This window comes from Arachis hypogaea, chromosome 15, assembly GCF_003086295.3.
Source record: "Arachis hypogaea cultivar Tifrunner chromosome 15, arahy.Tifrunner.gnm2.J5K5, whole genome shotgun sequence".
NCBI classification, from domain to species: Eukaryota; Viridiplantae; Streptophyta; class Magnoliopsida; order Fabales; family Fabaceae; genus Arachis; species Arachis hypogaea.
The window spans coordinates 42467245-42539333 of NC_092050.1; the positions used below are offsets into that span (position 1 = coordinate 42467245).

The window sequence follows — 72089 nt, forward strand, 5'->3', positions numbered from 1 at the left end:
ATTACTCACAGGATTCCTCTCAGAAGTGTACATGAACTGGTTATTAGCAACCATGTCAACGAGTTCTTGAGCTTCTGCAGGCGTTTTCTTTAGGTGAATGGATCCACCTGCAGAAGTATCCAATGACATCTTTGATAGTTCAGATAAACCATCATAGAATATATCCAGGATGGTCCATTCTGAAAGCATGTCAGAAGGACACTTTTTGGTCAGCTGCTTGTATCTTTCCCAAGCTTCATAGAGGGATTCACGTTCTTTTTGTTTGAAGGTTTGAACATCCACTCTAAGCTTGCTCAGCTTTTGAGGAGGAAAGAACTTGTCTAAGAAAGCCGTGACCAGCTTATCCAAAGAGTTCAGGCTGTCTCTGGGTTGAGAGTCCAACCAGATTCTAGCTCTGTCTCTTACAGCAAATGGGAAAAGTATGAGCCTGTAGACTTCAGGATCTACTCCATTAGTCTTAACAGTATCACAGATCTGCAAGAATTCAGTTAAGAACTGAAAAGGATCTTCAGATGGAAGTCCATGAAACTTGCAGTTCTGCTGCATCAAAGAAACTAATTGAGGTTTCAGCTCAAAATTGTTTGCTCCAATGGCAGGAATGGAGATGCTTCTTCCATGTAAATTGGAATTAGGTGCAGTAAAGTCACCAAGCATCCTCCTTGCATTATTATTATTTTCGGCTGCCATCTCCTCTTCCTGTTCGAAAATTTCTGACAGGTGCTTGCTGGATAGTTGTAATTTAGCTTCTCTTAGTTTCCTCTTCAGAGTCCTTTCAGGTTCTGGATCTGCTTCAACAAGGATGTTCTTGTCCTTGCTCCTGCTCATATGACAAAGAAGAGGGCACAGAAAAATAATAATAATAGGGATCCTTTTTACCCAAGTATAGAGGTTCCCTTTAGGTGAGTGGAAGAAAAGGAGAAGAAAAGAGAGAGAGGGAATTTTTGAAAATTGTTTTTGAAAAATGGTTAGTGATTTTTGAAAATAGTTTTTGAAAATTAAAATAAAAAATTAAAATAATTAGTTAATTAAAAAGAATTTTTGAAAAAGAGGAAAGATATTTTCGAAAATTAAAGAGAGAGAGTTAGTTAGGTGGTTTTGAAAAAGATAGAAAACAAACAAAAAGTTAGTTAGTTAGTTGAAACAAATTTTGAAAATTAATTTTAAAAAGATAAGAAGATAAGAAGTTAGAAAAGATATTTTGAAATCAAATTTTGAAAAAGATAAGATAAAGAGATATTTTGAAATCAAATTTTTTGAAAAAGATAGAAAGATATGATTGAAATTAGTTTTGAAAAAGATTTGATTTTTAAAATCATAATTAATGACTTGATTCACAAGAAATCACAAGATATGATTCTAGAACTTAAAGTTTGAATCTTTCTTAACAAGTAAGTAACAAACTTAAAATTTTTGAATCAAAATATTAATTGATGATGTTATTTTCGAAAATTATGAGATAAAAAAAAGATTTTTGAAAAATATTTTTGAAATTTTTGAAAATAACTCAGAAAAATGAAAAAGATTTGATTTTTGAAAAAGATTTTGAAAAAGATGAGATTTTTAAATTGAAAATTTGATTTGACTCATAAAAACAACTAGATTTTAAAAATATTTGAAAAAGTCAATCCAAATTTTCGAAATTTTAAGCGAAAAAGGGGAAGGTATTCTTTTTTATTTTTGAATTTTTTATGATGAGAGAGAAAAACATGAAAATTATGCAATGCATGAGAATTTTAGATCAAAACATGTGATGCATGCGAGAATGCTATGAATGTCAAAATGAACACCAAGAACACTATGAAGATCATGATGAACATCAAGAACATATTTTTGAAAAAATTTTTAATGCAAAGAAAACATGCAAGACACCAAACTTAGAAATCTTTGATGCTTAGACTCTATGGATGCAAGGATGCATATGAAAAACACCATACAACACAAAACAAGAAAACATCAAGATCAAACAAGAAGACTTACCAAGAACAACTTGAAGATCATGAAGAACACTATGAATGCATGAATTTTCGAAAAATGCAAGATGAACATGCAATTGACACCAAACTTATAACATGACTCAAGACTCAAACAAGAAACACAAAATATTTTTTATTTTTATGATTTTACGATTTTTTTTGTATTTTTATTTTAAAATTTTCGAAAATCATTTTGAAAGAGAAAAAATAAGGATTCAAAATTTTTCATATGAATTCCAGGAATCTTGTACTCTTTAGTCTAAAGCTCCAATCTGAGGGTTAGACATGGCTTAATAGCCAGTCAAGCTTTAGAATGGATTTACATCCATTGAGGTGATTAGTTGAAGATCAATCCCAAAGGAGTTTAGGTAAGGCTTTTCAGCCAGATAGGATTCAACATGTTACCATGAAACTCTAGAATTCATTCTTGAAAGTTTTGAAGCCATAGAATAATTTATTTTTGAAAACATTATTTTTATTATATTTTTTTTTTCGAAAACAAAGGAGAAATTTTTTTTTTTTGAAAAATTTTTGAAAATAAAACAAAAGGAAAGTTACCTAATCTGAGCAACAAGATGAACCGTCAGTTGTCCAAACTCGAACAATCCCCGGCAACGGCGCCAAAAACTTAGTGCGCAGAAATTGTGATTACACTTTGATTATGTAAAATTCATCGCTCTTTCTTTCCCTGGTAATGGCACCGAAAACATGATGCCAATACCATGGTTCACAACTTCGCACAACTAACCAGCAAGTGCACTGGGTCGTCCAAGTAATACCTTACGTGAGTAAGGGTCGAATCCCACGGAGATTGTTGGTATGAAGCAAGCTATGGTCACCTTGTAAATCTCAGTCAGGCGGATATAAAATAGTAATGGGGTTTTCGAAAATAATTAATAAAATAGTGATAGAAATACTTATGTAAATCATTGGTGAGAATTTCAGATAAGCGAATAGAGATGCTTTCGTTCCTCTGAACCTCTGCTTTCCTGCTATCTTCATACAATCAGTCTTACTCCTTTCCATGGCTGGCTTTATGTAATGCATCACCATTGTCAATGGCTACTTTCGGTCTTCTCTCGGGAAAATGATCCAAATGCCCTGTCACGGCACGGCTAATCGTCTGGAGGCATCACCCTTGTCAATGGTTACATCCTATCCTCTCAGTGAATATGGTCAACGTACCCTGTCACAGCACGGCTATTCATCTGTCGGTTCTCGATCATGCTGAAATAGGATTTACTATCCTTTTGCGTCTGTCACTACGCCCAGCAATCGCGAGTTTGAAGCTCGTCACAGTCATTCAATCATTGAATCCTACTCGGAATACCACAGACAAGGTTTAGACTTTCCGGATTCTCTTGAATGCCGCCATCATTCTAGCTTGCACCACAAAGATCCTAATATCTCGGACTCGGTCCCCTGTATTAGTAATCTAAGAGATACTCATTCAGTCTAGTGTAGAACGGAAGTAGTTGTCAGGCACGCATTCATAGGGAATGATGATGATTGTCACGTTCATCACATTCAGGTTGAAGTGCGAATGTATATCTTGAAAGCGAAATAAGATGAATTGAATAGAAAACAGTAGTACTTTGCATTAATCTTTGAGGAACAGCAGAGCTCCACACCTTAATCTATGGAGTGTAGAAACTCTACCGTTGAAAATACATAAGTGATAATGGAGTTCATTGGTCTCGGCCCCAGAGGGGAACCGGAGTAACCAAGACTGTGAATACAATGATAAAAAGTTCTATTTATAATAAACTAGTCACTAGGGTTTACAGGAGTAAGTAATTGATGCATAAATCCACTTCCGGGGCCCACTTGGTGTGTGCTTGGGCTGAGCCTTAACTTTCCACGTGCAGAGGCCATTTGTGGAGTTGAACGTCAAGTTTTGATCCATTTCTGGCGTTCAACTCTGGTTTTTGATCCATTTCTGGCGCTGAACTCCAGAATTGGGCAGAGAGCTGGCGTTGAACGCCAGTTTGCATCATCTAAACTTGGAAAAAGTATGGACTATTATATATTTCTGGAAAGCCCTGGATGTCTACTTTACAACGCAATTGGAAGTGCGCCATTTTGAGTTCTGTAGCTCCAGAAAATCCACTTTGAGTGCAGAGAGGTCAGAATCCAACAGCATCAGCAGTCCTTCTTCAACCTCTGAATCTGATTTCTGCTCAAGTCCCTCAATTTCAGCCAGAAAATACCTGAAATCACAGAAAAACACACAAACTCATAGTAAAGTCCAGAAATGTGAATTTAACATAAAAACTAATGAAAACATCCCTAAAAGTAACTAGATCCTACTAAAAACATACTAAAAACAATGCCAAAAAGCGTATAAATTATCCGCTCATCAATGCCCTTGTTCCATACTCCGGAGGCTACTATATCCCACCTCTGCCATCGCATCCACAGCATTATGCTATCCAGCCCATGCCTCATGCAGACCTTCGACCAGTCCGACCTCAGCGCCAAACTCAGCCTCCACCATGTGGTACTGGGCATAGGCTCTACTATCAGGATCCCTACCACCGGTGATGACTTATGTTTGTTGTTGACTTTATTTCCGAGACTATTAAAGTTGTATTGTATAGGTGTTGCTTGTGTATTAGGTCGAGTATTTTGCAACCTCTTGTACGTGATGCGCGCGATGGCAGAAATCGACAAGTACCATGTACCCTTTAAAACTGCGTTGATGCACTCTGACAGATTTGTTGTCATATGACCAAACCGGTGACTGCTGTCACAATGTTACAGCCATATCTCCTTGTTGAAATGACCAGCCCAGTCCGCCGTTCCCGGCGACAAACTTCTCAAGGCATCCATGTACTACTCGTACCCAACCTTGCCTGGACTATAAGCGGTGTTTATAAGGTATCGCTTGTACTTGGCTTACTTGAAACGAGTCATGAAGTTCGCAGCCATGTGTCTAATACAATAAGTGTGGAATGCCCTAGGAGGTTGCCAACCACTGTCATCTGCACAGAGTGCAGCCTTGATGGCCTGCCATCTATCAGAAATAACGAACAAGCCTTCTTTTGGGGTGACATGTTGTCTCAAATTAGTAAGGAAGAACGACCATGACCCCATACTCTCGGACTCCACCATGGCAAAAGTAATAGGCGGAATATTGCTGTTGCCGTCTTTTGCCACTGCAATAAGCAACACCCCACCGTATCTGCCATACAAATGCATGCCGTCGATGGAGACAAATGGCTTTCAATGGTTGAAAGCCTCCACACTTGATGGGAAAGCCCAAAAAACTTTGTCAAACATGCTGCAGTCACGGACCAGAAGGTTCCCGTCATAGTACGGTACGGCTCTTAGCTCACAAATGGTTCCCGGGAAACAACTCTATAGCGCCTAAAGCAGTTTCGGCACCTTATTGTATGATTCCTCCCAATCACTATATATCTGAGCAATTTCCTTTTGCTTCTCCATCTACACCTTTCTGTAGGATGGATTGAAGTGATAGTTCTGTTGAACTGCACCTTGGAGGACAGGGATGCTGACGGATGGGTTGGAATGTAACAACGGCAAGATAACCTTGCAGATGAGACTGCTGTCCAACTGTCAATGGTCCTGGGACATGGTGGGTGCTAAACAAGTATGTGCTCCACCAACCCTCCAGACCTCACTAACGAAATAAAGCATACATGACTGGAAACTACTTAATATATAGCAATCATAAATGAGTAAGTACACCTCAATTAAACTTGAACTCACCAGTATCTGAGGTTCTGTCAGAGGGCAACATGGAGACTCTATGAACAGCCATTTGCATCTTGACGGCAATGCACATGGTACTTTAATCAGTCTGATTCGATCACTCGGTAATCAGAACTTCTGCAAATACTGTAGTTCTTCACACCCTACATCAATGCATCTCGACATTTGAATCTACGGCCAACCCAAAACTCTGCCCCACCATCTTGGTTGTAATCCTCTTCTCTAGTGTTGGAAAATAGAGTTTTCTTATGCATGGCCTCCAGATCCAACGTATGATAGTGACTTGGTACATTTGATAGCGCCGGAATAGAGTGGAGGGGGGAGGCAAAACATAGCACACCGCGCTCTCTCGGCCGGTGTCTCCGGTACAAACTCCTCCTCATCATCCCCTTCCGAAGAATCACTATCGGCGCGATCGGCAACGTATTCTTCGTCGGAGTCTTCCTCACCCACTCCATGTCTTCAACTGGAATGGCGACATGAATCGGTGGTGGTGCGAGAGGTCAATCGTCCTACACATAGGTCGAGTGTATAGAACCACCACCAACATCTCCAACCTCGGCGGATAGCTCCATCACTTGTTCCGCCATGATTCTCCCATGGATGTCAAACATGAGTTGCACATGCTCGTCCACTAGGAGCCAAAATAGTCAAAACCGAAAAACTCCATTACCCAACGGTGCTAGCAACATATACCCCACCCTTCCGACCTATCTCGTCCTTGTGTCACCAAGGTTGCTCAATATCAAACTCTTCAACTCAGACAACAAACTTACACGCCGAGTGCGCAACAGTAATGGATTCTCACACTCAAATATCACTCCATTGTCGCCGTTTCTCATACGACAATTGGGGTAAACACATACAACTACATATCCGCTATTACTAGACATTTTTGCCTTCTTTTTGTGAGAAAAACGGGAGAGAAGAAGATGTGCAATATTTGTGGAAAATGCCAACGGTTGCACAACCTTTTATAGCTGTTGAAAATTTGTCCTATTGTATCTCGTTTATACTGCAAACGCATTAATTTAACACGTATCTCGTTTACTCTACAAACGAGATATATAAGTATCACGCGCACATGCCTTATCTCGTTTACACTATAAACAAGATAAGGTTGGGAGACGGATTTCTGTTATAATTTTTAAGATTATTTATTTCAATAATAAATACATTTATTTAAATAAAAAATCCTAAGCTCTTAAAATATATCAGCTAATCAAATACAAGATTTTCATGTATATTCTCTTAACAGTAGTTGTATTTTCTGGTTAATTTTTTACCCTTTAATATTCACCCTCAAGCATCATCGATTTGTTAATTTTATAGAAGTTCAATATAATAACGATTTCAAATTTCATTTTTCTTAATACTGCATTACATGATTAAATAGTAATATAACAATTATTATTTAAAAAAATCCTAAACATTTGTCACGTAGGATGCATTTTTCAACTTTGATTCTCTTCATTTTCTTCGTATTCTTTGATATTTTCTATCTTCATTATCATCTTCATTATCTTTGTTTTCTTCGTTTTCTTTTTTAATGGGTAAAAACACCCTCCTCATGGTCTCTATATTTAATAATAAAGCATGATGATGAATGATAAAATAAGTAGAGACAAAATGTTTTTTTTTAATTGATTAAAATTAATTATAAAAAAAATTTAGCTACCTATACTTTTAGAAGGTCGTTGCAAAAGGCAACTCTAATTATATTTTAAGTTTAGGCATAACTAATATTTTTGTCTATAATAATATTACAGAATTGTAAATTTAAAAAAAAATAAATTATATCTTAATATTTAATTTTTATTACAAATTTTAAAAATTAATATCTAACGTTCTTGTAAAAAATATTAAAGATTTTATAATGAACAAAAAAAGTAATAAGTGTCATCATGACAATATAAAAACATGTGAATAAATAATGATTAAAAAAAAGTAATACTTTGGTAATAAATTTTGAATTGGTGGCATATAGATTAAGGATTTATCTATTTTGTGTTCTAAAAACATACGCTACAATTATAAATTAAAATTTCTTTTATTAAAAATACAAAAAATTTAAATTTTCATTGCATTTGTTTTATATTTATTAAATAAAAAAATTTAAAACCTTTTACAAATAGTAAACTTATCATGTACTCTTAAAATATATGTTAACTAAATCCTATAGGTTAAAAAGCCAAGAAATAGAAATGAGTGGACAAAGAAGAGAAAAATTTATTTTAATTTCAATAATATAAAATGGTAAATGACAGATTTTGATTGATAAATTAATAATATATAATATCTTTTAACTTCAATTTCAATTGCAATAAAAAATATCATATGATACATTTTCGTTGTTAAATTTGTAATTAGAAATCAATAATAATATATAAAAGAGATTGAATAAGTAGAGAAAGAAAAAAGATAAATAAGGGGAGAGGGAGAATGAGAAACTTGATTTTAGAGGGAAAATTTTCAATTCAATTATAAGAAAGTGTCATGTAACAAATTTTAATTATAAAATTAATAAATATATAATGGATTCACTTGTGTCTCCTGAAAAAAAAAAAAAAAACAAATGATATATTTGAGAACGAAATGGTAAATACATTCATAATCAGTTTATCAAAAATAAAAATATAATTTATTTAATAAAGTTAGACGGCCAAATGATTTCTAAATTAAGTCCAACCAAGTTCACTAGTTATGATTTCTAAACTAAGTCCAACCAAGTTCACTAGTTATAGCGCGTTTCTTCAATGTTGTCAACGTCGTCTTCTTCTCTTGTTTGTTTTTTTTTCCTCCTCTTTTTTCCCTTCTCATCCTACTTATTATCATCATCGTGGTCTTTTTTTTTCATCTTCTCCTATATATCTTCTTCTCCTATATATGTAAACAGACTATATCATAGAAATTTTAAATCACAACACAGAATTTTTTAAAGAACTAATGCCCAGAATATTGACACCAACCAACAAAATGCACATAGCATAAAAATTTTGGTGCATTGTACAAAATTTTTTGAAGGACTATATGTCCAAATATCAACCGACAAAATACATATAACACCAAAATTTTAGTGTACAACACAGTTTTAATGCACAACAGAAATTTTTATGTATAGCACAAAAATTTTTGAAAGACCATATGTACAGAATATTAACTCACCCAACTAACAAAATACATTCACAATAAAAATTTATGTGCTATGTGTAAAAAATTTTGTGCCATGGACAAAATTTGTGTTTTGGGCAAAAATTTCTATGCTATAACAATAAACTTGTACTATTTGCAAAAATTTCTGTGCTATCTAAAAAAATTTCTATTCTATGTCAATAAATTTGTGTTTCATATCAAACATTGAGCGGCACTCAGAAGATACTTACAGGATCTTCTATCAAACAAACCATAATAACACACTAATCCAATATTTTTGCTTTGACGTTAAGAAAAAGGGTACATAAACATAATGCTCATAAATTTTTATTAAAAAAAAAAAAGGAGTATGAATGATACTCATTCCTACATTATATTTATCTTGCTTGTGCTCTCATCAAGGGAAGCATTTCATCCTCTGTAAAATGAAAAATAAAACCCATGTTAATAGCAGAACAGGGATAATTATATTGGTGTGTGTTCAAGAAAACCAAGATCAATTACCTGTTTTTCAACTTCAACAGCGGATGCAGCTAACCTGCGCTTCAATATCGATCTATCTTGCTCACAATTTTCTGTCTCCGTGTCTAAAAATACAGCAAGCATGGTTCAGAAGATTGTAATAGAGAATGAGCTCGAAAACCAGCGGGCTTCAACAAAATTAGAGGATCAAGTAGCACATCGCAAGTTATAATGCTAGAATAAGAAACTAAACAAAACATTTAAGTTTGAAAGAATCTTACCATAGTAATACGATGACAGAATCGTGATGCGTTCTGTTGGCTGGAAAAAAGGGGAAAAAAAATCATATTATTACTTAAAGAAAATAAGAATCGGAAGGATGTTTGAAAACATTAACCAAGGATAATTAGGAATTCTCTGAGGATGGGTTAAATGTTGAGGCAGGGGATGAAGGAAATAAATGTAAAAACAGTGTGTCTAGAAACACTTCAGAACAATTTCAGAGTGAGGAGTGTATGCTAGAGACTGTTAAATTGCAAAACATTCTGATGCCGACTACAACAATCACAAAAACCGATAACTGATAACATTAAGATAGATCAGAAAAGCCAAAAAATCATCATTCAAATTACATTTCACCCTCAGACAAACTTGAACGACAGTTATTTGAACAGAGTTTTCTTAACTTCATTACAAAAACGACCCTCGACCTCGGCAATAAAAGATTGCAGGTGAAGAATTCCAATCTGCATGCTAGACATTACTATACAAAAACAGCAACCATGTCATAAAGATTCAACAATGTTTACCATGGTTGTTGACTGCCCAATACAGCCCTTCTCTTTTATCCAGACTTGATACCAATTATGTAAACATTTGAGAAGCAAAACAAAAAGTGGGAAGAGTTAGGCTACATTTTACTATATAGAACAATTTTCCTAAAAACACACACTCTGTTTCTTGTCTCATAAGTCTCTCAAGGTCTGCCTCTAGCTTCTCTTCAAATAAATGAATAGAAGAATATTGCAAAGAAAATCCATAAGCATCTCACATGTAAATTTATTAACTAATTTATGCATATGATCCACAATTTAACACTAAAAGAATGGTAAAATGCAAAATATGGATAGGTGTTTTAAGTTTACCATTACAAATATACCCTCTTTACGGGTAGGCAGCTGCTCGAGCTTTTTCAATGTATCATCACCTTTAGTAACTCTTCCAAATATTGCATACTGAAAAGAGCTCATATCAGCATACAGTACATAATGAAGTACATTTGACTGAATCATTTGAAATGACGTTAGGGCACTATATCTATCCCACCGTGCCGTCGAGATGAGGAGCATTTCCAAGTAGTATCGAGAATGAGGATGAACCACTGTCTGGATCATCATACCTGTAAGAACAATCTTAAATAGAATTTTAGAACAGTCACTGAAAACTAAAAGAGTAAATGGTTTAAGAATTTTAGAACATAAGCAATACAATTAAGATGAGTACGTTATCTAACTAACAAACTGATTATTCCCTATAAAAATCTTTTAAACTTTAGACTCTAGATTTTCTACAAGAAGTCTCGAATGTATAAAAGCTCCCCAGTCCCTGCGACTGATAACATCCTCAAGAAACTTGCATCAGTCGTAACATCACAAATGAACACTTCCGTTCCACACAGTTGTATTTGAAACATCATACAAAACTAAAGAACCAATAGCTTCCATCTAGAGAAACTTAACCTTCCCATAGAAAGAATACCACGAACATGTTTGACTTCGCTAAATTCGCCAACAACAGTCTTTTCAGCTTCTTTTCTTTGTTCCTCATTCATTGGAGCAGATCTTCCGCCCATAACATCTGCTACTTGGGCCACAAACCCCTTATCCACCTGAACATTGAATTTAGAACAAAAGTAAAAAAACCAATCACTTACATGCTGCAGCCACCAACTACATAAATACCTGATGTTACTTACTTATGCCCCGGAGAAACATACCCGAAAGAAATGGTTAGTGTTATAACCTCCAAGTCTGACAAGCTTAAAGATGTGATCAACAGTTTTGGGTGCAACAGTGGGAAAGAAACCAAATTCAATATCCCCATAATTTGTCTGCATTCAGAACACAAGTGATACACCATGAACAACAACACAGATGCTGATGTCAATTTATCAAACAAGTTATGTGCATACAAACTTCACAGTCAAGATGGATAAATTTCTCACTTCATCAACCACTTGATTCCAATTTTTCACACATAAACATAATAAATAATATACTTCAGCTAAATCACAAACATGGGCATCCATAGATTACAACATCAACAGCCCTTACATTGAAACTCAGCTCAAGACTTTAACTTTCACTACAGATTCAAGCAATTATGAATAGCAGGTCAAAGAGAAAGTAAATTTTGAAGTAAAAAACCTGAAAGACAACGCGGGTGGATCCAAGTTGGGGTTCCAGGGAAGAAATTAAAGACATCAATGACAACAAAATGCAAGCATTGATCATAAAGCTGAATCCTGGGCTATACATTTTGAGCAATGTTAGATTTGGAAACAGCTTCAGCTCCTGAAATTGGAGTCAACCATCCCAATTTCGGAAAACTAAAGTCCTGAGTAGAAAAGTTGTGTGTTGGTGTGTTTAACGGGCATGGCATTTTTTTTATGTTTTTTGGTTCACAGATATGGATTGATAGTTGATACTATAAAATATTATACTTTTCTTTTGGAAAGGTGATACAAGAAATATTTTTGTTTCTCAATAAATTAGTTTGGGCCAGCAAGAATAAATTAAAACATTTTCTTCTTTTTTTGGACGGGGCCTGGAATTTTATAACATTTAAGTTGAATTTAAAGCTAGGGACTGCGTAACGAGCAAAAATGCATTATGCCGAATCAGAATTTATTTAATATGAGCCCTATTGTAAAATAAAAGATATATATATAATAAAGTTGTATAAATAGAAGACTCTAGTATTAAAATAATCAGTTCAATAATAATTTATATATATATAATAAAATTATATGTTGTATTGTGTATATATATACAAAGATAGAAAGAAGTATTAAAAATAAAGAGAGAGAATCGCATTTGTTTATTGTTACAATCTCAATATAATAAAGATGGTTAATATTGCTATTAATATTATATGTAAAGAGTAATAGAAAATAGAATTTAAAATACTTATAAAATAAAAGAAGAGAAAGAATTGTAGTAAAAATATAAGGAGAAGAGTATTTGATTGCAGCATAAAAGAGGATTGATTTATTTGTAAGAAAGGGAGAATGGTATTTTGTTCTGTTGTTATGTAACTTTGAGAGGCTTGAACCTCTATTTATAGATGTACATAGGATAGATTTTCAAATGCTTATTAAAAGCATTCTTCCTTGAGAATACTACACCGCCCTTCATAAATGGGTATCCACGTAACAAATCTTATCTCAACACTCCCCCTTGGATGCTCATTTAGGGATATGCCTCATTAAAACCTTACTAAAGGAAAATCCTGTGGGAAAAACTTTAGTGAAGGAAAAAGAGTACAATATCCTTTGTGATGGGGACTGTCTCATTAAAAACCTTGTCAAGAAAAACCCAATGGGAAAAAAAACTTGACCAAGGAAAAAAGAGTACAGTCTCCCCCTCTTGCCGACATCATTTAATGTCTCAAAATCGGCGCATCCCAATCTTATGTACCAATCTTTCAAAGGAGGATTTTGGGAGTGACTTTGTAAATAAATCTGCCAGATTGTCACTTGAACGGATCTGTTGGACATCAATTGTCCCTTGATTTTGAAGGTCATGAGTGAAGAAGAATTTGGGAGAAATATGCTTTGTTCTATCACCTTTGATGTATCCACCCTTAAGTTGAGCAATGCATGCTGCATTATCTTCAAACAGGACAGTTGGAGCTATCTTATGATCAATCAGTCCACATGATGATAAAATATATTGAATCAGACTCCTCAGCCAAAAACACTCGCGACTAGCTTCATGAATCGCCAGTATTTCAGCATGATTAGAGGATGTTGCAGCAATCGTCTATTTCGTGGACCTCCAAGATATAGATGTACCACCATATGTGAACAGGTATCCTGTTTGAGATCTCCCTTTATATGGATCAGACAAGTATCCGGCATCTGCATAGCCAACTAGTTGTGACTTGGATCCATAGGGATAAAACAATCCCATATCAACCGTTCCATGAAGATATCGAAAAATTTGTTTGATTCCACTCCAATGTCTTCTGGTTGGAGAGGAACTATTCCTTGCTAGTAAATTCACCGCGAATGATATGTCAGGTCGCGTATTATTAGCAAGATACATTAGCGCTCCAATGGCACTAAGATATGGTACTTCAGGACCAAGGATATCTTCATTTTCTTCTTTAGGACGGAATTGATCCTTTTTCATATCCAAAGATCTTACGATCATTGGTGTACTTAATGGATGTGACTTATCCATATAAAATCTTTTCAAGATCCTTTCTGTGTATGTTGTTTGATGAATAAAGATCCCACCTTTTATATGCTCGATCTGCAGGCCGAGACAAAACTTAGTCTTTCCAAGATCTTTCATCTCAAACTCTTCTTTTAGAGTTTTTATAATTGTTGGAATCTCTTCAGGAGTCCCAATGATATTTAAATCATCAACGTACACAGCAATTATAATGAACCCAGATGTAGTTTTCTTTATGAAAACACATGGGCAGATATCATCATTCTTGAAACCGTTTTTGGCCAGATACTCAGTAAGACGATTATACCACATTTGTCCAGATTGCTTTAGACCATATAAAGATATTTACAATTTGACTGAGTATAACCCTTGCGAATATTCACTGGATGGTTTAGATATCTTTAGTCCTTCAGGGACTTTCATATAGATATCCCGATCTAATGAGCCGTACAAATAGGCTGTTACCACATCCATTGAATGCATATGCAGTTTATGATATGCAGATAAACTGACCAAATAACGCAATGTTATTGCATCCACTACAGGGGAATACGTTTCTTCATAATCTATACCGGGCCTTCGTGAAAAACCTTGTGCCACAAGTCGGGCTTTATAGCGCACAACTTCATTTTTCTCATTTCGTTTTCTCACAAATACCCATTTGTATCCAACGGGTTTTACATCTTCTGGTGTACGGACTACAGGTCCAAAGACTTCACGTTTTGTAAGTGAGTCTAATTCAACCTTCATGGCTGCTTCCCATTTTGGCCAATCATTTCTTTGTCGACATTCTTCAACTGATCTTGGCTCAAGATCCTTACTTTCATGCATGATATTTAATGCCACATTATATGCAAATATTTCATTGACAATTGTCTTATTTCGGTCCCATTTCTCTACTGTAAAGACATAATTTATCGAGATCTCGTCATTTTCACAATTTTCAGGTACCTAAACGTCTTCTGGCGTTATATCAGAATTTTGGACAACTGCCGGTGTCTTTACTATGTCTTTTTCAACAGGAATCGTATTTACCTCTTTTCTCTTTCGAGGATTTTTGTCTTTGGAACCGACAGGCCTGCCACGCTTCTGGCGTGTATTTGCTTCAGTGGCTATTTGTCCTACTGGGACATCAATTCGAATTGGGGCATTTTCCGCCCTACCACGCTTCTGGCGTGAATTTGCTTCAGTGGCTACTTGTCCCACTGGGACATAAATTCGAATTGGGGCATTTTCCGCTGGTATATAAGATTTGGTTATCCTCTTTGTATCAGAAAATGCATCAGGCAATTCATTTGCTATTCTTTGCAAATGTATAATCTTTTGAACTTCCAGTTCACATTGCCCTGATCGAGGATCTAAATGCATCAACGATGATGCATTCCAGTTAAGTTCCTTTTCAGGAAACTTATTCTCTCCCCCTAATGTTGGAAATTTTGATTCATCAAAATGACAATCCGCAAACCGGGCTTTAAACACATCACCAGTTTGTATCTCAAGATACCTCACTATAGAGGGAGAATCATATCCAACATATATCCCCAATTTTCTTTGGGGTCCCATTTTGGTGCGATTAGGTGGTGCAATGGGAACATATATCGCACACCCAAATATTCTTAAATGGGAAACATTTGGCTGCTGGCCAAAAGCTAATTGCATAGGGGAGAACTGATGGTAACTCGTTGGCCTCAAACGAATAAGTGCTGCGGCATGTAAAACTGCATGCCCCCCAAATCGAGGTTGGGAGATTTGTTCTCATAAGTAAGGGTCTAGCAATTAATTGGAGGCGTTTAATAAGTGATTCTGCTAACCCATTTTGTGTGTGAACATAAGCTACTGGATGTTCAACACTTATTCCATTAGCCATACAATAAGCATCAAAAGCTTGGGAAGTAAATTCACCAGCATTATCAAGATGAATTGCTTTAATTGGATTTTCTGGAAATTGTGCTTTTAATCGAATAATTTGAGCCAGTAATCTCGCAAACGCCAGGTTGCGAGAAGATAATAAGCACACATGTGACCATCTCGAAGATGCGTCTATCAGGACCATAAAATATCTAAAAGATCCACATGGTGGATGAATAGGTCCACATATATCACCTTGAATCCTTTCTAGGAATTCAGGAGACTCAAATCCAATCTTTACTGGTGATGGCCTTAAAATTAACTTCCCTTGAGAACATACAGCACAACAAAATTCACTAGTTTTAAGAATCTTCTGGTTCTTTAGTGAATGTCCATGAGAGTTTTCAATAATTTTTCTCATCATGGTTGTTCCCGGATGACCCAAACGATCGTGCCAAGTTATGAATTCATTTGGGCTAGTAAACTTCTGGTTTACAGTGGCATGTGATTCAACTGCACTAATCTTAGTATAATACAACCCAGATGAAAGAGAGGGTAATTTCTCTAATATAACTTTCTTATTTGAATCATGAGTTGTGATATATAAATACTCATGATCTCCCTCATTCATAGTCTCAATATGATATCCATTTCGGCGAATATCTTTAAAGCTCAACAAGTTTCTTCGAGACTTGGTAGATAACAGTGCATTATTTATTATAAATTTTGTTCCTCCAGGAAACAAAATTATAGCTCTTCCGGAGCCTTCTATCACATTGCCTGAGCCAATAATAGTGTTAATATATTCCTCTTTTGGCACAAGATGGGTAAAATATATATCACTTTTGAGAATAGTGTGTGAACTTGCACTATCCGCAAGGCATACATCTTCATTACATATCCTTGCCATTCTTCAAAAACAAATAATAATAAAATGAGTAGTATGCACAGTTAAATTGAATACTTGATCAGAATTATTTTTCTAAGAAACACTGTACATAAAATAATGTCATATACTGAAATTTTATTTTAAAATTTGACACATTTAATAATTTCAAAATTTATTAATATTTCATTATTTATGTACATCACATTTGAAACTTAAATACATAGAAAATAAAACTTAACAATAAGTTTTTTACATTATTTATTTACATATATACTTCACAATCCCACATATTAAACTATTCCATCATTGATCAAATGACCAATATTTCCTTCAGGGTCCTCAAAGAAATCAGATACATCATAATGAGTGGTGGAGTTCTCAGCATCATTTGAAACAAAATTTGTTTCCTTTCCTTTGTCGTTCTTTTTCAAAGATGCCTGGTAAAGATCGACTAGGTGCCTTGGGGTACGATAGGTACGTGACCAATGGCCCTTTCCACCACAACGGAAATACTTTTCCTTGGTTGATTTATTCTGCCCGATATTCCTTTCTTTGTCCCACTTCTGGTGAGATCCTCTCTTTTGAACATAATTCTTTTGCCTTCCATAATTTTTCTTGTTATTAAAAGCTTGCCATTTACCTCTTCTGGGGTAATGATTTGCCGCATTTACTTCAAGAAATGGGGCGGCGCCAGCTGGGCGCGCTTCATGATTTTTTAATAACAACTCATTGTTGCGTTCTGCAACAAGAAGGCAAGAAATTAACTCAGAATATTTTTTAAACCCTTTCTCTCGATACTGCTGCTGCAGGAGCACATTCGAGGCATGGAAGGTTGAGAAAGTTTTCTCCAACATATCATGATCAGTTATTTTTTCCCCACACAATTTAATTCGTGAGGTGATTCGAAACATTGCAGAATTATATTTATTTATAGATTTAAAATCTTGTAAACGCAAATGCGTCCATTCATACCGGGCTTGAGGAAGTATCACCGTTTTCTGATGATTGTACCTTTCTTCAAGGTCTTTCCAAAGATCTGCAGGATCTTTTAATGTGAGATATTCATTTTTCAATCCCTCGTCAAGGTGACGACGAAGAAAAATCATGGCTTTGGCTTTATCCTTCTGGGATGCATTATTTTCAGCCTTAATGGTATCTCCAAGATCTATTGAATCAAGATGGATTTCAGCATCTAATATCCATGATAAATAATTGTTTCCAGATATATCAAGAGCATTGAATTCAAGATGAGAGAGCTTCGACATAATGAAAAATTATTACCTGAGTCTTCCTAAAAATTTGATCAGAGTCTCGTGCTGATAACGTATTGTAAAATAAAAGATATATATATAATAAAGTTGTATAAATAGAAGACTCTAGTATTAAAATAATTAGCTCAATAATAATTTATATATATATATACAAAGATAGAAAGAAGTATTAAAAATAAAGAGAGAGAGAATCGCATTTGTTTATTGTTACAATCTCAATATAATAAAGATGGTTAATATTGCTATTAATATTATATGTAAAGAGTAATAGAAAATAGAATTTAAAATACTTATAAAATAAAAGAAGAGAAAGAATTGTAGTAAAAATATAAGGAGAAGAGTATTTGATTGCAGCATAAAAGAGGATTGATTTATTTGTAAGAAAGGGAGAATGGTATTTTGTTCTGTTGTTATGTAACTTTCAGAGCTTAAACCTCTATTTATAGATGTACATAGGATAGATTTTCAAATGCTTATTAAAAACATTCTTCTTTGAGAATACTACACCGCCCTTCATAAATGGACATCCACGTAACAAATCTTATCTCAACAAGCCCAATTTTTTTCCCACTAAAGATAGTAGTTGAAGAAAGTGATACAGTCATGAACCAAAAAAAAAAAAAGTGATGCAGTTGCCTTTTTTAGCCTTTATTTATTTATTTTAACTTTATTATTATTTGTACAACTTTGTGTTGCTTCATCTTAATTTTTACTCTCTATCAATATCTTTACGGTGACTTTTCAATAAATTAATTAAAATAATATTAAACCCAAACGATTCTTTGTTATAAGTATGGTTTTTTTTTTTTGTATTATGTGTATTTTTAATATATGTGTGTAAAGTTGGTCTCTGGTTTTGGGTCAAGAAGTTGGTTCTAGATATTTGTATGAAGCCCAAGAAAATTGGTTACAGATTTAATACAAGCTTACAAAGGGTTTATGGGTCTGTGAGCCTTATATGAAACAGGGGGTGTCCAGCAGGTATCCGTCAAAATATCATTTTTTGGCTGTGGACCTAAGTTTTGTTTAAAGGTTTACTGTTAGTAAATAGATAAGATGCCAACGAGTTATAGCTCAAATGACATAGTTTTCTTATACTCACTTAGAAATTACGGGTTTGAATTTCTCTATCTTTGATAGTAAAAAAAAAAAAAAAACCAGATAGGGGTGGCAACCGGACGGGTAGAGGCGTGTTTTTACTCTACCCGATCCCCCGTCGCCCTACAATAACTCGCATAGAATCCGTCCTGCTTCTATCCTCGGAAGTACTTGTTCCACCCCTACCTGTCCCTATAATTATTAAAATCCAATAAATAAAATAAATTTTTAAAATTTATATAACCATCGTTACATACATATCATAAATTATAAAATTTTAAATATGATATAATATTATTAATCATTTAACTAATTATTTTGCATATATTACACATATTATATATATATATATATATACTAGAACGAGTAAGAGAAGGTATTATCTAAACCCGATCCCGTTCCGTACCATCCAAAAATTCGTCCTGCTATAAATTCCCCTTAGTACGGGACGGATAATTACCTGCCCCTAGGGCTGGCAATGGGTAGGGTAGGGTAGGGTAGGGTAGGGTAGAGTTTGGGTTCTACTCTAACCCTACCCGCGGGTTGAAAACTTTTTTAAAATTCTACCCTATCCCTACCCACGGGTTGAAAATCTCTCAACCCTAACCCTACACGCACCCTAAAGTTCTAAACCCTATCCTACTTGACCCTACCGAAGAAAAATAAAAAAAAATTAAGTAAATATAAAATTCAACCATTCTAAATTTCATACATATTAATAAAATAGAAAATAAAATACTAAATTTAAATTTAAATTAAAAATAATAAAATCTTAAAGAAATCCAATATAAAACTACAAATAATATAATCATCAACTAACTTAGTGGTTATTTCAAGTTTTTATAAGAGAAAGATTGTGAGTTCAACACTCACTTTCTTCACTACATACATAACTTTTACATATAATATTATATAATATATTAGGGATGTAGATAGGGTAGGGTAGGGTATATCCTAAACCCGTACCCTAAGATAAACTCACATTCTATTCTACCTTACCCGCAGCAAGTCGGATAGACAATAACGGATTAGTCCGAATTAGATACCTACAAATAAGATATATATTGCCAGCCCTACTTGCCCCAAGTGAGTAGAGACAGATGAATACCCACAAATTCAAATAGTGTTACCATCTCTATAAATAAATTATAAGATTCAAACTTCAAATATTTATTTAAACAGATTAGCAAGTTAATTACTAGATCAACCAAAGCATAATTTTAATAAAAAAAGCTACGACCAAAAAACCAATTAGAATTCCAGTCGACAAATATATAGAAACCGACCAATAAAATAAAACAAGAAGCGGACACAAACAAAAATAAGAAGAAATTAGTGTATCCTCCGAAAGAAAAAAAAAATCAAAAATAAAATAAAATAAAATCAGAGGAACGTGCATTATTGAATAAAATAATATTTTCAAGAAATAACTAGATATTTTCTTACTTGACGTTGCAGCTTTTTTCTCAGTATCTCACTCTCATTTTTCTTCAATCTCTATTTCACTTTCTTCTTTGCGTTTCCCATAAAATCTACTATACAAAAACTTAGCTAAAAAAATGAAAACACCTTGTCTTTTGCCAAAAAGTTATTATTATTATTATTATTATTATTATTATTATTATTATTATTATTATTATTATTATTATTATTATTATTATTATTATCCATAACGAAGACTTTGAACGGCAGAAAATTAAATCATAGGGTGCTTGACCTTTTAAAACCGTAGATATAGGCATAGCCCAAATTTTGGGCACATGCTAATGTATGTTTAGGGTTCAACATTTCTACATAGAAATGATAGTAACAGGGAGCTTTTCTCCTCTTGTTTTTATTGTTCAACACCAAACTTCCTGTTGCCATAGGCATTAACCACTATAAATTAAAGTGAATAAAAAATTGTACAGTGTATTACATGTGCATTAGGGAGAAAAGAACAATAACACCTAATTAAGCACAAAATTGTCAATTCTTATTATTACTAACACTGTTAATCATCAATGGAGACATGAGAAGGCTACTGCACCAGTTCCCTCTCTATATTCTCTATAAGTTATAGGTGTGATCGTTTTAGAATATGCCAATTCTTTCAAGTGGGAAAATAATTTGCCTAAACAAAATTCTCTAGCAACAAAATTCTTTCAAGAGGGGAATATGTGCCATGTTTAAAGAGTGTGCTTGTGATCCTAATTAGGCCAGCAGAGCAACGCAACTGAATGGAGACTCTATTCTTTAATAATTGTTTGGCATTTTGCATCTTTTTCTATCAATTGTAGTTGAAATACTGTTGTCTTATAATTTTTTTTCTTTTCGTGTCTTTTTAATAATTTTATTATTTATTTTTGTTGTTGTTTTTGGTCAATGACAATTTTATTCTTGGTGGATATGACAATTTTATTCTTCAAAGAAGAACCGGAACCTGATTCCAATTTGAGCTATTATTCTGGCCCAAAAGCCCAGCCCCAATGGCAATAAGCCAATAATGAGTGTCTTCATTCAATGTATGTATCTTTTGTTGGAAGAAAATTAAGAAGATTCACTTTCTTATGTATATGTGTAGTTAGCATTATCGATGTGCAATTTATTCGAAGTATAGCATATACTTCGCCTTTTAATTAACTATTTTGTGTTCTAAGTAAGTATTAGGAATGATTTTTTTTTGCTAAGAGACCTAATGGAATAATATCCTTTTTTGAGTCTCTATGGATCGAGTTGAATTAATCAAGTTCTTGGTAATGAGATTCTATCAACATTCAACAAAACATCATTTTCATAATTGAGTTAGAAATTTTGAATTTTTTTTATTTTACATATTATTAATATTTGCAAATAATGTTCTCAATTTCAAGTCTTATCTTAGAGTGAAAGATTAAGTGTGAAGAAGTCACTTTATCAAAAATTAAAAAAAAAATGGGCCATAAAACATGTTTGTATACATGGCGATATGAATGATATTTCAACACGATAGTAAATATGATTTGTTGCATCAAACAACTTGGGTTGCTTTTTCTTCCATTTCCCCTATGACTTAATTTCTAAACGTATGGAATTGTTCTGCCAAAGAATTCTTTCCTTGCAAATATAGATTATAGTGATGGATACAAGTGTTCGTTTTCCTAGTGTTTAATGTTTGGGATCGGATTATTATCTCATATAATTTTCGCTATATAGACTTAGACCTATAAAAGCCGAAACTAAAATGACCACAAATATAACTTCTGGGTTCTCATAACCCGTAAGCCACGCAAGCCCAGACGGGTACCACTCGGAAGTTCTAAAGCAACTAGAGTTAACTAGTTAAACCATAGGCTATGAATATAAGAATTATCAAGTGCATACTAAAAATCAGATATTATATATTTATGTATAATATTAGTTTAAAAAATGAATTTTTTTTGACAAAAGGGCGTTTTTGACTGCCAATAATTTTGATAATAGAATGATTATAGAAGTAGAAACAGATAAGCTGAAGTCGAAAAAAGATGGTGCAAAGAACGTCAAAGTTGAAAGACAGTTATTATCTTTCTTTAAATATCAAGACTTGTTACTCGACCTTTAAGATGGGTGGAAAACATGAGTGCGAAATTTGAGGAACAAGCTGAAGAAAACGTGGGATTTGAAGATCAAGAAAAATGTAAGTATCAAAATTTGGGAGTTAAAATTCTTTATGGTAAAGGCAAGGTCGTGACTGAGAAAAATGAGGAAGTAAGATTGTGGACAAAGATTCTCCATAATAAGACTATCTTCATAGTCTCTAAATAAAAGAAACCCAGAAGAGTTATGGGACTTCAATAAAAAACACTAGATCATCACATCAAAATTCTGCCAAAATTTTCAGTCTCTGCAACACAACGAAAGCCAATGGAGTATAAGTTCATGTGAGTATTTGAAGTCCACTTTTATTTTCTTTTTTTCATTTCTTTTCATTTATTTGTTTTCTTTTCATTTATTTGCTTTACACATTTTATTTATACTTCTTTTGTTCAAGTGTTTTGCTTTCTTTCAATTTCGATTTGTACACTTTCATTTATTTTCTTTCAATATTTTGTTGTTATTTTTCTTTTTTTTTTCAATTCTAAGTTACGCTTTCATTTATTTAAAGCTTTCATTTGCTTTATTTATTTTCTTTTATTGCAATTTTTTGTTATTTAATTTGCCACAATTCAATCATTTCGTACATTTTTTGCATTTTCGACACAAATATTAAGTAATTTTGGGGTCGAGCTCATTTTTTTTTCAGAGGAGTCGTATTTGCTCCCCGAACTCAGATTTTGATACAAACTTGATTCGACAATATCAAAAATCAAGTGAAATAAATGTATTGTTTAACTTATTTTTAATGTATATTTTATATTTTGACATGTATTTTATATCAATAATTAATTTAATGGCCGAGTTTTAATGTATATATATCATAGTTGAATAAATATAGCCTCAATCGTATGTAGTCATTTCAAAATCTTTTTCCAATACTCTTTATCATCACCATGACTGAAACCACCAGGTACCCTCCCATTAGTGCTGTTTCCAACAACAACCTCAATCTTGCTACCGACCTCAAGACTCTCTGCCCCATTCTGAAGACCATAAGAGCCATCACTTTTGCCTACTCTTTCAACATCTTTTTTTTTGACATCACTATCTTTCTTGCTTCCTCTCCTTCTCAAAATGCTTCCTTTCCTTGCTTCACTAGCATCTTATCATCCTTTACTATTTCCACCACTCCTACCTCCCATGCACAGATCAGTTATCTTCCTTTTCTCTTACTTCTTTAACACCACTTTTTCTTCTTCTAATAATAATAACAAAAGATAATATTCAATTTCGTTCCTGAACTTGTATGTGAGTCTCAATTTAGTCCCTAAAATTTTAATTGCCTTTATTTAGTCTTCAAACTTTGCGAACATGACTCATGCTAGTCCTTGAAACAATTTTTAACGTACAGACGTTAGCGGAACATTGTCGTGGACAGCAGGTTGCCACACTAGACTATGTAAAATAATGTCATTTTACTGTTGGCACTCAGATAACCTAAAAATAATATCGTAAGTAGTGTTTATTGAAACTTTAATTTACCTAACAAAACAAGTGATACGACGTCATTTTTTGGCTATTTGAATGCCAAAACCAAAATTGCATCTTTATAGGTTTCAGTGCTTCATTTATATTTTTGTACTAAAAAGCGTCCTAGAGACTACTGTGAGGCACATTTGCAAAGTTTGCGGACTATATAGAGGCAATTGAAACCTCAGGGACTAAATTGAGGCTCACGTGTAAGTTCAGGGACCAAATTGAGTATTAACTCTAACAGCAATTCTTTTTACCCTCCTTATCCATTCACCAACACTTCTTCTTCTAGATCTACCAATGTCACTTCTCAAACTGATGACATAACCACTTCAACCAATAACAACATCTTTATACAACAACACTATTATAACTTTCACCACCAACAATAATTCTTCTCAATCTCACGTTGACACCTTCAAGGTAAATGCCACTACTCCTTAAGAAAGAATCAAATGCTATAAATCATATAAGAAAAATTGGTACAGCCAAAGATTAAACCTCAACAAATATAACTTCAAATGTTGTTTTAACATTTGCCCTTGCTGCAAGCCATGTTCTGGTGGGTACACTTCATCAGAATCTGAGTTTTAGAGCTCCTATGAAGGCAAATTATTTGGTGAAGGGTGTTGTGTTGGGAAGTTACATAGCTTTTCTCGCAAAAAAAAGTAGAGTAATGATGCTTATGATGAGAGATATAATGAGTTGATGGAGTTATTGAGAGTGATGGTGAAGAGTATTGGAGATTGAGGATGGGTAGGATTAAAGCTTGGGATTGATTAGGTTAGGTTAGATAGGTAATTTAATAATTTTTATAGTATTTTAGGATTTGGATAATTTTATTTATAGAAGTCCATTTAATATTATTACAAGATAGTTTTAATTCTTCCACATATTTATTGAAGGTATATTCTTTCATAGATAGTTTTGGTACTTTACTCCTTAAACTCAATTGGAATGCTTGATTAAAATATTAAGATATCGATCATTTTAACTTTTTAATAATTATTGTAAGAAAGTAAATCACTTTTTATAGGCAATTTGGCCCAACTTTAATTTGTTTCTTTTTCTTTAAAAATATTTTTCTCTCTCACTTCTTCCTTGTCAACCTAATCCTTAGTCTATCACCTTCCTCTTTTCCTCTATCTTACCGTCACCATCCTCTCTCTAAACTTGACGTATTTTAGATATTCAATTATATGGAGCTTTGGATGTTTGATTATATGGGGTTTTAAATGTTCGATTATATGAGTTTTGGATATTTTTCTTTGTATTTGTGTGTGTGGGGTTTTTTTTTGTCTTTTTTATAACTTTAATATTTTCAAATTTTCTATCTTTAATCCAACATAAATAAGTCTTACAATTTTTTAGTATTGGATGTTCCCATACCTTTATCCCACTTTTTTATATTCTTCTAGTTCGTTTTAAGTTTTGGGTGTTCATGTCACTACAGCAAAAGCGGAGGATAGCAGCAAAAAATTGCCGGCCTTTAATCCAACCACTGCAGCTAACAGAGATACAAGCGATTGTTACTCTGTCGCTGCAATTTCTACTTGAATAGCAGCCACTGTATGAAGAACCGCCGGTAATCAAGATCTTTATCCTAATTAACTCGGTTATTCAATCTTATTTTATCTAATAACCAACCATTTCCCCCACAGCTACAGCTCCAGAAACCTGCGAAAATAGATTGGAAGTGCCCGAAACCCTGAAGTTGCTGCTCCACCGTGCGCCACTGCTACCCAATCATCCTCTCTCTGGCGTCGACCTTTCGTGCCTCCTCCACAGTGCGTGAAATCCCTGTTCCATCCTCCACGGTGTGCGAGAAATCCCTAAGATCTGCTCTACCCTTCGCATCTGTGTGGTTATGGAGTAGTGCGACTGCCATCCATCCTTATCTCCCCGGCGTTGACCTTTCACCTCTCCTCCACAGTCCGTGAAACCCCTGCTTCCCCCTCCACGGTGCACGAAATCCCTAATCTCTTCTCCACTTACTTTCATCACATTCTTTACTCCACCTTTAAGGCTATTGAGAGTAAAGACAAAAATGACCAGCACAATTGGTTATTGTATTGAGCAGGTTCTTAATTTTTCTTCCTTCTCAATGGATCCGAAATTGCTTACATTGATCCCTGTCATATATTTGTCCTAAAATCTTATAATTGTTAGTGCTTATAAGTTATAATAATTAGTTGTGTTGTATCATTCGAATTTGATTGACAATGTTGAAAGAATTTTCAACTGAGTGGAAATAACTTTTGATAATCTTCTGTGCGAGTTTAAGTTTTTAGTCCTTTTGGTTACTTAGTTGAACTTGCTATTCTGCATATTTTATTTTTTATTTATATTTTTTGTAAGAGTTCATTGAGTTGATGGTTTTATCTGTAAAATGGGTATGTGTATTGACACTGATCTTTCCAGCTTATTTCAGGTCTTCATAGTTAAAGTAGCTAGTTCTATGTTTTCTTGTTATTTGCTTCCAATGTTTTCTTCTTGTGATCTTCCACAATTAATGCTCTCCTAATGCCTCGAACCAATTATATTGAGAATTTCTATCTTGCTTTGATTATTTTGCTTTTATATTTTAACATTTTGTAATTTCATTTAGTAATGTCTTTTCACTCTTTAGTGCTTTTTGTAGCTTGTCTTGTTCTCTCTTGATGATACCATAGGGTAAATATACATGCATTTTGATCAAGCGCCCTTATAGCTAGCAATTTTTGTGCTCAAGAAGATTTATTTATTTATTTATTGGTTGAGTGTTTTTTTGGGGGGAGGGGGATCAATCCACTCATTGACATTAAAGCTTTTACATGAGAGCATCTATGGCTTCGTTCTTATGGGTTGATGGCAGGTCCTGCTTTGACTGATTTACACAATATTCACCCTTCTATTGTCAATGGTAAGAAAATCCACTGCTCGATATTTAAAAAATCAATATTGCCATTTCATTTTATATTACAAGTTTCTTGCAGTCAATTCATCAAGGGAAAATAAGTATTATGGTGAATGCATGACTAGCTCAAACAAATGTTTGAGTCCAGCAAACAAAGAAGCTGCATTGGACACTGAAACAGACAAGTAGAGGTGGGCACCGCCTGCAAGGGTAATCTTTTATGTATTTTTCAAGCCAATTGTAGCTAATCTCTAATCCTGCAATGAATTGAAAAGAGATATGACTTGGCAGTACAGTCATATCCCGTATGTCACTATACTCTTGTCACTTCAGAATTATAGCACCTGAGCTTAGCCATTTTAGTTGGACACATTAGATTTTTATTAAAATCGTTATAATAATGTTCATGAGTAACTCGAATGGTACCTGGAGAGCTAATATCAGATGTTAAAGGATGATCATATAGGTATATGGTGGGAATTAAGTACTTAAATTAGTTTGTGTTCCAATTAGCTATGAGCATGTGATGTCAATTCATATGGACATATTTATTCAAATTTTGTTTTGGATATACATCTAAAGTTAGACTAATTAACCTTAGGTTAGAGGGGATATCGCAAGGGCTTTAATGTACATGGCAGTCGCTTATGGGTTTCAACAACCAGGGGGAAATCCAGGTCTCTGTCTCTCAAATACTCCAAATGTTGGTAGGTTGGGCTATTGTTTTCAATTTTTCATTCAGTTGCAATACTTATATTGCTGACCAAAGTTTTCCAGGGGGAATGTATATGCTTTGCACGTTTCTCAAAATTTCAGTATGGTTTATCTTTCTTCTTGTGTGTTTTGTTTTGTCAACCCAGGGTATTCATTTCATTAGATAGTGATTTTATCATCTCTTATTTATCCATGAGTGTATTAACAAACCTGGCATCTGATATGATAAGCAATACAATTCGATTTTCATTTCTCGAATTGTTTTTACTTCTTTTATAATAAGTTAAAATAAAAATAGTAACTTTTGAAAGAAAATATCTTCTCAATCTGTTTAACTATATCTTGTGCTGTCATTTTGTCAAATTGATGCTTAAGTATTTCAGGAAAGAAAAATGATGCTCTCTAGCTTTCATTACTTTTTGGGCAAGGTAAATTTATGCTATACTTTAAAGTTGAAAGGAAAGTAACAATTGTGTGTTTTGTGCAGAGAACAGGGAGATGGGGTTGCTTTCCACTCTATTACCACATGAAGTTTGCATTTCTTGTTTGGCTACAGCATAAAATGCACGAATATTGTAATATGTGTGTAGTTTTGTCTTAGTAGTGAGCTTTAAATTTTTTGTTTTCTTTTATTTTTCCTTTGTTTCCATCATTGTACATAGGAAATTTATATATTGTATCCAATAAGAACAATGTTCTTGGTTATTAGTTGATCCTGGGAGTGAGATAGAAATATAATTAACAAAAGTAATATACATGCATCATTAGTATCTCACCTAGTTCATGTTTAGATTCATAATATCTTATAAAAGTATGGGAGAGTATATATAAAGCCTGTGTGATGCATCTGATTGAGGGTAACTAAACATGCTTCACATGGTTTATGCTTGCGGTTTTACTTCATTAGTTCTTAGCAAGAGATTTACTATATTGATATTTTTATAAATATATTATTTTATTTTTCAGTTAATTTTATTATTTTTGCCGTAAGTTTAGATTTAATAGATGAAAATATTAAGATTCATATTATTAAAAAATCTAAAAAATAAAGGCAAAAAAATATATCTTTGAAATTAAACAAAAAAAAATCAGCGTTTTTTAAAAGGAAAATCCAATATTTTTTTTAAAATTTGTATTGAAATTAGCGGCGGTTTTATAACCGTCGTAACTAGTCCTAAATTAAAAAAACGTAAGAACATCGAACTGCTGGTAAAAATGGTCTAAATTCTCATACTTATATATCATGGCGGTTTAAAACTGCAGCTAAATTCATTGCCATAAAATATTGATTTAGCAGCGGTTATACCAGCGGTTGCTAGAAACCACCGCCAATCATGAAAAAAACCACCGGTAAGTAGCGCATCTCTTGTAGTGTGTTGATAGTTTGGAATTTTTTTAATGTGTGTTAATAAGTTTAGATTTTTTTTAAACTTAATATTTAACCTAACATAAATGAATTTGACTTGGTGATGTTGTCTGGATTAATTTTTGGATGTTCGATTATATAGACTTTTAGATCTTTAATTATATGGGATTTGGATGTTTGGTTATATAAATTTTTTGATGTTCGATTATATGGACTTTTAGATGTTTGATTATATAAAATTTTGGATGTATTTTTTCTTTTATGATTCTAGAATTTAAATGTTTTAAATGTTTTGACATAGGTATTAACTTTTGAAATATTCTTTTAAATAGAATTTTGGGTTTTTTTTTGTTCAGAAATGTTCTTCTAGTATTATGTTTTAGATGATAGTATAAAAATTTTTGGATGTATATTAGGTTTAGAATTTTTTAAAATTTGAATGTTTAATTTAATTTTAATAATTTAACTTTTGGCCAAGTGGCTGTTGTAACACTCTACCATACAAAGCTTGACACTTAAGTCATAAAACAGAAGTAGTGTGGTATTACGATCTCTAAAATAATATATATATAAGTATAATAGTTGAAAGAAGGTAGTATACTAGGAGCCTTGAAGAATGGGTAAAACAAAATCGTAAAATTAAAAGTGCAACACTTAAGATTAAGGATTACTTGCGTACGAAGAAAGCTGGAGTTCATAAATATATATATATATATATATATATATATATATATATATATATATATATATATATATATATATATATATATATATATATATATATAGAAAGTAAGAATAGAGGGTCAAGAGTACAAAATAACAAACCCCTAACTCAACTTGCGATGCTAAGGCTAGCCGGAGGATATTTACATACATATATATATATAACCCACAATCCAAAATACATACATAAAGTCCTAGTTCTCCATACACCTCTAAGAGGTACAAAAGTAAAACAAGTATATACATGAGGAGAGTCTATACATATATAACAATAGATCAAAAGTAAAGTCCCAAAATATCCACTTCGTTACAGAACTCCAAACGCCTAGCGAAGTGGTTCTCGACCTGCATCTAAAAAGCAACAATATCGTATGGGATGAGAGCCGGGGGTTCTCATCATAGTAAAGGTTTCACGTACATAAGATATAAGGTCCTAGGAATGCCAAAGGGAATCCTAGAACGCCGACACTCAAAATTATAAAACTTAAAGGGCTAAAACAGAAACTATAAACAAGTGGTCTTCGAAGGATTCCTAAACCTAACTAAAACTTAACTAGAACACTAAATCTCTCTACCTTTCCTCCGTTCCTCCATCTCTGATGAATTTGCACAGACAGACAAGCAGACAATGACAAACACAGGTAGGATACAAGTAATACAGATAGCAAATATAACAATTAGCATATTTTAATCAATTAGGCATTCCCAATTAATGCACAAGCAAGAAATTCAAACAATATGCACATGATGTATGCCTGTTCTATGGCTGATGAGTCTCATCTATCGGTTATCAAGTCAACCCGACATGTCCGGCTGCTAAACCCTGGACTGTCTCCCGACGCGCATCCCCAAGAGTCTATGCATAGCTTTTTCTCATTTATATATAATTGCTTAATGGGGGAACCTTCCTGGGAATTTATAAGTTCTCAGTCACATCTTACGTCGTAATGTCAACAGAGTATCGAATCTCAACCTGGAACACGTAGTGGCAAGCCACGGTACTTTACCCAGGAAAACTCGTATCTCAGATAATTGAGTGCATAAGCCAATAAACATTCGTAATAATTCATAATTAATTGCACAATCATTCTTTACAGCCATGACATACATATATTTCCATTTTCTGCATTTTTCATGCTTAAATCATCATTCTTCAATCTTACTTCACCCCCAAGTTACCATTTTTTCCTAACTTCATCACATTACTAGGCATACTATAAAAATCTAGGACTAAAAGGATGAAAATAGAGGTTTAGAGGTTTGAAATTATGCTTTAAAACATAAATCCACATTTGTTGCAATAGGTACCACGTGTTTGCGTGAGCCTTGCGTATGCGTGGGAGTGCAGTTTAGCCCATCTCGCGTACGCATAGCCTTGTCCGCCTATGCATTACGATGTACAAAGGAAACATCCGCGTATGAAGCCCCATGTTTGCGTATGCAAGGGTCTCTTTGCCCATGTTTGTGTACACATACACATGTTCGCGTACGCATACATGCCAGACAGAGACGAACCTTCGCATATGGAGGGGTTCGCGTACGCATATAGTGCAGATTAGTCAAAAATGGCTAAGTCTGCAAAATTTCAGATTTACATTATGAACTTTCAACACGCATAACTTCCTCGTTTTAAAATATTTTCATCCATTCTTCAAACAACATAAACTTCACGGACCCAATTTTAATATGAAATAAGTTGGAAATAATTTGGGGGTCCGGAAGCCAAGTTATGGCTCGCCGAAGTTCGGCTAAAAATCAATTTTACACAAAAACCTCAAACCTCAAGGCAACACAAATAGGCAAGATCTAAAATTTCACCACTAAAATCAGCAATTCAATGACTCAATCAAGTCTTCATATCCTCAATGGTGCTCCAAAACACAATTACACACTACCTATGCACATTACCACATTCATATACAAATTTTTCAATACCTAGCACACAATAATCCAAGAATCCACAAGGTTTAGAGAGCCCTTACCTCACCCATGCCTCAAATGAGCAAAAACCCGCTAATCCATCATGTTTAATTTGAGTCTAAACATCAAGACATCAAGTTTTAACAACTAAACCCTAAAATTTCTAAAATCATGGGAATTGAGAGGTTGATATGAGAGATGAGTTTTCTTACCGAAATTGGGTACCAAGCTTTGTAGAGTTCAATGTGCTGGACGCGTGGCTGCAAACGGTGCGGCGATCGGAACTCGGAGTGAGGAGTTGTGTGGATTTGAATGAAAATCAAGGGTTTGGGATTGATTCTTGTGCTTCCTCCTTTCCAAAATGTTTCCCAGTGTGCATGAGGATTTAAGGGAAGAAAATGAGCTCCAGCTCATTTTGTTTAATGAGTTGGTTGGGCCCAAAGGCCCGGTTTGAATGATTCGGCCCATTTGGCCTAATCTTGGGCCAAATTCTTTGAAATTAGTGTTAAAATTTTTATTTTAATTAGCTCTATCTTATAAAACTATAAAATTCACCTTTTTATTTTTTCTTATTAAGGTTTAATTTATTGACTAATTATTTACTAATTTTACGGGGTTTACAGCCGTCGGAAGGTAGGTGGCCATCAGAGGGTGATCCCAAGTAGATGGTCGTATGGCCATTGGTTGGTGGTAAGTAAGAGATGTGATTATAGTATTGGTGGTAATATAAGTGATTTTAAGACAATAAAAAAACTAAGAGTAATTATTCAAACTAGTTTTTAAAGAATTTAAAAGTGGACATTTTCATCTTTAAAAAAAAATTAATACATAAAAACATCTCTAAAGTTTACTCCAGCAGGCAAATCAGTCCCTACTCTATTTTTTTGGCAGAGTAATTACCCAAATTAATCCCCAAGAATTTTAAAAGTGAACATTTTAGTCCCAAACAAATAATATACAGATCAATCCCTAATATTTTTTTCTGTCAGAGATAACAGCCCTTCGTGCATTTTCAAGCGTGACTCACTAACAAAGAATGCTGAGACAAAGTCGCAAATGTGACAGTTAAATTGTAAATTTGACACATTTTCTTTTTGTTAATATAGTTTTTGCACATATTATAAATCAAAGAAAAATAATATGCATATGCCACATGGATGTGTATGTTAAGTTAGTCTAATTATGAAGTAGAAATTCAGTTAGCTTTTTAAGTTAATCGATACTTTGGTGATCAAGTTGAGATTTAAGTGAAAATAGAAGAATAACTTTGATACTTAATTCCTAGTTATCACACCAAGCTAAATTATATTAAATACAAAAATACCAAATAGTTTTAACATTGAGTTTCTTTGTAGAATAATCTAATAACTTTATTAAACAATATTATTATTATTATTATTATTATTATTATTATTATTATTATTATTATTATTATTATTATTATTATTATTATTATTGAGTGACAATATATATTATATTTTTTATGCAAAAAATCATTTTATATTATAAATACATACATAAAAATCTAATGAATAAATTTATCATTATTTTTGTCTAAAAATATGCAAAAAATTATAGTACAATATTATTGTGTAATTAATAATAATAATAATAATAATAATAATAATAATAATAATAATAATAATAATAATAATAATAATAATAATAATAATAATAATAATAATTTTATTTTATTTTACTTTTTTTGTGTATATAACGAGGATGGTTCAATAATAATTTTTTTTGAAAAAAATACCATATTAAAAATCAAATAGGTTTTAACTTCATCTTAAAAATTAATTTGATTATAATATCTACTAATATTCTTTTTCTAATAAATACTTGAAAAATTTAGTGAGTTACGTCGAAAAATAGATGGATGACTATTTTGTCTGACGGAGAAAAATGTTGGAGATTGATTTGTGTATTAATATTTTTTAGGGACTAAAATATTTATTTTTAAAATTCTTGGAGACTGATTTATTTGTTAGAGTAAAACTTTGAGAATGTTTTTGTGTATTAATTTTTTCTAGGAATTAAAATATCTGCTTTTAAAATCTTTGAGGATTGATTTGAGTAATTACTCAAAAAATAATAAAAAGAAGAGAGAGAGAGAGAGAGAGAGAGAGAGAGAGAGAGAGAGAGAGAGAGAGAGGAGAGAATGTGAATATAAAAGTTCCAAAATAAAAGAATTAGTTGAGACTATCGATCAAAAATGAATTCTCTAATAAAGAGTCAAAATAATTCTTAATTACACAAGTTAGTAATTTTAGTAAGTTTAGATTTACGACTAAGGATTCTTTACTCCCACTTTTATGTTGGAATATAATTAGCCAACACTAAAATAATTATAAAAGGAACCCTATTTTTTTATTTTTGAAAAAATTAATAATTAGATATTGACCCCTCTAATTATTTTCTTTTTACAAATTTTTTCTTTTAATTTCAGATTTAAAGTAGAGAGACATTTGGTCTGCTAGGATTTTTGTCCCTCTTTCAATCACTGTTGCCATTCTCTCTTCCTCTCCCTCTGTGGTCTCTCTCGTTCTCTTATCCTCGCCGCTGCAACACGCTTCAGACGACACCGCAACCTGCTTTACCCGCCACCGCAACAAGCTTCCGCTGCCGCGAAACAAGCTTCCGCCGCCGTGTAACCTGCTTCCGCCACCGCTGTAACAAGCTTCCACCGCCGTGCAACACGTTTCCCCTACTGCCGCAACCTAATTTTCTATTAGGTGTCATTTCTACCTTATCTCTTGATGGTAATCAGTGGCTAAGAGAGGGGGGTTGAATCTTAGCTTCCCTTTTTGCAGAGTATAACTTTTACTTTTTCAATGAACGTCAGGAGATATTTTCACTTTTTGTCTCGTTACAAGTTAAGAGACATTTTTCTTTTGTCTCGTAACAAGTTGAGAGACATTTTATATTTTGTCTGCTGAGAACTAGAAATAGAGAAGAAGTAGAGAAGAGAGAATCACACCAAGATGTATCCTTGTTCAGCTGCTAAGTGCAATGCAGCCTACATCCAGTCTCCATCACAACAGTGACGAAATTTCACTATCTTTAATAGATTACAATCATCAATTTCTTTCCCTAGGATCTACCCAATCCTATTTGGGACAAATCCAAATTCTAACCCCAATTTGAACTTGACTTGGACTAAAACCAAGCTTTTCAACTGCAAAGTGCTAACCCAACTTGCAAGAGAATCTCCATAGGATCATGAAACACAACACAAAGATGTACAAAGAAACTCTGAGACATCTATAGCTTTTTCTCTAATATTACTCACTGCCTTTTTCCTCTCACTAACTTTTTGTTACAAACCTCGCCATGTTTACCTTTTACCATGAGACTGAGACAGACAATACTAAGAAAAAGAAAACAAAATAGTGTCCATTGAAGGAGAAGAACTCAAGAAGTTCGGGTAGCTATGAGAACTCTGTGCTTTTACTTTTTCTCCTTGATCTCAACCTTTGGCCGTTCACCCTTAATATAGAAGGGGAAGCTTCCAAAACTGAAATCCTAACCCAGTAACGTCTTCTCCTACCAAAGGGTAGCAGCGGCTTCATCAGAAGGGGTTGAGAAAACCGAGGCTGATGCATACAAGCTTACCTCATCACTCTCACCCTTTTTCTTCAAGATTCTTCCATCTTGGCCATTGATCTTGACTTTGGCCCCAAAAATGGATTCTGATCATTGATGGACTTCTGACTCTAGACAGCTTCAAGCTTTCTATTTTTGCTTCTTCCCTACCAGAGACTCAGAGGCTATCTTCTTCTTTGATGTACAAAAACGGAAATAAATTTTTTACCAAGATATATTTGCTTCGTAACCGAGGCAAATATCTTCCTTTCTTGGCAAAGAAAATCTTGATGCCTTTCTTCAAATCTGTCCTTCTGTAGCAAATATCTTCCTTAGCCTTTCTTCTTCAAAGGCTTTTCTGTGACTTCTTATTTCTTCTATCTTCTTCTCTGATAGATTGGCGTGATTGAGAGCAAGAGAGAGGAGAGCGAAGAGAGAGGGAAGAAAGCTTTTAGTGGAAGCATTGAATGGAATTAAACCAAATTGAATTCTCACTTGCATTACCCAAGACATAAAGTAACGTGTAAGACTTTTGGTTACTGATAAGAGAATTATTTCCGGTTTAGAATCAATCAAAACAATAATCAATTCATTGGTAGCATAGTCCAAACCAACAATGAATTCTCAAGATCAAATATTAAATCAAATACAAAATAACCGAGAGTAATTAAACGCCGGGTCATTTTTCCTAGGAGTTGCAATAAAATGTCATGTTATTGGCTATGAGAGGAAAATGGAGGTTTGGATGATTGCAAGAGATGTAAATAGCAAGGAAGGAAACAAGCATGCAAGTAATGAAATGTAAGCAAGTAAAGGCAATGAAAATTGGAAAATTAAGTACTAAAAAGAGCGCTTGGTGAGGATTAGGGAATTAAGGATTCCTATCCTAGTTGTGGATCACAAACATGACAATTGTGTGGAATTAATCCCAATTAGTCAATCTTACTTGAGAATTAGTCAAAAGGGCATAATTGATTCCAATCCCTAAGTCCTAAGTCAACACTAGGGGGTCACTTAGAGTCAAGAAAAACTAAACCAATTAACAATCTTCACAGAATTCGGAATGGACATCCACAACTCAATGCCACCCAAACACCTAATTTCTCAACCAAGAGTGTGAAAAGCTAAACTTGCAAGAAACTAAAAATCAAAGCAATAAAAGTCAAAGCAATAAAAGTCAAAGCAATAAAAGTCAAAGCAATTAAACTTCAAATACAAAAATCCTCTTGGCAAGTGATTGAGAGCTAAGGTTACCTATCCTAGTCATTGACCACAAACACATGATGATTATGAAGAGTTAATCCTACTTAGTCAACCCTACATCGAGGATAAGTCAAATAGGCATAGTTAATTTCAATTCCTAAGTCCTAAGTCAACACTAAGGGGTCACTTAGAGTTAAGGGAGACCAAATCAGCTAACTACTCTAATATATCAAACAAGAATGGACATCAATGACTCAAGGATCACCAAAGTCCCAATTCCAAACCAAGAGTGAAAGAAAACTAAGTAGAAACTAAGCCAAGCATTTTATCAAACACTTGGTGTGCATGAAAATAAAATAATATCAAAATACATTAAAAATAAAATCTAACTACCAAAAGCAAGAAAATGATAACAACAAATAAAAGAAGCATTAAATGAACATAAAACATAAATGGCATTAATTGAAATTGAAATTAACAAAGTATCCATAAACATAAAAATGACAAAATAAAGGAAATTACAAGAGAAATAAAGAAGATAAAGACAAGAAGGTATGAAAACATAAAGGAAACTATATTAAAACAATAATTAAAGACAGAAATTAAAGAGAAATTAACTAAACCTAACCTAATTCTAGAGAGAGGGGGGAGCTTCTCTCTCTAGAAACTAAGAGAATAACATAACAAAAGCTAAACCTAATTGTCCCCCCTTGTTTCCACTTGAATTGGGGTTGAAATAGCTTCAGAAACGAGTTAGATTGGGTTTTGGAGGCCCAGAATTCGCCCCCAGCGATTTGCATTAAATGAGCTCATGTGACTCGGGTCACGCGTACGCGTTGCCTGGCAAAATTCACTTCCACGCGTATGCGTGGGTCACGCGTATGCGTGGGTCACGCTTACGCGTCGCCTAGCTCACACTTGTGCATGTGCACACAGTGCTTGTGCGCACGCACGGATCACTGAACTTCCAAACTCCATTTCTTCACGGTTTCTTCCCTTTTGCATGCTCTTTTTCTCACTTCTTCAACCCATACTTGCCTTGGAAACCTGAAATCACTTAGCAAACACATCAAGGCATCATATGGAATTAAAGTGGATAAAATTTAGCAATTATAAGGCCTAAAAAGCATGTTTTCACTTTCAAGCACAATTTAGGAAGAAATCATGAAACTATGCTATTTCAATGGATAAGTGCAAGAAATGTTGGTGAAATCCACTCAATTAGAGCAATTAAATACCATAAAATATGGATTCATCAGTTACCGATGGATGTAATTAATTGAATTGGAATTTGAATTCCAGTAACAAATGGAGTAGGTAACCGAAGCATGCCTTGATCCACTTCTTTCTTCTTTTAGTTCGGATCAATGATGATGTTGGACCAAGAGAAGAGTTTACTTGGGTTTTTTATTAGTTTCTTGGGCCAACTTTGGATTTCAGCCATTAATAATTTTGCACAAGGCAAACTTAATTCAATGACCAAAGTGGGCTAGTGTAGGTTTTTGGCCCATTGTAGAAACTAATTTGCTTCCTGCACACTTGAACAAAAAATATCAAACAATCTATTGGAAATTATTAAATAAAACACTTAATAATAATTTTAATAATTTTTTAATTTATATTTTAATAATGTTTGATCATCATATAAGTTTTTCAAACTCAACAATCTCCCCCTTGATGACAAACATTATTAAACTAAATTGAAAAGATTAGGGTAGAAAAATTCCCTTTGAAGATTTGCAAATTTTTTCCCATTTCTTTTGTTCAATGTGCTCCCCCTTAATGTGTGCCTGATTCAACAAGATATTCAAGGGAGCCATCACCTGTATACAAGCTCTAAAGAGTTCCAAGAAGATAAAAATTTAGGTTAAGTATGATTTTGATCCCCAACGTAGAGGCCGAAAATCGATTTCGTCCCCAACTTTTTTTTTTGGTACAAAATGGTCCCCTAAAAATTTCAAAAAATGGAACCTTTAAAACAGAGGCAAAAAATTTAGAAAACATTTTAATAAACTTCCACAATCCAGACATCACATATGCACTTGAGCAAATAAGTTTATCAATAATCAAGGCTCAAGTTAATCCATTAACTTAAAGTGCTCAAAATAAAGATCCAAAGCAGAGTATAAATAGAGCACAAAATAAGAAACAGAATTCATCAGAACTGGGCAGCCGATTATTGAAACAAAATAATTTTAATTCAGCCCTTTTTCTCCCCTTTTGTTATTTGTTTTTCTCCCCCTTTTGTCATTAAGAAGGGACACTTGCAAGCACAGTAGATAAAAAAATGCAGTCCATAATAATTTAATCATAAACAATATCAAAATTAGGAGTTACAGTCATATAAAGTAGAAGAAAAGAGTTCAACAGAGACAAGTTCAAAGATAGCTAAAATAAAGTGTTCAGTAGCAGAAATATCAGGAAGCAAATTTTAGGCATCAGAGGAATCAGCATCAAAATCTAGAATGTCCTCTTCTTTTTCAGAATGATCCATGTCCTTCTCCAAATGCTTAATGAGTAGATTTAGCCTTTCATGAGTCTTTTTCCAAGCTTTTTCATTTTCAAAGGCTTGCTTCCTTGCATCTTTATATGATTTCTCCATCAGCTTGGACATGGTTGAGAATTCTAAAAGAACATTTTTTACCGTTCCAAAAAAGTGATGCTTGTATGATTCAGAAGTTTCAGAGGCAGAGGAAAGACTTTCATCTTCACTTTCAGAAAACACAGATGCCTTTGAACCTTTGGCCTTTTTCCTTTGGCAGATTCGGGTACACCTCCACCTTTGATCATTGAGACCTTATTCTCCACAGGCTCATTACTGAGATCAACATAAAAATACTCAAACACACGTTAAAAACATGCCATAAGGCAGATTGCTCTTTTTATCACTGCGAACACACTCCCACATATGCCGGATCGTCAGATAGGCAAAAGAAATAGGGACAGAATTAAGAATGGCATACAGCACTAGGGTGTCACAAACAGTCACCCTTTGATAAGAACCACTTTGTGGCATGATTATGTGGGTAATGATTCGATATAACAGAGCCCTAATAGGTCCAAGGGCCTTGTGTGTAAGATTGGTTCCATCCAAAGCACAGAAATTTTCACAGACATGAACCAGGGCTTCTTGATGAGAAATACCAACATGGCTATCCCATTTTCCTGTCATGAAAGCCCTGAACCCTACGTCCTGATAACCAAGTGCAGCACTAATTGTTTCCTTACTTAAAGTGAAATGAGTATTTTTGACATATGAGTGAAGTTCTCCTTCATGGAAAATCATATTGGCATAAAACTCCCGCACTAAATTTGGATAAACCGGTTTTCTTATTTTGAAAATGGGGGTCCATTTTAAATCACAAAAACAAGATTGAAAATTAATTCTTTTTTCAGCAAGTGCTTCAAGATCAACAACAAAGGAAGCACACAACTTTTAGTTTACCAAAATATGAAAGTGAAACTCATAGGCTGCACAAGATATGAAGCGAAAGGAATCATAGTGAGAATGATTTTTACCAAATTTGTTCTTGAAATCCAGGAGGTCGAGATTTGGAGGCTCTCGGGTAGGATGAAGAGCAGAATGCCTAGTGCGTTGAGAGGGGGCAGAGCGATCGGAGGGATGCGGAGTAGAGCACTGTGGAGGTGGAGAACGGCGAGAAGGTGGATATAGAGAGTCATCTTCTTCATTCATAGGCCCATTTCCCTTTGATCTTTTTGTTTGAGATGATGTCGCTTCCTTGCATGGTGTTGAACCTTTTGGATGAATAACCTTATGTGCCATAGACTCAGAGGACTGTGAAAAGGGCGAAGAAGAGGAGTGTGAGTGTATGTGAATATGAGTATGAGTTTGTGGTTATTTGGATGATGGAGGATTTTTGGTAGGGATTGGAGTTCGGTTGCTTCTTCTTGTGGAAAGTTTCTTTCTCATCTTTAATAGAATGAAATAAAAACAGAGAAGATGGAGGGAGTGGCGAAGAGAAAGGAAAGTGGAGAGAGAGGTTAGTGAAAACTGTCATAAATGCATAGTGAAAAAAACCTCTTTTAAAGCAATAGCATTTAATGAAACGGTTTTTAATGAAGGAATTTAAAATTGAATCATGATAACCGAAAAAACTCTTTCATGTAAAGAGGGAAGAAGTTGATTTTGACAAAACTTTTAAAAGATATGATGCGAAAGCCTCTTTTAAAATTAAAAATAAGAAAAACATATGAAACCAAAAAATAATGAGCCCGTATCATAGAATAGGCCCAGGGGTGGTTGAACTGGCTTAGGTCCAAAGTACCAGATTTCTTGTTTCCCTTTTTTTACGAATTGTTCATCACTTGTCCAGATTTGTCTCCCTGCTGCCTACGAGATAAAAACAAATAGAGACATGAAAACACAGCATTCATTCAACAAAATTTAAATCTGTCATCCCCAGATTGGTTCTCAGCAAATAGAATCTGTCTTCACACAAGGGTTTAGTAAAGATGTCAGCCAATTGTTCTTCCGATTTTACAAATTGAATATCAATAGTACCTTTTTGCACATATTCTTGAATAAAATGATATCTTACTTTAATATGCTTGGTTCTAGAGTGCAACACAGAATTTTTTGAAATGTTTATTGCACTTATGTTGTCACAAAACAAGGGTATACTATCAATATTCAGTTTGTAATCCTCTAATTGAGTTTTTAACCAAATTAATTGTGAGCAACAAGCGGCCGCAGATATATATTCAGCTTCAGCTGTGGATAGTGCAACAGTGGCTTGCTTCTTGCTTGACCACATGTTTAGTGAACTTCCAAGGAAGCAACACGTTCCGGAAGTGCTTCTTCTATCCACTCGATCTCCCGCATAATCTGCGTCAAAAAACCCTACTGCAAAAAACTCATTAGATTTTGGATACCATAAGCCAAGATCATATGTGCCTTTAATGTATCTAATGATTCTCTTAATGGCTGAAAGATATGACTCTTTTGGGTGAGATTGGAATCTAGAACATACACCCACATTTTGAACAATATCCGGTCTAGAGGATGTAAGATACATGAGAGATCCTATCATTCCTCTATACTTTGTTTCATCAACATCTTTGCCATTTTCATCCTTGTCAAGTTTAGTGTTTGGATACATGGGGGTTTCCATTGGTTTGGCATTTTCTAAACCAAATTTCTTAATCAATTCTTTGGCATACTTTCCTTGGTGGACAAAAATACCACTAGGAGTTTGTTTGATTTGAAGACCAAGAAAGAAAGTTAATTCTCTTATCAAACTCATTTCAAACTCACTAGTCATTAGTTTTTCAAACTCTTCACACAAGGATTCATTTGCCGAACCAAACACTATGTCATCCACATAAACTTGAACAAGTAAGATGTCATCATTAGATTCCTTTATAAATAAAGTAGTATCCGTAGTACCCCTTTAAAATTTATTTTCCAATAAGAAAGCCATAAGTCTTTTATACCAACCACTTGGAGCTTGCCTAAGGCCATAAAGAGCCTTATAAAGTTTAAAAACATGATTTGAAAAATCTTTGCTTTCAAAACCGGGGGGTTGAGCTACAAATACTTCTCTATCAATGAAACTATTTAGAAAGGCACATTTAACATCCATTTGGAAGCCCTTATGGGCAGCATAGGCAAGAAGCAACCGAATTGCTTCCATTCTTGCTACCGGAGCAAATGACTCATCAAAGTCAATGCCCTCCTCTTGGTCATAACCTTGGGCCACTAGTCTAGTCTTGTTACGAACAACACTTCCATCCTCACCCAATTTATTTTTGAATATCCATTTTGTACCAGTTACCTTTTTACCATTTGAATTCGGTACAAGGGTCCAAACCTCATTCTTTTCAAATTGAGATAGCTCTTCTTTCATGGCTTTAACCTATGAGGGGTCTTCAAGAGCTTGCTTCACATTGAGAGGTTTCAATTGGGACAAGAAAGTAACATTGCTTGCATTCACTTGCTTCTTTCTTGAGGATCCTGTGGTTATGCCTTGTGAAGGATCACCAATGATGAATTCATGAGCGTAATCCTTCAAAAATTTTCATTCTCGAGGATTTTGAGAGGAGGCTTTGCCTTGACAAGTTTCAAATGAGTTCTCTGTTCTAGATTCTCTGGCTTGTTCAGGAGACAAAATGGAAATGTCTTCTCCATTCTGAGGAGAAATTTCTGGACTGACAGTTTCAATAGTTGGAACAGATTTAGAATTTGTTTGATTTTCTTGAGGGCTTGCTTCAGCAGCACTTCTTACATCATCATCTAAAATAGCACTGGGTATAGAGTTAACATCACAAAAAGATACATGTATGGACTCCTCAATAGTTCTATGTTCTTTAAGGTATACTCTATATGCTTTGCTAGTGGTTGAGTACCCTACAAACATTCCTTCATATGATTTTGGATCAAATTTACCAAGATTTTCTTTGTTGTTAAGAACAAAATATTTGCATCCAAAAACATACAAATACTTGACATTAGGGGGAGTTCCTTTCTAAAGCTCATATGGGGTTTTCTTCAAGCCTTTTCTAATGATGGTTCTATTTAGGATGTAACAAGCTGTATTTACAGCTTCGGCCCACAGAAATTTTGGAATATCATTTTCACAAAGCATTGCCATTGTCATTTCTTGAAGGCTTCTATTCCTTCTTTCAACAACCCCATTTCGTTAAGGTGTTCTAGGGCATGAAAAGTTATGAGCTATTCCAAAATCATCATAAAAGCTTTCAAAATTTTGATTTTCAAATTCTTTTCCATGATCACTTCTAATGTGGACAATTTTTAAATCCTTTTCGTTTTGAATCTTTTTACAAAGTGAAGAAAAGGCATGAAAGGCAACATTTTTATGAGCCAAAAAAAGAACCCACCCATATCTTTGATGCATGGAAACTTGTCTCTCAACAATTTCCCTCGGCAAGTATACCGAATTGTCGTCAAGTAAAAACTCACAATAGAGTGAGGTCGAATCCCACAGGGATTGATTGGTCAATCAACTTTAATTAGAGGAACGTTCTAGTTGAGCTAAGCAGAATTCAATGTGAGAGTTGCAGGAAATTAAATGGCAGGAAAGTAAATAGCAGAAAATGTAAATACTGGAAATAAAGAGCTGAATGTAAATGGCGAAAAGTAAATTGCAGAATGTTAAATGGGGATTTGGGAGGATGAGCATAAAAGTAAATTGTAGAAATTAAAGAGAATGGGTGAGATCAGAAATGGGGAAGTCATTGGGTTTAGGAGATGTTGCATTCTCCGGATCAAGTTCATTTTCATCTCTTCCTCAATCAATGCATTCATTGATCTCCTTGGCAATCTTAAGTGATTGAATTCCAATTCCTTGGTTATTCAATCTCTCAAATCTTGATCAATAGCCAATTCCTTGGTCTAATTGCTCATGAGAAGAGATGAAGTATGGTCACTGATTATACCACATGTTTTTCCAAATCAAAGTATTGGTAGGATTATATGTCACTATATCCATCCAAACCCCAATTTGGTCCAACATGAGAAAGCATTTCTAGCATGATCTCTTCATTCCTCTTCCAAGGTTCCGAAGAGATCCAAGTATGAATAGTTTTTTTTCCAAGATAACTACCCAATTGGATGAAGATTGAAAGCTTTCTAGTAAAATCAAGAGAAAAGAAAGAGGAAGAATAATGAAAACTATTATTGATCCATCAAATTACAACAGAGCTCCTTAACCCAATGAAAGGGGTTTAGTTGTTCATAGCTCTGGGAATAGAAAACAAAGATGGAGAATGCATTCTGAAAGTAAAACTAAAAGTTGCAGAGAAAGTAAAATTATACAGAGAGTAGTTCTCCCAATCCCAAAAAGCTTCCTCTAGTTTAAAATTACTCCTATATATACTACTCTTCTGCTCTTCTAGTTGGCTCTTCAAGTCTTGGATATAGGCCTTTGGATCTTGAGTTGAAGCAGTTTGGAGTCTTCAGTGGGCTCAGCTTTACTTGCAGAGAAAGTGTGAAGTAGGCATGGATTTTAGCTAGGACGTTAGTGGTGTTAACATTTAAGTGAAAATGTGGGTTCGAGAACGTTAGTGACAATCACCTTTTTCACTAATGTTTCTAGCCCAAGATGGTTCACGTTAACTTCAACGTTAGTGGCACTAACGTGACCACTAACGTTGCCTCTTGATCCTTCGTGAACGTTATTGGGGTTTACCTTTTTCACTAACGTTGCTCTTAACCCCCTTTTCTCACGTTAGAGTCCACGTTAGTATAACTAATGTGGGTCTTAACGTGGGCATGCCTTAGCCTCGAGAGCGTTAGTGACACTTACCTTTGTCACTAACGCTCCAAACACCCTTCTTCCCACGTTAGAGTTCACGTTACTTAGGTTAACATGACTTCTAACGTGGTAGTGATAGCCATCTCCAACGTTAGTGACAAAGGTGAATGTCACTAACATTGGGTCATCATTCCTTTCCTCCACGTTAGCTTCCACGTTAATGCAATTAATGTGGCAACTAATGTGGCTAATAGTGGCTTAGTCCAACGTTAGTGACAAAGGTGAGTGTCACTAACGTTGGCACTTCTTTGTTCCTTCCACGTTAGAGCTCACGTTAATGTACTTAACGTGACTCTTAACGTGGCTAGGTGTGCCCCCTTTTTCCAACGTTAGTGGCATTCACTTTTACCACTAACGTTGGAGCTTTACTCCTCTTCCACGTTAGCTTCCACGTTAACGTAGTTAACGTGACAACTAACGTGGGCTATGATGGCTCACGAAGGCGTTATTGGTGATCACTTTTCTCATTAACGTTGCAAGCTAGCTCCCATTCCACGTTAATGGTCACGTTAGTTAGACTAACGTGGCTATTAACGTGGCATCTTCCTTGCTTCCTTTGTCCTGAAATCAAGCAAATAAAGTGCATCAAAGCTAGGTTCTAACCCATGAGATCATGCATCATTCATTTTATCATTCAATTCATGCATAATTCTCATAAAACCATATAAAATTCACAATGTTTGATTGAATCAAGATGTAAGTGATTATTTATCCAAAAACTTGCTTATTTCCTAAGAAAGTGCATGAAACTACCCTAAAACAATAAAGAAAAGGTCAGTGAAACTGACCAAAATGCCCTGGCATCACAACACCAAACTTAAAGCTTGCTTGTCCCTAAGCAAGTACCAGAACAAGAGAATGATGAATAAAATGACAAGAGAAATGAATCATTATTGTGGAAGTCATGTCCTTGGTTTTATGGGGTTTCATGCATAGCAACTTAGGTTCATTCCTTTATTGGCTTTTAGACCTTTACCATGCCATGGAATACTCACTTGATTGCACCCTATGAGACTTTTATTTATTGATCCTTTTTTTTTCTTTTCAGGGTTTGATTGTGTTCTTTAGACTAGGTGCTTTGTAAGGGGGCGACTCTTTAAGATAAGCTTTCAGCCAGTACTCCCGAACCAGTTGGTCCAAGGTGCTGGGTGTTAAGACACCCCTAAGGACTTACTCCCTCAAGTCTCTTTCCCCCATACATTCACACCACAGGCACATGATTTGTTATTTTTATTCTTGAGACCTTGGTGTCCAGCACCTCTTTGGGTTACTAAGTGCTCTATAGCAAGGGTTACTCTTGATAGTGGACTTTCAGCTGATAATCCCGGGTTAGTTAACCCAAGTTACCAAGTGATAAGGCACCCCTGAGAGCTTATTTATCCAAGTATATCCCTTGCACAGGAGCACCACAGACACATGCCTTAAGATTCAACCCTTGGTGCCTAGCCTTATTTCTTACTCTTTTTCTTTATTTCTCAACTTTCATTTTTCTTTCCCCTTTTCTTATTAGGATCTTGTTATGTAGCTAGTCTCATGGGGTGTGTTTCAAGCATATGATTCAGGACAGATAGTTGCCTTCCCACCTTGTTGGTGAACCAACTTAGCTAATCTATTACCACACCACAAACTTAGGAACTTACTCCATAATATGAACATCACTCTGGTCTTTCATAGCATACATTCTCTTTTTATTTGATTCAAAAGGACAAGCATACAAGTAAGCAAGGTGAAAATGCAGCAGATCATTTGGCACAGCTAGCATAGACCTAAGCAATGAAAATACTAAAGACAGAATTTAAAATCCTAAATTACCATGGAAGCATGTTCTATTTCATACATGATTTTCCTTATTTAAAACTTGAAAAAGATGGAACAAAGGGGGAACTCCACCACCTTTTACTCATGGGGTTGCTCATGCTCTCCCTCTTGTTTGTCCTCTTTGTGTTTTTCTTGAGTGCTTGAACTCCCACTTCCCTTGCCTTTTCCAATCAACTTTTTCCAGAAGTCAGCATCTTCCATCTTTTTTTTTCAATGTTTTCTTCTGTTGTTTCACCTTCCTTTCCTCTTGTTCTGTTAGATCTTTTTGGACTGTATCATACCTAGGGATTGTAGAGTGCAAATTATGCATATGCCCAGACATATAGTTCAACTTGGCTTGAGTGTTTATGTTGAACTCTTCCCTATGTAGTTGTCGTCCCTTATTGAGCACGCTGAACTCATTGAATACTTTTGTTTGAGCTAGCTGACGGTGGTTGAGTTCTTGAAGGCGTTTGTTTTGACGTTTTTGCCTTTCAGTCACTTGATTGATGGCTTGAGTGAGCTGGGAGTATTGCTCCTGTTGCTGCTCCATTTGTTACTTCTGCCACTCCCTCTGCTGAACCATCCAATTAGAGAGCAGTTCTTCTTGACGATTCATCCTTTGAGCTTGAATGTGCAGTTGTTGTTCTTGTCCCTCCATATAACTCCTTGCTAGCTCCTCAATAGCTCTGTGAATGTGATTCAAGTTTATGTTGGTTGGATCATAGTACTCTTCTTGATGGTATTCTTCTTGATGAGATTTTTCTCGGTGGGGTCCCTCTTGTGATGTTTTTTCCTTATTTGAGGCCTTCTTTGTTGTTGGGCGGGTGCCACATAAGTTATACGCTGTAGTGTAACTGACCTCCCAGGGTTGACCCAACTTGGATTGCTGTCCTCGAAGACTACCTTGGCTTTCGTACACAGTCTAAGGATGGTGCTGGGGTACCAAAGTCTAGCACCCGGATCATTCTTCTCGGCTGACTCTTGAATCCCCTCAACTATAATCTCGTGCACATTGATGCCGCCACCCTTTATTAAGCAATGTACCATAGTAGCTTGAGTAGTGTTAACCTCAGAATTGTTTGCAGTTGGGAGGATAGATCTCCTCACAAGCTCAAACCATCCCTTGGCTTCCGGGATGAGGTCTCCTCTCCTGATGAACCGGGGTCTCCTATCCGAATACCTTTCCCAGTCAGATCCTATAACACACATATCGTTCACAATTTCTTCAAGTTCATCATTGTCGGGGCCATTACTTATTCTTACATGATAACTGGGCTCATCAAAATGTGGCGATTTCAGCTGAAGAGTCCTTGTTATGGCATTGGGGCTGAAGTCCACCTCTGTTCCTCTCACATAACTTTTAATGGTGGGGGCCTTGGTTTTGTCTTCTCTGACCACATTTGCATAGAACTCTTTGATGAGGTTTGCATTTATCTTTGCTTCTGGGTTCGTGAGCCTTTGCCAACCCCTTTGTTCAATCTTCTCTTGAATTTGTGGGCACTCATCCTCATTGAACTGGAATGTTAACTCAGGCAATATCTTTTTGAGCTTTATCCGTTCAAATTCAAGTTCATGGAATGCAATTTTGAATCTCCCTTCATCGAAAGGGATGCTCTCCACTGGTTCCTTCCTCTTTTGCCTCTTGGAACTTGATGATGCCATAAGTGACTTTTGAGATGTGAAGGTGTTGAGAATTATTCGGCCGGTTAAGGTGGGGTAAGAGGAGTTGGGTGCCAAAAGTGGGAAGTGTAAAGGATGGAAATTGGAATGTGAAAGGGAGTATAGAATGAGAACCGCTTATATAGGGAAGGGGTGAGTGAATGAAAGGTGTGGATTGATGGAGTGGGTGTATGATGGACGGATGGGGTTTAGCATGGGATGAGCACAAGGATCATCAACTTTATGATGGGGTTAGTTCAGTTTCCAAGCGTGTTCTTCTTCCAATGTTGCATGGCAACATTTCCCAATGCATTCCCCCTTGAGACATGTGTATAGTCCCCTTCTTTTGAAGTGGCCGAAACCTCCTCCTTCAATTGTCCCATCAATTCTCCTACAAATAAAGGGATGTGATTAATGAAATTGTGGGAAGTGGCGGCAAAATTTAAAAGAAAAGAAAGAGTAACTACTTTTTAAAATTTTTTGTTGTTAACTAACTAAGTACTATTCATGAGTACAAACCTACTGACTAATTGATTGTCCATATATGCAACATTGGTGACACCAAACTTAGTTTGTGGCCATGCGGTGTAAGAGGAATTGTTCAAGGTTCTAAGAGTGACATGATATGAATTGCATTCATGTTCTCTTAGTGTGCCTTGAATACCAAACTTGTTCTTCACTATGTGTTGCAAAAAGGAAAGATTTAGTCAAGTGTATGTCAAAGTTGATTTGGACTTCATGAAACTTGCATTATTGAATACTTTTAAAAGCATATAAAACATGGGTTGCCTCCCATGAAGCGCTTCTTTAGCGTCACTAGCTTGACGTTCTGCCTTTGTCAGGATGGTTGGTAATGCTTCAGATCATCCCCTCTCGCAGTAAATGATCATCCCCTCTCGCAGTAAATCTATCTCCATTGGCTTCATCGAGAATCTCCACATGTTCTAAAGAGAGAATCCTGTTGATGGTGAAAACTTTAGGTAGCTGAGATGGGATGGTGGGGAGATGAGGTGGGATAACTAGGAAATAAGCTGAGATCACTTTATCCCCTGGAGAGAAATCCTCTGTAGGGATCTTCTTGTTCCTCCATCCCCTTGGTGCCTTCTTCTTTGTTCCTTTTGATGTTGCCTTGCTCTTTGTGGCCTCTTCTTTTAAGGAGATTTTGTTGCTGGTCTCATATGACTCCGGTGGTTTAGGTTCCTCCTGATTTTTCTTGAGCTGTGACATCTGCTGATTATCTTGTTCATCAACCAAAGGGATTCCCTGTGCTTCAATGCTTGTTTCTTCCACCAGTGCTTTGTCGTGCTCTTTCCTTGGTTCCTTGCTTTTCTGATTTGCTTCTTGTGAGGGTTTGAAGACATTGAATGCGAGTTGTTCATCATGTATCCTCAATATTAGCTCTCCTCGCTCCACATCTATGAGTGCTCTGGCTGTAGCTAGGAATGGTCTTCCCAATATGATTGGGTGAAGGTGACTCTCTTTCATTTCCAATATGACAAAGTCTGTAGGAAGGAAGTAGTTCCCAACCTTTACCAACACGTTTTCGACCACTCCCACTGCTTGTTTTTGAGTTTTGTCAGCCAGCCTGATGACTACGTCTGTGGGCATTAGCTCCTTGATCTGCAGCTTCTTCATAAGGGATAAAGGCATTAAGTTGATGCTTGCTCCCAGGTCACAGAGTCCTTTGTCAAACATTGTTTCTCCTATGGCACAGGGGATGTGAAAACTCCTTGGGTCCTTCCTTTTTGTAGGCAACTCTGGTTGAATGAGAGCACTGCACTCCTTATTCATCACTATTATTTGCCCTCCCTTGAGTGAGCTTTTCCTGGTCAGCAACTCTTTCATATACTTAATGTATGAGGGCATTTGTTGGAGAGCCTTGATGAATGGTATGTTCACATGGAGAGATGCAAATATGCCAAGGAACTTTGAGTATATTCTCTTTTCTACACCACCCTTGAGTCTTTGGGGAAAAGGTGCATAGAGCCTCAGCAGCTCCTTCTGTGTAATTTTGGTTTCTTGGTGACCCTCTTCCTGTTTCTCTGCTGATATATCTCTAGGTTGTTCTAATGGTTTGTTCGGCTCTTTCTCAGTCCCTTTATCACTTGTAGTGACTATCTTGCAGTCTTCCCATCTTACTTTCTTTGCTTCACCTCTCGGGTTTTTCTCTGTGTCATTTGGGAAGCTGTCAGTGGGTTTGGGAATCTTCTCAGAGAGGTATCCTACTTGAAATTCTAGCCTCTGAATGGTGTCTCCCTGGTTTTTGAGATTAGCTCACACCTCCTCTTTGAACACCTTGTTATCTTGAATCTCTTTGTATATGCCTTCAAGTAGAGTCTCAATCCTTGAGAGTCTGTCCTCGGATGATGGTGGGTTGGAGTTGGAGTGATGAGAAGGGCCATTCTGGCTTTGGTATGGATGTTGAGGTGTGTTATTAGGTAGGTGTTGATATGATCTCTGTGTGGAATGTTGGTGACCCGCATTGTTGTTGGGGTTGTGACGTCTCTGATCTTGGCCTTGGTCTTGTTGGTTTCCCTACCCAAAGTTTGGGTGGTTCCTCCAACCAGGATTGTAAGTCTTGGAGTATGGATCATGTACCTGCCTGAGTGAGTTTCCAATGTAGTTGGCTTGTTCCTGATCACCCTCTGCCTCTGCATTTACTCCTTCTTGAGTTACTGATGAGGTGGTGATTGCTGCTGATGACAAGTCATCTTAGCCTAGTTTCACTAGCCTTTTTCTTTTATTTTCAATTGAATTATGCACTTTCTTGAGCCATAAGCAAGCCAATTGGGTAGATTTTCACGTTTCCTTTGATTTAATCAACCATGTATGAATTAATGCAATTTCATGAGGTTTTATGCTATAATTGTCACATATTATGAAAGAATGAATATCTCATGATTTTGAGCATAGCTTTGATGTGTTTGGTTGATTAATGATAGGTGAAGAAAGCTGGAAGAAAGGTTGACGCAAGGAGGAATGGCTAGGAGGAAGAGAGGACAAAAAGTTTGAGCAAAAGTTTGCCTCAAACTTTAGCTCAAACTTTTGGAATAAGTGAAAATGAACCAGGGAGCAAAAAGCTGGACCAAAAGTTTGCCTCAAACTTTTGTGCAAACTTTTGGCCAAAAAGCTGGAGCAAAAGTTTGCCTCAAACTTTTTGGCAAACTTTTGGCATCACAAATCAACACCCTGGAGAGCAAAAGTTTGCGCCAACGTTAGCCTCAAACTTTTTGGCAAACGTTGGCGCATGAACAACACACCCTGGAGAGCAAAAGTTTGCGCCAACGTTTGCCTCTAACTTTTTGGCAAACGTTGGTGCCATGAGTGTGCAAGGGGAGGCCAACGTTGGAGCAAAAGTTTGACCCCTAACTTTTGCCCCAACGTTGGTATCAGCAAAAGAGGGTGGCTGATGTGAAAAGTTGGAGTAAAAGTTTGCCTCAAACTTTTACTCAAACTTTTACTCAAGTTTTCATGACTCCAAACCCGGTTCAATTCGGTTCTTCTCCAAACTCCAAGAGCAATCAACCAAGGCCTCTATCAACCCAATTCTATCAAGAGCAAAGGCCCAATTGAAGGCTTGAAGACCATTTGAAGAAAGTGTATAAATAGCATAGGATTTAAGTTTTTCGGGGAGCTTTCCCTTTTAGTTTTCATAGAGAGTTTTCGGAGAGCTTTTGGGTATTGAGTGAATTTTAATTTCTAAGTCTCGGGGAAGGAGAATTGAATTCCCTTCCTCTTAGTTTTCTTGCTTTCAATTTCAATTACAATTGTCTTGGATCTTGGGTTGGAGAATTGAAGAACTTCTGTTTCAATCTCACCTTGGGATCTTGTTTAAATTTTCTGCTTAATTGAATTTCAGTTTCTGTTACTTGCTCTCTCATCTACTTTCTCTGCAATTTACATTTCCTTTGCAATTACTCTTGTTGGATCTAGGAAGGTATTGAGATCTAGACTTGGTTATCTAGTCTCTTGAGTCCTGAGATCTAAATTCTCATTTTACTTTCTCTGTTTAACGCTTTTCATGCTCATTTACAATTCTGTTTTTAGATCTGATTCAATCCAAGTCTTCTTCTATTTCTCTGTTTGTTGCAATTTTACTTTTCCTTGTTTAATTTCTGCAAATCCAATTCCCAATTCCCTTTACAATTCAAGCCATTTACATTTCTTACACTTTAAGATTCTGCAATTTACATTTCTTGCGTTCTAAGTTTCTGCCATTTAATTTCTTGTTCTTTAAGATTCAGCACTTTAAATTTCAGTTCTCTTTAATTTCATGCAATTTACCCATTCCCTTTACTTTCTATGCAATTTAAATTCTGCAATTCACAAATCTCTCAACCAAATCTTGATTCGCTTGACTAAATCAACCACTAAACTAAAATTGCTCAATCCTTCAATCCCTGTGGGATCGACCTCACTCCCGTGAGTTATTGTTACTTGATGCGACCCGGTGCACTTGCCGGTGAGTTTTGTGTCGGATCGTTTTCCGCTACATCAAATTTTTGGTGCCGTTGCTGGGGATTGATTAGATTGACAATGATTAAGTGAGGTGGTGATCTAGATCTAGCATTTTTATTTCATGTTTCTCTAATTTTTGATTAACCCACTAACTGTTTGAATTTTTACCTGAGATAACTGAAACTTTGCTTTAGCAACAAAGTGAAGTTTTCCTAGAAATTTCTGGCTCTATGCAATGCTCTTGCTTACACAAGAGAAGCAATTTCTGCCACGAATCTCCCAAGTCCATCAACTGTTTGATACTTGGTGCCAGCTAACCTTCTGAATCACATTCTGAGCTTGAAAATATTCAATCATCACTTGAATTGTTTGTGACTGTGCAGATCATGGAGGGGAACTCAACAAATTCTAGCAATCATGAGAGTAATATCCCCACCTTGGATGATAATGTAACTCATAGTTCGAAGCAACTATCCATAGCCATGAATGATGTTGCCCAATGGTTTGAAGCTTTTCCACAAGGAAGCATTATCGGATGGGAAGAACTAATGAGTGAACTCCTAGTCAAGTTGAACCCATCACAGAGAGTTGTTAAGCCAGAGGCAGAAGTGCATCCAGTCACACAAGAGAAAGAGATTGAAGGTGCTCGTGCAGTCATAAGCCAAAACAAGCAGATGCATCAGCAGACTCTACAACAACTAGACATGATGGCCAGAAGAATCACTGAGTTGAGACATGCTGTAGTACATACATACAACCTGACTCAAAGCTCATATGGGTGTAATCAAGCTGAACACAGTTTTGGGGTCATTAACCATGAGCAACAAAGTTATGAGCAACTACAATCTCCAAGCAATCACTCTAGCGTGCTCCAACACAGGCCTCAGAATGATGTGTACAATCCACCTTGGAGAACTCATTCTAATGGGAGGGGGGTTGAGAACCAAAACCAAAGACCAAGGGACTTCAACTGCAACAATCCCAGCTTCAAAAATCAACATAAAACACACCCCACAACAACAATCACACACACTTCCAACCCCGTCCTACCTCACCATTCGCCCAAAATGACCTTCGTCGACCACCACAACTGACACAGCCACAACCACTTCCAACCTTTCAAAGAATCTATATTCTAGAAATGCTGATGGAGAGGTTCATGAAAATTCAAGAAATGATGGCAATAGAGCAGGAAGAAATAAAGAAACATCAAGAGATGATAAGCAAGAACCAAGAGACCTCACTCAGAAGACTTGAAAGGCAGATGGAACAACTGGTTCAAAACCTTGCTGAATTGGGTGAGAAGAAGGGGACTCTGAACCCAAAGAGCCATGAAAAGGATGCTGGGTTGAAAGAGAAGGGAGTCATGGAGGAAAGTAAGAAGGCTATGGAAAGAGAAACAGAGGGAAGGAAGCCCATAGCAAGAGGAGGAAACCTAAGGCAACAGAAGCCTCAACTTCCATGATCAAAGAATGAAGGATGTCAAGGTAGTGACAATAAAAGAGCGCTTGTTGGGAGGCAACCCAACCTGAGGTAGTTTTCTTTTCATAGCTATTTTAATAAAAAGGTTAATTAATTTTATCTATATTGTAAGAAGCTAAGTTTGGTGTTGCACACCAAAACATTCTAAGGGAGAATGAAGGATTCTAAGTTTGGTGTTCCACCAAAATCTCATCATGAAATGCATTCTCACTTTCTGCATAATGCTAGCTTCAAGCAGCTAGATAAACTAGTTAACTATTTTGCTATTCTTTAGTTTCCAGTTTTGTCACTTTTGAAAAAAAAAAAAGAAGAGAAAAAAATTATCACACATGGTTAATTTGATGCATGAAAACCATTGGCAAGGTACTAAGTTTGGTGTTCCCACACCAAAGTAAGTTCAAAGGCCTACAAATAAATCATGCATGCTAACCATTTTTCAAGTGCTTGGGGAACAAGCAACTTTCAATATCATTGCAGAGCATCGTACAAGCTTTTGGAAGGATTAAGCATCATCAACCAAAGAGATGAAAGAGGAATGTGTGGATCAGTGATGATGATGATGAGGAGTAGAGCAAGTAAACTCCAAAAGGTTGTATTGTTAAGTGATTATCTTACATCAAACACTGCTATGATTGAGAGTGGTTTTGTTTCCCTGATTATCTGTCTGCATAGCATAGTTTTTCTGTAATTCAATAAGCAAGATGCTTGATTATTCACAACATTATTCTCTTCAAAACTTGTTTGTACTCAATGATTCAAGAATTGCATCACATGAAAGTTCTTTGAAAAGAAGGATTGAGGAATTAAACAATTTTTGAGGAAAGCAAAAGATTAGGAGAAGTGGTGGTTCTAGTTGTATGATTGTGTATTGAGGTTGCATGCTTGTGAAAACTTGCATGGGAGCTCATAGGCAGGACATGAAGTTCAAAGAAGTATTGTGGAGATTCTCAAAAATCCATTTTTCCAAGAAGCAGCAAACAAAACAAAAGAAAATAAAGAAAATACAAAAAAAAAAGAACATGGCCCAAGGCTCTGAGCATCAATTACTAGGCAGAAAAGAAAGAAGAAACAATGACTCAAAGAGTTGTTAGCCTAGTAAATGCTTGTGGTTGAGTTGTGTCAAAGAAAGAGGCTTGAGCAAGTAAATCCTTAGGGGTGCTTCAACACCTAATACCTTAAAACCAACTGGTTTAGGAGTATTGATTGAAAGCTTATCTAAAGAGCCGCTTTGAGACATGACACTTAGAGTCAAGGCCAAAGCACAGAAACTATAAGCTGCTTCAAGGTGACTACATATAAAGAGATCTCCATGATACCATTTGGATGAAAATCCTAAGACCTAAGACTCCCAAGATGTAGGGACTAGTAAGCACTGAAGCCCTTGTATGAGTATATAATTTAGAGTTCACCCCACTGTTACTTGATCACTTCACTCACAGGACTTTACAAGTTGTTCTTCAATCCGTCTTAATTGAAAGAACCCTGGAGCATAAATCATTTCTTGCTTGGGGACAAGCAAGCTTTAAGTTTGGTGTTGTGATGACAAGTCATCTTAGCCTAGTTTCACTAGCCTTTTTCTTTTGTTTTCAATTGAATTATGCACTTTCTTGAGCCATAAGCAAGCCAATTGGGTAGATTTTCATGTTTCCTTTGATTTAATCAACCATGTATGAATTAATGCAATTTCATGAGGTTTTATGCTATAATTGTCACATATTATGAAAGAATGAATATCTCATGATTTTGAGCACAGCTTTGATGTGTTTGGTTGATTAATGATAGGTGAAGAAAGCTGGAAGAAAGGTTGAAGCAAGGAGGAATGGCTAGGAGGAAGAGAGGACAAAAAGTTTGAGCAAAAGTTTGCCTCAAACTTTAGCTCAAACTTTTGGAATAAGTGAAAATGAACCAGGGAGCAAAAAGTTGGACCAAAAGTTTGCCTCAAACTTTTGTGCAAACTTTTGGGCAAAAAGCTGGAGCAAAAGTTTGCCTAAAACTTTTTGGCAAACTTTTGGCATCACAAATCAACACCCTGGAGAGCAAAAGTTTGCGCCAACGTTAGCCTCAAACTTTTTGGCAAACGTTGGCGCATGAACAACACACCCTGGAGAGCAAAAGTTTGCGCCAACGTTTGCCTCTAACTTTTTGGCAAACGTTGGCGCCATGAGTGTGCAAGGGGAGGCCAACGTTAGAGCAAAAGTTTGACCCCTAACTTTTGCCCCAACGTTGGTATCAGCAAAAGAGGGTGGCTGATGTGAAAAGTTGGAGTAAAAGTTTGCCTCAAACTTTTACTCAAGCTTTCATGATTCCAAACCCGGTTCAATTCGGTTTTTCTCCAAACTCCAAGAGCAATCAACCAAGGCCTCTATCAACCCAATTCCATCAAGAGCAAAGGACCAATTGAAGGCTTGAAGACCATTTGAAGAAAGTGTATAAATAGCATAGGATTTAAGTTTTTCGGGGAGCTTTCCCTTTTAGTTTTCATAGAGAGTTTTCGGAGAGCTTTTGGGTATTGAGTGAATTTTAATTTCTAAGTCTCGGGGAAGGAGAATTGAATTCCCTTCCTCTTAGTTTTCTTGCTTTCAATTTCAATTACAATTGTCTTGGATCTTGGGTTGGAGAATTGAAGAACTTCTGTTTCAATCTCACCTTGGGATCTTGTTTAAATTTTCTGCTTAATTGAATTTCAGTTTCTGTTACTTGCTCTCTCATCTACTTTCTCTGCAATTTACATTTCCTTTGCAATTACTCTTGTTGGATCTAGGAAGGCATTGAGATCTAGACTTGGTTATCTAGTCTCTTGAGTCCTGAGATCTAAATTCTCATTTTACTTTCTCTATTTAACGCTTTTCATGCTCATTTACAATTCTGTTTTTAGATCCGATTCAATCCAAGTCTTCTTCTATTTCTCTGTTTGTTGCAATTTTACTTTTCCTTGTTTAATTTCTGCAAATCCAATTTCCAATTCCCTTTACAATTCAAGCCATTTACATTTCTTACACTTTAAGATTCTGCAATTTACATTTCTTGCGTTCTAAGTTTCTGCCATTTAATTTCTTGTTCTTTAAGATTCAGCACTTTAAATTTCAGTTCTCTTTAATTTCATGCAATTTACCCATTCCCTTTACTTTCTATGCAATTTAAATTCTGTAATTCACAAATCTCTCAACCAAATCTTGATTCGCTTGACTAAATCAACCACTAAACTAAAATTGCTCAATCCTTCAATCCCTGTGGGATCGACCTCACTCCCGTGAGTTATTGTTACTTGATGCGACCCGGTGCACTTGCCGGTGAGTTTTGTGTCGGATCGTTTTCCGCTACATCAGCTGTTACTTAGTTCCTCTCCATCTTCTGGGTAAGGTCAGCCAGCTGCTTGGTAATCAGCTTGTTCTGGGCCAGCAGTGCATCCACATTGTTTAGCTCCATTACTCCTCTAGTGTTGCCCCTTTTAGAGGCATAGAAGTAGTCATTCTCGGCTACAGTCTCAATGACATCTATGGCTTCTTCAATGGTTTTCTTCTTGTTCAGAGATCCCCCGGATGAGTGGTCTACTGCCTTCTTTGATTCATAAGAAAGGCTTTCATAAAAAATGTGTAGCTGTACCCATTCATTGAACATATCTGGTGGGCACCTTCTTGTCAGATCCTTAAACCTCTCCCATGCTTCGTAGAGAGTCTCACCATCTTGTTGCCTGAAAGTTTGAACCTCAGCTCTCAGCCTGTTGATTCTTTGAGGAGGATAGAATCTCGCCAAGAATTTGTTCACCACATCTTCCCAGGTTGTTAAGCTTGGGGTCTTCTTGGACACCCCCTCCGAACGAACAGTTGTTCTGAACAAGGATGATGAGATGTGGCTTAAGTTCAAAGTTATTGGCTTGTATGGTTGGCTTTTGGATGCTACTTCCACAGTTTCCTGGGTTTGGATTGTTGTAGGATCCCATAACTCTTCTTTCTTACCCAGCATGATGCACTAGGCCTTCTCTGCCATGGTTGTGAGCTTCTTCTTCATGATGGTTCTCCATATTCTCATCCATGTCTGGTTCAAAATACTCCTCTTCTTCCTCCGTACCAACTACTCTCTTTCCTTTTGCTTCCCTCCTTAATCTAAGGAAGGTCCTCTCAGGTTCAGAATCAAAGGAAGTTGAAGCCCCACTTCTTCTACCTGTCATACAACCAACAAAGCAAAAGTAAGAAGGGAGTAGATGCAGAGAGTATTCTTGTTAGAATTGCTGTTAGTGTGAGTGATGCAATATATCAAACAGTTAGTGGGTTAGTGAACTGAATTGTAAACAACTAAGAAAAAGGTAGGGAAAAAGGAAGAAAATAGCTAAACTGAAAGTGAATTACTCAAATGAAATCAAACAAAATTAAAAAAATGCTCAATCTAGTTATCCACCAATTTAATCATTGTTGATACAAAATCAATCCCCGGCAACGGCGCCATAAACTTGATGCACAGAAACTTGTCTCTCAACAATTTCCCTCGGCAAGTATACCGAATTGTCGTCAAGTAAAAACTCATAATAGAGTGAGGTCGAATCCCACAGGGATTGATTGGTCAGTCAACTTTAATTAGAGGAACGTTCTAGTTGAGCTAAGCAGAATTCAATGTGAGAGTTGTAGGAAATTAAATGGCGGGAAAGTAAATAGCAGAAAATGTAAATACTAGAAATAAAGAGATGAATGTAAATGGCGGAAAGTAAATTACAGAATGTTAAATGGGGATTTTGGAGGATGAGCATAAAATTAAATTGCAGAAATTAAAGAGAATGGGTGAGATCAGAAATGGGGAAGTCATTGGGTTTAGGAGATGTTGCATTCTCCGAATCAAGTTCATTTTCATTTCTTCCTCAATCAATACATTCATTGATCTCCTTGGCAATCTTAAGTGATTGAATTCCAATTCCTTGGTAATTCAATCTCTCAAATCTTGATCAATAGCCAATTCCTTGGTCTAATTGCTCATAAGAAGAGATGAAGTATGGTCACTGATTATACCACATGTATTTCCAAATCAAAGTATTGGTAGGATTATATGTCACTATATCCATCCAAACCCCAATTTGGTCCAACATGAGAAAGCATTTCTAGCATGATCTCTTCATTCCTCTTCCAAGGTTCCGAAGAGATCCAAGTATGAATAGTTTCTTTTCCAAGATAACTACCCAATTGGATGAAGATTGAAAGCTTTCTAGTAAAATCAAGAGAAAAGAAAGAGGAAGAATAATGAAAACTATTATTGATCCATCAAATTACAACTGAGCTCCCTAACCCAATGAAAGGGGTTTAGTTGTTCATAGCTCTGAGAATAGAAAACAAAGATGGAGAATGCATTCTGAAAGTAAAACTAGAAGTTGCAGAGAAAGTAAAATTATACAGAGAGTAGTTCTCCCAATCCCAAAAAGCTTTCTCTAGTTTAAAATTACTCCTATAAATACTACTCTTCTGCTTTTCTAGTTGGCTCTTCAAGTCTTGGATATGGGCCTTTGGATCTTGAGTTGAAGCAGTTTGGAGTCTTCAGTGGGCTCAGCTTTACTTGCAGAGAAAGTGTAAAGTAGGCATGGATTTTAGCTAGGACGTTAGTGCTGTTAACATTTAAGTGAAAATGTGGGTTTGAGAACGTTAGTGACAATCACCTTTTTCACTAATGTTTCTAGCCCAAGATGGTTCACGTTAACTTCAACGTTAGTGGCACTAACGTGACCACTAACGTTGCCTCTTGATCCTTCGTGAACGTTATTGGGGTTTACCTTTTTAACCAACGTTGCTCTTAACCCCCTTTTCTCACGTTAGAGTCCACGTTAGTATAACTAACATGGCTCTTAACGCGGGCATGCCTTAGCCTCGAGAGCGTTAGTGACACTCACCTTTGTCACTAACGCTCCAAACACCTTTCTTCCCACGTTAGAGTTCACGTTACTTAGGTTAACGTGACTTCTAACTTGGTAGTGATAGCCATCTCCAACGTTAGTGACAAAGCTGAGTGTCACTAACGTTGGCTTATTATTCTTTTCCTCCACGTTAATGCAATTAACGTGGCAACTAACGTGGCTAATAGTGGCTTAGTCCAACGTTAGTGACAAAGGTGAGTGTCACTAACGTTGGCACTTCTTTGTTCCTTCCACATTAGAGCTCACGTTAATGTACTTAACGTGACTCTTAACGTGGCTAGGTGTGCCCCTTTTTCCAACGTTAGTGGCATTCACTTTTACCACTAACGTTGGAGCTTTACTCCTCTTCCACGTTAGCTTCCACGTTAACGTAGTTAACGTGGCAACTAACGTGGGCTATGATGGCTCACGAAGGCGTTATTGGCGATCACTTTTCTCATTAACGTTGCAAGCTAGCTCCCATTTCACGTTAATGGTCACGTTAGTTAGACTAACGTGGCTATTAACGTGGCATCTTCCTTGCTTCCTTTGTCCTGAAATCAAGTAAATAAAGTGCATCAAAGCTAGGTTCTAACCCATGAGATCATGCATCATTCATTTTATCATTCAATTCATGCATAATTCTCATAAAACCATATAAAATTCACAATGTTTGCTTGAATCAAGATGTAAGTGATTATTTACCCAAAACTTGCTTATTTCCTAAGAAAGTGCATGAAACTACCCTAAAACAATAAAGAAAAGGTCAGTGAAACTGGCTAAAATGCCCTGGCATCAATCTTGAAAAGTCATCAACCACTACCAAACCGTAGTGTTTACCTCCTAAACTTTGAGTTATAGTGGGACCAAAAAGATCAATATGCAACATTTCTAATGGCTTTTTAGTAGAAATTCCATCTTTGGGTTTTTAAAGAAGATTTTACTTGTTTGCCTAATTGACAAGCTTCACAAGTAATATCTTTGTCAAAATTAATGTTTAGAAATTTGGTACATGCTTGCATGTCTGAATTTCTTATGCCAAAGTCATTTTTCAGATTCAATAGAGGTAAAACATATTACTTTTTGATCTTTTAAATCCTCTAGAGTAAGTCCTTACACATTGTTGCATCTTTTTGCCTCAAACAGTACATCACCAGATTTTTTACAAATGACTAAGCAATCCAATTTTCTAAAAATAACCCAATACCCAAGATAAAAAAGTTAGCTAATGCTTAGAAGATTATGCTTCAACCCATCAACAAGCAAGACATCATTTATGAAAGAAGAAAAGTTCTTACCTACTTTACCTATGGCCACAATTTTTCCTTTTCTATTGTCACCAAAAGTAACAAAGCCACCATCATACTCATCAAGCTTGATGAAGAATGTCGACTTTTCGGTCATATGGCTAAAGCATCCACTATCCATATACCACATATTGTCTTTTCTCTTAGATGCTAGGGAAACCTACAAAAAGCTTAAGTGACCTTAGGTATCCAAATCTTTTTGGATCCTTTTATGTCAAACCATCTTCTTTGCCCCAAGCCATTATATTTACCAACAATCTTATAAATTTTATCTCCAATTATTCTTTCACTTATGAAGCATTGAATGGGAAAGTGACCATTCCGATTGCATAATCTACAAAACCTTTTAGGTTTCTGTTTGTTCAGATTGGTTGGGTTTTGAAATCTTATGTCATCCGAAGTGGAAGCCATATTATTGGTGCACAAAACTGACTCCGTAAGTTTTGCACAGATAGACCGGCAAGTGTACCGGGTCATCCAAGTAATACCTCAGATAAGTGATGATCGATCCCACAGAGATTGTTGGTTTGAGCAAGCAATGGTTATCTTGCAGATCTTAGTCAGGCGGATAGAAAATATAGTTGTCACGAGAAAACGCATAAAATAGATAAATAAATAAAACGTTACTAGATAGGTATGAAATCAATGGCATGAGAACGGTTGAGGCTTCGGAGATGCTTCTTCCTTCTGGATCAACTTTTCTCACCATCTACTCCAACTTCTGATTGATTCTTTCCATGGCAGGATGTAAATGATTAATGCTGGGTTAGCGATCATTAATCTCCTCTGCTTCAGATCAAACGCCGGGTCAGCGGTCATCCAATCTGAGCGGGGGTGGAGCTCTAGCAGTCCATTTCCTTGGTGATCCTATTCAAAATACCACAGACAAGGTCGGATCTTCCGGACCAGAGAATGCTGCTTCTTTGGTTCTAGCCTATACCACAAAGGCCCTAATCGCCCTGTACCTCGGCTGAACTGATGTCTCGAGAAGTCCTCAACGAAATTGTAGATTAGCCGTCTAAGAGATGTATAATCAAGCTTGTGGTTCAATACTATCCTGTCAAGGACTCGCAAGAACCCATGTGAATAAGGATAACGGTCAAGTTACACTCCCAATCCATTTGGATGAAGAACGAAGATACATCTTAGAATAGAATCAAGCATAGATTGAAATAGAATAGTGATATTATTAATCCATAAGAATCAGTAGAGCTCTTAACCTTAACCTAGGAGATTAGTGACTCATATAGTACAGAAAGGTAATGTAAAACCTGTAGAGTGGGCAAGAGCTCTTAATAAGGGTGAGCTCTTGTCTATATATACCCATCTGGCAACTAAGAATTACAGAAATAAGATAAACTAGTCTTGTAGTGCGAAAATCCTCATTCTAGGCCCACTTGGTGAGTGTATGGGCTGAGCTTGAGTGAAGCCACGAGCTAATGCTCCCTTTTGGGTGTCCAACGCCAGCTTTGGACTCTTGAATGGGCGTTGGACGCCAGCTGCTTCCTTCTGGGCATTGGACGCTAGGAGTGATGCTGGTGGCTAGCGTTGAATGCCAGTTTTGAGCCCTTATTTCCAAAGAAAAGTATAAACTATTATATATTTATGGAAAGCCCTGGATGTAAGCTTTCCAAAGCCATTGAGAGCGCACCAGTTGTACTTCTGTAGCTCTAGAAATACCCCTTCGAGTGCGTGGAGGTCAGAATCTGACAGCATCTACAGTCTTTTCTCTGTCTCTAAATGAGACTTTGCAAAACTCCTCAATTTTTGCCAGAAAATGCCTGAAAAATCATCATAAAACACCCAAACTCAAAGTAGAATAAAAAAATATGAATTTTGCACTAAAACCTATGAAAATATAATAAAATTTAAACAAAACATAATGAAAACTATATGAAAATGATGCCAAAAAGCGTATAAAATATCCGCTCATCAGAACACCAAACTTAAACTGTTTCTTGTCACCAAGTAACCAAAAACAAAGTAGGATAAAAAAAGAAGAGAAGGATACAATAAATCTCAGAATTCTCAATGAAGCTCAGTTTCAATTAGATGAGCGGGACTAGTAGCGTTTTGGTTCTGAATAGTTTTGGCATCTCACTTTCCTTTGAAACTAAGAATAATTGGCATCTTTAGGAACTTAGAATCCAGATGATATTATTGATTCTCCTAGTTAAGCTCTTTTTGATTCTTAAACACAGCTTCTTTTGAGTCTTGGTTGTGACCCTAAACGCTTTGTTTTCCAGTATTACCACCGGATACATAAACGCCACAGACACTTAACTGGGTGAACCCTTTTGGATTGTGATTCACCTTTGCTAGAATCCCAGCTAGTGGTGTCTAGAGTTCTTAAGCACACTCTTTTGGATCACGACTTTAACTTCTCAGTCTCAAGTTTGTCACTTGACACCTTCACACCACAAGCATATGGTTAGGGAAGCAACTCATTTGAACTTTTTAGGCCAAAATTGTTTCTTTATGCCCTCATAACCATTGATGCTCAAAGCCTTGGATCCTTGCTCTTGCCTTTTGGTTTAAAGAGCTATTGGCTTTTTCTCTTTCTTTCTTTTTCTGCTTGTTTTTTTTTTCTATTTTTTTTGCATATACATATATTTTTTTCTTTTATTGCTTTTTGCTGCTTTTTCTTGCTTCAAGAATCAATTTTTTGGATTTTTCAGATTACCAATAACACTTCACTTTCATCATCATTCTTTCAAGAGCCAACATTCTTTACTCCAATATCAAATATGCACTATTTATTCATACATTCAGAAAGCAAACGCAATGCTACCAAATTAAATAATTGAACTATTCTTAATATATAACTCGAAATTCAAGTATCTCACTTTTATTTTTCAATTAAAATTTTCTTTTAAGCAAGGTGAGAGATATATGGAAAACAGAAAAAATAAAGATGACCATGCACTAGAAACAGACATTAAGATAAAATACATGAAAAACAAAAAAAATAACATAAGCAAAACAGGAGATAAAAGGAACGGATCCACCCTAGTGACGGCGACTGCTGACAAACCCCATTTGTAGGGTTTATCTTGTATTGATTTTTGGGGATTTTATCAACTTTTACCCACATTTATTCAATGAAATAGCATGGTTTTATAACTTCTCCCTTAATTGTGCTTAAGAGTGAAAACATGCTTTTTAGGACTTAAGATAGCTAAATTTAATTCACCTTGATTCTATTAGATGCCTTGATATGTTTGTTAAGTGATTTCAGATTTAGGAGGCAAAGATTGGATTAAGAGAATGAAGAAAAAGCATGTAAAGTTTGAGAACTCATGAAGAAATGATGGAACCAAAAAAGCTGTCAAGCCTGACCTCTTCGCACTTAATTGACCATAACTTGAGCTACAGAGGTCCAAATGATGCGGTTCCAGTTGGGTTGGAAAGCTAACATCCGGGGCTTCGAAACGATATAAGATTTGCCATAGTTGCATCGTGCATAGAGGCGCGCACGCGCACAGTACGCGGACGCGCCGTTGGTGGCACATGACTCACTTAATGCAACACGTGGCCAGCGATTTTAGAAGCCTTGTGGGCCCAATCCAACTCATTTCTGATGCTATTTAAGCCAAGGATTGAAGGGGGATCAATATACTTTAATCATTAGTCATAGTTTAGTTTTAGAAATTGTTAGAGTTAGAGAGAGAAGCTCTCCCTTCTCTCTAGAATTAGGATTAGGAATTAGGGTTAGATTAGGATCTCAGAGTTCTAGGTTTAATTCAAGTCTCCTTCTACTTCTACCTTCAATTGATGATTGCCACACTTTGGTTCTTCTCTCTATCCCTATTCTCTTGTTGTAATTTCTCTTATTTTGTTTCTAGGTTTTGTAATTGAGATACTCTTGTTCTCTCTATTTTCTTTCAATAATGCAATTTGAGGTAATTCATGATAATTGTGATTTCTTTGATTGTTGTTGTTAATTCTTTACATTCAATTGTAGTTAGAATTCATTCTTGTTGTGATTGACTATACTTTTCTTTTGTGCCTTCCAAGTGTTTGATTAAATGCTTGGAAGAATGTTAGACTAGAATTTTATGTTCTTGGCTTGAGAAGGTAACTTAGGATTTCTTGAGTCACTAGTGTCCAATTGATGGATAGTTGATAGCCATTAACTCTAGCCTTCATTAATCCAATTAGTGGAAAGCTAGGACTTATGGACTAGGATTGATATAACTCACTTGACTTTCCTTTGTTAATCGATTTAAGGATGACTAAGTGGGATTAATCCTTGCAACTACCATACTTGTGGCTAGTGATAATGATGAAGACATTTGACAACCAAACCTTGCCAAGACCATTTTGTGAATAAAGTTTTCCTACCATTTACTATTCACATTCCTCATCCAAAACCCCAAAATAAACAAGTCCATAACCAATAACAAGAATACTACCCTGCAAGTCCTTTGAGAGACGACCCGAGGTTTAAATACTTCGGTTTATAGATTTTAGGGGTTTGTACTTGTGACAAACAAATTTTTGCATGAAAGGATTATTGTTGGTTTAGAGACTATACTTCAACGAGATTTTATTTGTGAAATTCTAAACCGTCAAAAATCTGTTCATCAAAATGGCGCCGTTGCCGGGGATTTGCAATGGTGTTGTGTTATTGGTTATTGTACATATGTGAATATTGTGAATAGGTTTATCTTTTGTTGTTTCTTAATTTTTGTTAGTTTTATTTTGTTCTCTCATTATGAATTCTCACCACTTTGGCTTTGAGTTTGGTTCTAAGTGCGTTGTAGGAAATGTGGACTTTAATGGCAACATGTACCATGGATGGAACCAACAAAGATGGGAAGAGCCTCAAGGAATTGATCACTCCTATTGGCAACAACCTCCGGATACTTATAGGTATAATTTCCATCCTAATGCATGCCAACTTAGCGGCTATGATGATTCTTTTTGTGACACTCAACAACCACCATCATATGCCTATGAATCTCATCCTCAACATGAACCTTAACCATTCTCACAAGCCTTTCATCACCAAGCACCACCCTATGATCCATATCCATCATATAACCAATCATCCATACCATATTTTTATGGCCATTATGAGCAAGAACCTCTAGAATCACCACAACCATATCAAGATTACTCCCAAGAACCACCTCAATACTCATCATCTCCATACCTTTACCAAGAAGAACCACCTTCCTACCATGAACCCTCCCTCCAAAATAATGAACCTTCCTATTCACCCCAAGCCCCAATAGACGATCCTCTCACTTTGTTACTCCAAGGACAAGAAGCCATGAAGCGGGATACACTTGAGTTTGTGACCAATTTGACCAAGGTGGTGCACACTTTAGCCCACCAATGCTTGAATACTCAAGGTACTTCCGTGACCACATGTGAAAAGTCAAAAGAAGAGCAAAGTATGAAGGAGAAATTGGAAAATTCGGTGGAGAAAGAGGAGTCAAATTTTGTATTGGAGCAACTAGAGGAACCTATAATCATTGAAGAAAAGGAAGAAGTGGGTGAAGATTTAGGAGATGTTGAAAGTCCAAGGGAATGTAGTCTCATGGAGCACTCTTCCAAGGAGCTTGATATTGAAGTTGAAGAAGGTGCGCAACCCCCAAGGCATATCATCGTTGGAGACTTGGAAGAGGCTTATCAAGAGATGGATTCAATCATGGATGCATTTCTCTCTACAATGGAATCCTCTCCCATTGGACATGGAGTTGAAAGTATAAAAGAGTGTGCACAACCTCCCATACCCTTGGTGAGCAATGAGAAAGAGAGCTACCAAGAGGAAAACGTTGGCATGGTGTATATCGAAATTGAAGAATATGAAGAGGTTGACCAAGAAATGGATCTATTCATCAATGAATTTCTATCCAAAATTGAACCACCTCCCATTAGGCAAGAAATCAAAGTTCTTGAAGACAACACCAAGCTATGTGATAAAAGGGGAAAGGTTGAAATCAAGGAAGCTCGCAAAGAGGTGGAAATACACAAAGAAGAGCACAAGGAAGTAGACCTTGCATTGTCTAAGTGTGGGGAGGTCTCCCTTCCCGAGTCACCATCCAACACAACATTCAAGTGGGTAAAATTCTTATCCATAAGCTTTACTTTCTCGCTTGAATATGGTTTGATTGAAACGGATGGACAACTTAGAGCTCTTTGTGGAATTAAAAGCAAGAATGAGTTGTGTAGTGGTTGCGAGTTGGGAATTAGGCTCATTAAGGTCAAAGCTTCAAGGTATAGGAACGATGATTGGAAGAATACCACTTTGCATGGGTCTCGACGGAAGGCTAGGTGTGCTAAAGAGAATTCTATATGTCAACCACCCGGAAAGAAAAAGTATGAAGATCAAATTGAAGAGGGGTGCGAAGATAAGATATGGGACCCCGGCTCGCTGAATGAAGACCAACTATGGGGACTCATATCTTGGGTTGAACTTTGCCCAATCTTGGTGAAGACGGTTGGATATTCTGTCAACCAATTGAGAGGCAAAGATCCTTGGAGATTCAAGGATGAGTACAAACATAAGCCACCATGACAATAAGCTCCTCAAAATGTCCAACTTAAGGACTTAAACTAAAAGTGCTAGGTGGGAGACACCCCACCATGGTAAACTCTTTCCATCCTCTTTTAGTTTTGTTTAATAAGTGATTTGAGTTGCCATTGTAGGTAGATTTTCATTTCATATTGATTTGTTTGTAAAGATTGGTTGTTAGTATGTTGTATTCATTAGTAGTAGATGAATAAATCCTAAAATCAAATTGCATTTTTGTGAATTGTTTGATATTTGATTGAATAAAGAAGAGTTTTGGACATTATAGGGAGCTCTTGGGCATTTTTTCTATTTTTTGGGCAAAAAAAAAAAAAAAGAAAAAAAAAAGGGCATCGGCGCGCTAGCACGCTGTGCGCGCGCGCGGATTGCACTTCTGCAACTTCCAGTACAAAAACCAGAGAGTTGTGCGCGCTTTGTGCCAGCATTGTGCTGAGAGCACAAGCTCATCCACGCGTAAGCGCGCTGTGCGCGCGCGCGCGGATCGTCCCTGCTGCATCCACGCGTGAGCGCGCTGTGCGCGCGCGCGCGGATTTGCACCCTGCTTTTCTCCTTCCTCCTTTCTCCTTCTTTCCTCTTCTCTTCTTCTTTCTTTCTCATTTTTTTTTCTTCTTCCTCTCTTGAAAGATTTATTTTCTTTTCTCTTTTAATATAAATAAAAAAAAAGAAAATTTTTTTTTAATAATAAAAAAAAATATAATAAATAAATAAATAAATAAAATACTAAAAAAATTAAAAATATAAATAAAAAATTTTTTTCTCTTCTTCCATTTCCTTTTGTCTATTACATTTGCATACTTTTATTCTTTGCATTTTAATTCTATTTGTTCTCATTTTATTTTCTAAATTTCTCATTTTAATAATGGTGTTGAATTCTCTCACTCAATTGTTGAGACTTTCTTACATTATTTTGGTGCTTCTTGACTTGTTTGATATTGTTGGGTGATGAAACTTTTAACTCAATGCTTCATCTTGTATGACTTTTGTGTCTTTGTGCATTGATATGACCTCATCTTGTCTTTCATGACCCACTTCTTCTCATTTGAACTTGATGCTCAACACACTCTTCATACTTTAACTTTACTCTTGCATAAAGTATCAGTTGATATGCCTTTTGCTTATAATGATTTCTCCCTCACATGTTGTAGCTACCATGTAGTAGAGAATCATACTCTTACTCCCTCTAGAGAAGCCAATGGACTGCTTGATCTCTTCTATGTCATGCCCTTACTTTTGTTGTTCTTCCCTCATGGCTCTTTGATCTTCTCTTATTTCATTGAGGATGGTGGAGTGCTCTTGATGTTCCATCCTCAGCTGGTCCATGTTGGAGCTCAATTCTCCAAGAGAAGTATGCAATTGGTCCCAATAGCCTTGGGGAGGAAAATGCATCCCTTGAGGCATCTCAGGGATTTCTTGTTGAGGCTGCTCCACATGCTCTTGTTGAGGTGCATGTGTAGGCTCTCTAGTTTGCTCCATCCTTCATTTAATGATGGGCTTGTCCTCCTTAATAGAAATTTCTCCTTCTATAACAATTCCAGCTGAATTACATAAGTGACATATATGGTGGGGAAAGCCAACCTTGCTAAGGTGGAAGGCTTTTCAGCTTTCTTGTACAATTCTTGAGCTATTACCTCATGTACCTCCACCACACTCCCAATAATGATGCAATGAATCATGATGGCTCTATCAATGGTCACTTCTAACCGATTGCTAGTAGGGATGACAGAGCATTGGATAAATTCTAACCATCATTTAGCTACGGACTTGAGGTCAAGCATTCTTAGTTAGACAGGCTTGCCTTGAGTATTCCTCTTCCACGGAACTCCTTCCACACAAATGTCTAAAAGGACATGGTCCAGCCTCTGGTCAAAATTGACACTTCTGGTGTAAGGATGTGGATCTCCTTGCATCATTGGCAAATGGAGCGCCAACCTTACACTCTCTCGGCTGAAATCCAAGGGTCGCCCTTGGACCATGGTGCTTGTATTTTTGGGACGTGGGTTCATACTAGTGTCATGGTTTTTAGTGACCCATGCATTAGCATATAACTATTGCACCATCAAGATTCCAACTTCCGAGATAGGATTGGTTAGGACTTCCCAACCTCTCCTTCAGATTTCTCGTCCGATCTTCAGGTACGGATTCTTTTTTAGCCTAAAGGGGACTTCAGGAATCATCCTTTTCTTTGCCACACTCTATAGAAGTGGTCTTGATGAGCTTTGGTTATGAATCTCTCCATCTCCCAAGGTTCGGAGGTAGAAGCGACTGCTTGCCCTTTCCTCTTTCTAGAGGATTCTCTGACTTTGGGTGCCATAAGTGTAAATGAAAAGAAAAAAAGCAAGGATTTTCCAACACTAAATTAAAAGCTTTACTCGTCTTCTAGAAAAATATGAAAAAAAGAGTAGAAGAAGAAGAGATTTGGTAGAGAAAGGCGGAGAGGAGGATTCGGCCAAGTGGGCTTGTGTGTATGAAGTGTGTGTTGAAGAGTTAAAATAAGGGTGGGATGGGGGTAGGGTTCGAATGAATGGGCGGAAATTGGGTGGAAAATTTTGAATTTGAAGTGGGTGGGGGGTTGGTGGGAGTTATGATGGTCTTGGGAAGAGATATGGATGTGATTGGTTGAGGGTTTATAGGAAAGTGTGTGTGTAGAAGAGTAAAAGTAGAAGAGAGAAGAAAGTGGGGGTATGTGGAGATTCTGTGGGACCCACTAATCCTAAGCGGCTAGGGAATTCAAATTCCGTACCCCATTGTGGGCGTTGAATGCTCAGCTTCTGCTCCTGGATGGCATTCAACGCCAGCTATGTGCTCCTTTTAGGGCGTTAAACGCCTATTAGGGGGTTTTTTTCTGGCGTTCAATGCCAGGTCTCTACCCCCTGGCTAGCGTTCAACGCCAACTTCATGCTCCCTGGATGGCATTCAACGCCAACAATGCTGCTTCTCATGGGCGTTAAACGCCCACTCTGGCCCCCTTGTCTGGCATTCAACGCCAGCAAGGTACCTGCTCCAGGGTGTTCTGTTTCCAACTTTGACTGTTTCTGTTTCTGTTCTAACTACTACACATGATCACAAACTTAAAGAAACAAATATGAAATACTGATATAATAAATTAACTTAAAGAAAAATAAGAAAACTTTAATTATTGATGGGTTGCCTCCCAACAAACGCTTCTTTAACGTCACTAGCTTGATGGTTAGCTCCTTACGAAGATGGATAGGGGCTTAGAATTTTGCCCCTTACAGTGAACTTCTTGCCTATGCTCTCATGGATGAGCTCCACATCCTCTAGAGATAGGATCTTGTTCACTGTGTATAGAACGGCTGGGTTGTCAGTGAAGACAACTCTCATGCCAGGTGAGGGGCCTTCAGTAGGGATATTTTTGTCCCTCCAGCCTTTAGGTACTTTCTTCTTAGTACCTTTATTCTCAGCGCTTGATGATGGCTGCCCAACACTAAACTTAGAATTGGTATCTGGGGGCTCTGTATAGCTTTGCACTAAGAGAGAGGGTTGGAATACTAACTGTTGCACAATTGTCTCTCTTTTGTCAGAGGAGAGTTAGGGCAAGGCATCTTGAACAAGATGTGGTTCTCCCATAACTGTAGAATCAGCTCTCCCTTTGCTACATCAATAATGGCATTGGCAGTAGCCAGGAAGGGTCTTCCAAGGATGATGGATTCATCCTCTTCCTCCTCAGTATCCAAGATTATAAAATCTACAGGGATGTAAAGGTTTTCAACCTTTACTAAGACATTCTCTACTAGACCATAAGCCTTTTTTATTGACTTGTCTGCCATCTCTAATGAGATTCTTGTAGCTTGTACCTCAAAGATTCCTAGCCTCTCCATTACAGAGAGTGGCATGAGGTTTATACTTGACCCTAAGTCACACAGAGCCTTCTCAAAGGTAATGGTGCATATGGTGCAAGAAATTAGGAAGCGCCCGGGATCCGGCAGCTTCTGAGGTAGTTTCTGTTGAACCAAGGCATTGAGTTCCTTGGTGAGCATTGGAAGTTCTTCCTCTAATGTCTCTGCTCCAAATAACTTGGTATTTAGCTTCATGAGGACTCTTAGGTACCGAGCAACTTGCTTTTCCCTAGTTTTCTCTTCCTCATCAGAGGAGGAGTGATCCTCATAATCCATGATTCACAACAAGGCATTAAATGGAACTTCTATGGTATCCTCATGAGAATTAGTGGCCTTCAGTTCTTTAATAGGAAAGTCTTTAGTGGGTGTTGAACGCTGATGAGCGGATAATTTATACGCTTTTTGGCATTGTTTTTAGTATGTTTTTAGTAGGATCTAGTTACTTTTAGGGAT

General features: G+C 36.2%; 1 protein-coding gene and 1 non-coding gene across 2 annotated transcripts; one reads left to right on the forward strand and one right to left on the reverse strand.

Annotated features, from left to right (window-relative positions):
- Positions 1-9012: 9012 nt before the first annotated feature.
- Positions 9013-12013, reverse strand: LOC112750219 (peptidyl-prolyl cis-trans isomerase CYP23). Its single transcript, XM_025798828.2, has 8 exons — positions 11750-12013; positions 11320-11433; positions 11063-11211; positions 10650-10722; positions 10469-10558; positions 9605-9644; positions 9366-9448; positions 9013-9279 (listed from the first exon to the last, which is right to left on the reverse strand). The coding sequence occupies exons 1-8, from the start codon at positions 11858-11860 to the stop codon at positions 9259-9261; spliced, it is 681 nt and encodes a 226-aa protein (XP_025654613.1). The 5' UTR covers positions 11861-12013; the 3' UTR covers positions 9013-9258.
- A 45659-nt stretch (positions 12014-57672) lies between these two features.
- Positions 57673-57779, forward strand: LOC112753523 (small nucleolar RNA R71). Its single transcript, XR_003177908.1, has one exon. It is a non-coding gene; the product is annotated as a small nucleolar RNA R71 (small nucleolar RNA).
- Positions 57780-72089: the final 14310 nt, after the last annotated feature.

What these genes read in the sequence shown, in the direction of transcription:
- LOC112750219 (XM_025798828.2), bottom strand. Translation starts at nt 11,860, where the DNA reads ATGTATAGCCCAGGATTCAGCTTTATGATCAATGCTTGCATTTTGTTG. An exon ending in GGTATTCTTTCTATGGGAAG is followed by an intron (nt 10,723 to 11,062) that starts GTTAAGTTTCTC and finishes TTGTTCTTACAG; the next exon opens with GTATGATGATCCAGACAGTG. An exon ending in AAGAGGGTATATTTGTAATG is followed by an intron (nt 9,645 to 10,468) that starts GTAAACTTAAAA and finishes CCTTTTTTCCAG; the next exon opens with CCAACAGAACGCATCACGAT.